Source organism: Ceratotherium simum, chromosome 1 (assembly GCF_057802395.1).
Source record: "Ceratotherium simum simum isolate JZ-2026a chromosome 1, ASM5780239v1, whole genome shotgun sequence".
NCBI lineage: Eukaryota > Metazoa > Chordata > Mammalia > Perissodactyla > Rhinocerotidae > Ceratotherium > Ceratotherium simum.
Genome location: NC_141900.1, coordinates 25,261,107 through 25,333,195, shown reverse-complemented (window position 1 = coordinate 25,333,195; position 72,089 = coordinate 25,261,107). Strand labels below are relative to the sequence as shown.

General features: G+C 35.9%; 1 protein-coding gene across 2 annotated transcripts; it reads left to right on the top strand.

Moving 5' to 3' along the window:
* Window positions 1-19,142: 19,142 nt before the first annotated feature.
* On the top strand, window positions 19,143-67,166 carry GNAT3 (G protein subunit alpha transducin 3). Of its 2 annotated transcripts, none has more exons than XM_004439331.3 (8): window positions 19,143-19,260; window positions 35,453-35,495; window positions 40,672-40,813; window positions 48,080-48,237; window positions 52,809-52,937; window positions 63,720-63,849; window positions 64,039-64,192; window positions 66,976-67,166. In XM_004439331.3, the coding sequence occupies exons 1-8, from the start codon at window positions 19,143-19,145 to the stop codon at window positions 67,164-67,166; spliced, it is 1,065 nt and encodes a 354-aa protein (XP_004439388.1). The 2 variants fall into 2 exon arrangements, with proteins under 2 accessions (XP_004439388.1, XP_087290971.1); XM_087434845.1 differs by lacking the exon at window positions 19,143-19,260 and adding an exon at window positions 31,567-31,579.
* The last annotated feature ends 4,923 nt before the right edge of the window (window positions 67,167-72,089 follow it).

Here is a 72,089-nt window from a genome sequence, read left to right as displayed (position 1 = left end):
CTCTCTTCTTTTCCTTTTTATTTACAGTTCTAAAATAACTCAACAATTTAACATTGCTCTTTAAAACTCTGAGAAATAAAACAGGAAAACAGGAGAACGACATAGAGAAAACAGATAAACACATTTGTTTGAGTTAACATTATAAGCGTGCCAAAATAGCGACTCTTAAAAAGCACGGCCAACATGGGAATGTGAGCCCCTGGAAGCGGTTGGTGGAGAGATCCGAAAGCACTAAGATTATATCATACATTTCAATCTACTTATCCTGTTCTTGAGCAGAGTTGGTCCTTTTTTGAGAATATTGCCTACAGAAAGAAGCAATAAGCTAGAAGAAATTGGGCAACAGTGGGAAGTGAATATATATTATCATTTCACAAAGTGCCATAATTTGCATTCTCAGTAGTAAAAGACATAAAAAATAAAATTCTTACAGTAAAACATTCTCTCTACTTGTGGGAAATAAGCCAGAGAATGCTAGGAAAATCAGTTACAAAAATAATAATGCCCCAAAGAACTGAAATAACTGCTAATAACCAAATATTTCAAAAATAATAATAGTAATAATAAGACCTGGGAATTTGACTCGAACTAATCTAAAATATAAAACCTGAAAAAAATATAGTAACATGCAAACAATTCACAAACTGTCATTCAAGTCTTTGTGAGAAAGTTTTTCGTTCTTGCTAATTCCTGCATCTAAAAAGAAAACTAATGTGCATTTATTTCACGTGCATTTATTCTGGAATATTATTGGAAAATTAAAACAAAAACTAAATCACTCTTGTAGAGAAAATAGTCATATAATTCAAAATACAAATGCCTCACTTTCACAGGAAAATTTAATTAATAGCAATAGCTTAGATATCTAAATATTCTTAAACATCCAATTGTAAACTTTATTTTTGCTCACATAGGTACACATAAATGTATTTCTGTGCCACAGAAGCTGATAGAAACAATTATCTTCATGTAATTACACTGGAATACAGAGAAAAATTTGTCTTTATTTTACTTGTTAAATATTCCCCAGTACTCTGTCCTCAGAATTCTGGTGTCCTCATTCCATGAATGCTGTCTCCACGTAATTTTATCCACATACAGTGTGAGTACTATATGAAACCATTGTGTTTCAGGTCTATGAGATTTTGGCATTGTTTGTTAATGCATATGACTTGTTCTATTTTGATTGATGCAGAGCCCTAAAATTATAGTATATCAGTAATTTTATGAGAAAAATATTTCCAAAAAACCGTCCTTAGCTTACAACTACGCCTAACCACATTCAGAACAACAATTTCATTCTATCAAGTTAGCCAAAAGAATTCTCATTTCAACGCAGAAATCACTCATTCTTTCAACAAATTTTGAGGGCCTACCATATGTCAGACACTATGTCAAGATCTGAGACTAGAGTAGTAAATAATACTTAGCATCTTCCCTATTTATTTTGGAACCTAATTTGAGGAATTAAAAATAAAATTATTCTTGGTGGTTACCAGAAGGAGAAGGGGTGGGAGTGAGCAAAATAGGTGAAAGGGATTAAGAGGTACAAACTTCCAGCTATAGAATTAATATCATGGGGATATAATGTACAGTATAGGAATATAGTCAATAATAGTGTAATAACTTTGTATGGTGACAGATGGTATCTAGACTTACGGTGGTGATCATTATATGATGTACATCAATATTGAATCACTATGATGTACACCTGAAACTACCAGGATATTGTATGTCAATTATATTTCAACTAAAAAAAAGGAGTTATTCAGTTTCTTGTACTGATGAATACTATTAGCAAGATAAACCAAGTGAGATAGGGGAGAAAACCTGGCCTAGTCTAGGGTAGTAGAAAGTATTTCTTTCTAATTTTAAGAGGATAAGACATCAAATTTGACACTTGAAAGATTAGAAGGAACTATCCAAATTGGAGGAGTTTAAAGCAGTAAGGAAATTCAACACAGAGGGAATAGTGTGTGCAAAATCTCTAGAGTCCGGAGAAAGAATGTCACATCTGTGGGGCTAAAATGCTTAGTATGACTAGAGTGGGGTGTGGCATTGTGTGGTGACAAGAACAGTGGCTGGGAGTTACGGAGGAGCTGCATCATGGAGGGCCTGTTCACTGTGGCAAGGCAAACTGCCGCTTGTTGAATTGAGTAGCCAAGTCAAGCAAGCTCTCCATCTGGCAGTTTGAGTGAATGAGGGTGTGTGTGTGTGTGTGTGTGTGTATGTGTATGTTCTTCTTCTCCAGAAGTAATATACGTTGAACACGTGTAGTTAATTTATTTCCCACCTGTGATTTCCTTGGAGTAATTATTACCCCAGGCAAAATCATGTGTGTTTTGTTCTCAAAGAGCACTCAAAGTGTTATAAGAAAGATGATGATAAGAGTGATAATGTTAATAAGGTTAATTATATTCAGGAGCAAATGAGCTATAGGAAGGCCACTCCTCAGTAAACTGGAAGTTTATTATTGTCATTTGTGCCTCCAGTTTATTTATTCTGTTCAGTTTCTCCCATTTGGTGTCATCCTTTCCACACCCTCCTCATGCTTCTAAGTCCTCATGGCCTTCTACCCTAATTCCTAGCAAGATCTGGTTTAAGGAAGTGATCTTCAGCTCATTCATTGGTACAGCCATTCTGGAAGACATTTTGGCACTTTCTTACAAAACTAAGCATACTCTTACCATTATAACCCAGCAATTGCACACTTTGGTGTTTATCCAAAGGAGTTCCAAACTTATGTCCACACAAAAACCTGCACATAGATATTTATAGCAGCTTTTTAAATTATTGCCAAAGTGGGTGATAGAAAAATAAACTGTGATACTTCCATACAATGGAATATTATTCAGTGCTAAAAAGAAATGAGCTCTCAAGCCATAAAAAGACATGGAAGAAATTTAAATACATATTGCTAAGTGAAAGAAGCCAATCTGAAAAGGCTACATACTGTATAAATCCAAATATATGACATTCTGGAAAAGGCAAAACTGTGGGGACAGTAAAAAGATCAGTGGGTGCTGGTGGCTCAGGAGGAGGGAGGGATGTACAGGTAGAACATAAAGGATTTTTAGGGCAGTGAAACTACTCTATATGGTACTGTAATGGTGGATACATGTCATTATACATTTATCCAAACCCATAGAATGTACAATACAAAGAGTGAACCTTAAGGTCAACTATGACTTTGGATGATAATGATGTGTCAGTGTAGGTTTCATCAATTGTACGGGGATATTGATAACGAGGGAGGCTGTGCGTGTGTGGGGATGGAGTTATATGGGAAACCTCTGTACCTTCTGCTCTATTTTGCTGTAAACGTAAAATTGCTCTAAAAAATTGTCTATTAAAAAATGAATAGACTCTGTGTTTCCTTGGATGTGGGAGTGAAGTGAGAGCAAGTGATGAGGATGCCTTGGTTGACTGGAAATGGTGCTTCTCAGCACACAAAATGCTGCGTGAAGTACAGGTTTGTTGGAGATGGTGTTGGTGGCGGGGGTGGGGGTCTGTTTTGGCTTGAGGCATGTTACTTAGTGTGGTTTCCTGGGAAGTTGACTCTGAAAAAGACTACTATAAAGAAGGCTTATTAGGGTGTGCTCCCAGGATCAACATCTGTGGGGGAAGTAAAAGTAGCAGAATGAGGCCAAGGGAGAGGTTGGGCTGCAGTGCAGTAAAAATAAGATCTCAGCCAACCTCACAGGGAGCTCTGAAGCTGGGATGGCCCTTCAGATTTGTCCTGATTTAAGGCACCAGTCACTGGATGCAGACTAGCCCCCTTGGAGATGTGTGACCTTGGGTGAGGTAGACGTTTTCAGCTGGGGGAAATTTCTGGAGAGAACTGACAGCTCACAGCTATCAGGCAGCAACATTCTAGCAAGTAGAGAAGTGGGTCCTTCAGTCCTGAAGGAGGATGTGCGTGGCTAGGCACACCATCCACAATGAGATATCTATGGAAAATCCTAGTAAACATGTCCATTAGACCACTCACAAGATAAAGAATTGTGCTGGAGATATAATCATCACTAGTTACCTAGGTGAGTGCTATCAAAACATCTCTTTCTGGCAAAGGACCGTGAAGAATATGATTTTTTATATGTGAGGAAGATTTGCTCTGAGCTAACATTCATTGCCAATCTTCCTCTTTTTTTTTTTTTTTTTCGCTTGAGGAAGATTAGCCCTGAACTAACAACTGTGCCGGTCTTCCTCTACTTTGTATGTGGGACACTGCCACAGCATGGCTGATGAGTGGAGTAGGTGCACACCTGGGATACAAAACCTGTGAACCCAGGCCTCTGAGGCGGAGTGTGCAGAACTTTTAACCACTTGGCCACAGGGCCAGCTCCAATATCATTTTCTTTTTTTAACTGCCATATGCAAGGCACTGTTCTAATATCCTCTCATGTGTCTTGGCCACGCAGATCCATATCTGGAGGAATGGCACCATCACCCTGGCGCCCAGCAACACTAGAGAGTTGCCCCCTGCCACAGGTAAATTGGCATATATATATATATTTTTTTTTTTTCCAGCCTATAAGAAGTTTATTGTGTCTTCAAGACAATACAATATAGACTTCTGTCCCAGAGAAAGGTCTTTCAGAGACAGGGAACCATTATCCAGATGAGTTGTTCATTTGTCATTTTCATAGGCAGCTGGATACTTCCTCCTGAGTTCAACCCTTAGTAACAATAGACTGATTTTAATATCTTCATTTTTAGCAATGACTTAAGCTCGATGAGATCTGCTTGACTTTCCATTGGCCTGTATTGCTTACTAAGGCAGCTTTCCTAGCTTGATCTCTAGAGGGTAGAACAGGTCTGAATTATAAGGTTCTTCTTAGTGGGAGGGATTGGGAAAAGTGTGCCATTTGGAAAATGGGAGGTTCTGGGAGGCCTCTGAGCTTTTAAGGAAGAATGCACCAAGAGATAGAAGAGAGAAACTCTCAAAATGGAGGAAGAATGGTGAAAATAATGATTTCACTCACTTCATATCAAGATAACTCTCTTTAAAGGAATTAGTCTCAGGTCAAATAAAATTAAGCCAAAGATTATTCAGAATGTTGACTGCCCATTCTAGGCAAACACCATGGTGGATAATAAAGTCTCTTCTGCATTCTACCAGTGGTCCACTACTGAGAAATGTTTGGGTTTGCATTATTTTTTTAAATCTAAGAAAGAAGAAGGACAATCTGATTCTTACTTATTTTACATCTGACCCAAATTGTTTGAGTCAACACAGAACACAAGATAAATCCAATATCCTGACTGCTAGATCTGTGTTACCTAAAAGAAATTTTCTAATATATGTAGCACATATCTCTAATTTTAAAATAAATACAACCCTGATATTCTGGACATGTATGGGATTCATGATGACATTTCACACAGACATAACTTCAGGGCACAGAGAGATAAAAGAGTTTGTTCTGAGGAACATTGAAAAGTCCTGGGAGATTCTGCCTTGAACCCCAGCAAACTTACAGAAATGTGGTGAGATATGAGACTAAATGGGTATACTGAAGCCACATAACAGAGAAATGAGAATGTGAAGCCTCCAAAATCACTGGAGATTATCGATTGGGGCTTAGGAAAATATACTGAGCCATACTGTGGAGACTGAACATGAGAGGTGAGAGCGGCAGGCTAGGAAACCTGTTACCATGGTCTAAATAAGATGAACCCAGGGATGGAGAGTGGTATGTTCATAAGCCTCACAATTTTGTGTCATCACAGAAATCTAGGCCTAGATTTCTTTCTAGATTTCTTTCCCATAATTCTAAAATAGCCTCCATTTTCAAAATAAAATAATAGTCTCTTTCTTGAGTACTAGTCATGAATTTTCAAATGCCTATTACACGCGGCCTCCAGAAGATCCTTCTGTTGTATCAAATTAAACAAATAAAATGTTAGTCACATTATTTTCTATTTCAAATATGTAGTCCTTTTTTCTAAATCCTGTCCATTTCTACCATCATCCCAATTCAGAATAAAAAATGCCTTATGGTATCATTACTTTTATTTTACAGATGAGCCCACTGAGGTTCAGGGAGATGGAGTATATAATTAAATTCACAAAAAGCGTGAAGGCAGGATTTTGAGCCCAAGACTCTCTGACTCCAAAAAAGGTGTTCTCTTCACTGCCCTAAATTTTAATTCCATGTTCCTTGTTTCAACAAGCATCTATTACCTTTTTCTAGGTATTATTTCTTATATTTGTACATTATTTTTAAATTATTTTTTCACAGTTGATACCCTAATTCTAATCCTTTTTTAATTTTCTGTTTTAATTACTCAACTCCTGAGTTGAGTCTCTCTGTTCCCCTTTCTTCCAAACCAGCCAGCATGGCACTGGTATGTTTCTATTTTTAAAACGCCACTTCTACTTGGCTACGCCCTTAAAAATATTTATTGGCTCCTTCCAATCTATACAATAAACTCCTTACCTTGGAATACAATGCTCTTCACAATCTCGTTTCAATCTATTTTTCTAAATGTGTCTCCCATTGCTCCCAAATACACATAATCCTCGAACCAAACTGATCCATTCACGGTAACTCACCACACTGTCTCTTAAACTCACCTCTGTCTGTGGGAATTTGTGCCTTTAGTTCTCAGGTCATGCAGTTTCCTTCATCCGGAAAAGTCATAAATGCTACTCTGTACTGAATTCCAATGATCCTCCAGCCACCATGCTAGGAGTTTTACAGACATTATTTCTATCTTCAAAAGAACATTTGTAAGTCTCTCATTTTGTAAGAGAGGAAAATAAGTCCCTGAATATTAAGAAATTTGCACAAGAGGACACAATTGCGAAGAAAATGGTGTGTCTGCCTATAAATTCCATGTCCTTTTAGTATTCTATACCATGTTCTGAATGCCTTTTCTTTTATCAGTTTTAAATTTTACCCATAATTCAAAGCATAGCTAAAATCATAACTTATTCATATAAAATATTTTGTATATAAAAGCAACAAGTCTCTCCTCTAAGCTCCTTGAATCTTGTTTGTGTGTGTGTGTGTGTATGTGTGTATCCAATTCTTTTGACATTAACCATAACCTCTTGTACCACAGTTCTCTTTTCATGTATGCTTGTATTATTGCCCTAACCATAGCTTATACTCTTCAAGAGTATCATTCTCTAGTATGACTATAGTTCAGAACTTCAGTGGAGATACAAGTATGGTTGAATAGGCAGAGAAGTCATTTGAGGATTTTCTAGGGAGAAGATCATTCAATGGAGACATGAAATTATTCTTTAGCTAGCACAATGAAGGGAGAGAAAAGTGCACAGTCATTGAAACAGATTAATTTCTCTTCCTGCTGCCATCAAGCAGCCAGTAATGTCTCTCTGATCCATATATGGATAGAAAATAGAAACTACAATAAATAACAGTGAAAATCCTGGTACATGGATTAGTGTTAGGAGAGTAACGGCTTTGTGACCACTTTCAGGCTTTCATGTGTTTTGGGTCATGTGGGGAAAAGGGACAATAGCTAGATTAGGATTCATGCAACATGAGTCATAGAAAGAGGGCCAATGCTGCTACATACAGTGAAGTTCTGCATGGCTGGGTGAGCTCTGGATCTTGTAGTAACATTCACAGCAAGGATTTGCATGTGATGAGATGAATGGATTTTGCAGACAAAGGTTACCCAGGAAATCTCAGTGTCCATATGCAGGCCAAACATGTAATATCTAAAAGCCACTCGCTACTTGTAGCTATTTAAATTTAAAATAATTAAAATTAAAGAAAATTTAAAATTTTGTTTCTCAGTTGTACTAGCCACACTTCAAGCGCTCAATAGCCATGTGTAGCTAGTGGATACCGTATTCAACTGTGCAGATACAGAACACTGTCATTCATTGCAAAAGATTTTACTGCACAGTTCTGATTAAAGTATAAATAACATATAATATTTTTTCAGATTTTTCTGTCCCCAAAGCCTATAGCTTATCAATTAGTATGGGTAACAAACCCAAATATACAAATAATTTAAAAAAATAGCAATAAGTTCAATTAGTAATATAAAAGTGGTCCCACATAATTTACATTTTTCAGAGAATATATAAACAGCTTTCAAGTTTGGGTGGAGTTGAAAGTAGCAGATGCAGTGACATTTGAATTGGGTGTTAATAAATTTTTTGAGATGAGAAAAGGCATTGCAGCAACAAGAATAGCATAAGGTTATAGTGGTGAAAGCCAGGCTGAAAAAATGTGTGGAAAATAGTGATTCGCTTTGACTAGGATTTAGAATAAATATAGGAAAGAAATGTAAAATTCAGGAGAAAGGTGTATTGAGATCAACTAGTGTAGGTTTAAAAGTTTGTCTTTAATTTAAACAATGGATGTGTTACAGGGATGTTGCCATTTGTTCTTTGGGAAGATAAATCTTCCATCCCTGAGATGTCAGATTGAATAAGAGTGTAGTTGAAAGAAAAGAGGAAGTATGATTCTTTAGGGGACTACCCCAATAATCAAGGAGAGAGAAGCATGTGCCTGGACAAGGCAGCTGGCGATGGAAGCAAAAAGGGAGGAAAGGATTTGAAAGCACTTTTGAGTGTTATGGAACCTATACTAGATGCAGAAAGAAAGGGAGAGTCAGCAATGACTCAGATTTCAAGTGAGGGAGGACGAGAATTATACTGCTGCATAAGCGAGTAGGGGAGGGTCCATAAGGAGATGTGGTGAGTTCAGTCTCAAACGCATGAATTGTGAAGTGCTGTAGGACTAGCCACAAGCTGGGGGGGGTCTAGGTGGAAGGAAACATTTGGGGCTTCATCTTGTGACAGTTGAACCCTCAAGAGGAAATGAGATTGCCTGGAGAAGGAGCATGGGATTTAGAAGACAGAAACATGAAAGAATCTGGCTTTAGAAAAGAGTCATGGGGAAAGAATTCAGTGAAGACAGAAGACAAGGTATGAAGGCAGAAAAGGAGAACAGCCACAGCATGAAAGCCCCAGTGAGAGAGAGGCTTCAGAGGGACAAGTGGTTAGCCATCTCCAAGTTCACAAGAATTCAAGGACAGCCCCTAAGAGAAAAGGATTTGGTGGTTTGGAGGACGTGAATGACTGTTAAGACATCTTCAGTAGAGTGGATGGGTGGGGTTATATGACTGATGTAAAGGAGTATTCAGATAGGAGCTGGTAATGAAGTAGGTAACATTTCATTTTTTCTCTTTTCTTCTCCTATCTCCAATACGTGCTCCCACTCTTGCTTCCTGTTTCACTGAGAAAATAGAAGCAATCAGAAGAGACATTGAAACCCTTCCACCATCACACCTAACAGCTATCTGCTTCTGTGTCGATTTACTTTTCCTTCTCTCTTGTTACTATGGATGAACTGTCTAGTCTTCTGATAAAAAACAACCATCCACTGGGCACTACACCCCGTTCCTTCTCACGTACTCAAGGACATGACTTCAACAATAAAGTCCCTTCTCCACTACACATTATCAGATTTTACCCTGTTTCCTCTCCTCTGTTTCTTTCTCATCAGTATATACAAAAGCATCCTGTTTTGATCAACTTCCCCTACCAGTTACCATACCAGCCTCTCCCTTCCTTTATGGGACAGAATTTTGACAGCAATGCCCATTGAAGTCTCTAATTTCTCTCCTTCCTATTTTTTCACTTTTAACGCTGCCTTGAAACTACTATTATCAAGATCAACATTTCTAAATTCTGTACCACCTCTAGATTCAATCTGGGGGAAATATTCCATGGGCCCCACAACTTAGAAATCCCTGCTCTGGCCCTTTGCTGGCTAAGCTCCTTCCCCACGGAGCAAGGAGTTCACGAGGCCAAGGAGAAATGCCTGTCTGGAGCTGATGTTCCTCTTCTAGACCACATCCAGGAAACCAGAGTCCCATAACTTCCTGCTAAAATCACTTAAACCCACTTCAGAATCTGCACGGGCTTCTTTCCTGAGTCTACCCCCTTGAGAGTCGTTCACACCACTGGTACACTTATCCCCAGTCCAGAGGGACTGCCAAAAAGCAGCTGTTTGTAGCGGTGTTAACAGACCTTGGCCAGAATTTGCCCACACAAGTGTTCTGGCATGGCAGAGCAGAGTCGATAGTGGGAAGAGAAAGGGGCAAGATCCTTACACTGTCATAGTTCAGTATTGAAAAGGAGTCAGATTGCCCTAAATTTGAACATGTCTTTATACAGCGTGATGAAGTTATTATTTTAAAAGAGGAAAGAATTTTTTTTAACAGTTAGCTGGATTTATGACATAAATATTTAGGTGTGTACTATGTGTGCTTTAAATGACACTCTGGCCCAGAAAATGTTAGATGTAGGCCTGACTGGATTCAGTGATTATTAATTCTCAGTATATTTTTTACTCGACCATCAGTAGCATTTGACAGACTGAAACACTCCCCCCTCTTAAGACCCTTTCTTCCCTTGACTTCTGGGAGGACAATATATCCTCCTGATTCTTCTTCCACATTAGCAACAATTTCTCAGACTTTTTAAAATGACCTTGGAGACAGTCCCTGAACCTCTTCTCTATCTTACATATTCCCTTGATTATATCATCTACTTTTGTAGCTCTAAATACCATCATCTGCTGATGATGCCCGAATTATATTCTAGCCAGAATTCTGACCTCTAGACTCATCTGTGGGTGTCTAACAGTTCTTTCAAATATACAGTATTCAAAATTGAGGTTTTGTTCTTTCCCCTCTAAATCTGCTTGTTCCACAGTCTTTCCCATCTCAGTATATAGCTCCATTCTTATAATTATTCGGGCTCCTCTTTCTCTCAAACCATGCCAGTTCTACCTGTAACATGTATCCAAAATCTGACCATTTGTTACCCTGGTGATAATCTAGCCTAAATCATGTTGCCTTTCACCCGGATTATTGCAAAATTTTCCTAACTAATTTTCAACATATTAGCCAGATTTCTCCCATTAACATATTGATTATATCAATTTACTGCACTGTTCAAAACCCTGCAATGTTTTCCAATCTAAAAACTAAAAGCCAAAGTCCTGAGCTAACATAGGAGGCCCTCCATAATCTGGACCACTCCCCTTTATGCCTACTACCTTTCTGCTTTCTTCTACTAACCTTGCACTCGCTCTGCTGTAGGTCCAGCCACCGTAGGTCCCTTATAGTTCTCCAGCCACCCTAGGCAAGTGCTTGCCTCACAGCCTTTGCGTTTACTATTTCCTTTGCTCAGATTTATCTTTCTCCAGATGTGTTTTTCATTCCTTATCTCTTTGATGTCTTTGCCCAAATTCCACTGCACCACTTAGAACTGCTGTCATGACTGAGACACTCATTCTTCCAGCTACTGGGAGTGTTGACAGCTGAGTCCCTCCCAGGAATTGTTGACCAAAAGAAGCTGCCTTGCCCAAGGTTGTAACTCCTACCTGAGGGCAGCCCACATCCAATGAGTGGACAGCGTGGGAGTATAAGGGCTCTTCTGTCTTCTCAGTTATGACTTTGAAGAGTCATTCCAGCTGCAGACTCCCAACAGGATCAGCTGAGGCTTCGCTTGCACCTGCATTGTTGTTCCACCGTTGCTACCACCAAGGCCTGCCTCCCTCATTCTGTATAGGTATATCTGCCAAGGTGTTCCCCACTCCCCTTCCTCATGGAAAACTCTGTCTCAGATTCTATTTCCAGGAAACTTAATCTGAGAGAGTTTGTACCAGGAGTGGTCCTAAGAAGCAGACTCTAAAATGGGATATTGGAACTTGATACCTACCCTCCACCTTCAACCTCTAGCCAGCTGGACAATTAGAATCCCATTACTCATGGTAGGTATATTACTGATAGCCCCTGGCTTGCAGTAGCACTTTAGTTTTGAAAACTTTCACTGGTAGTAACCTGAGATGGGCTATCAGTGCAAGATAATGTACAGGTGGGCAAAATCTCAGTGTTTGAGTCAGGGAAAGTAGAAATTACAAGGACTGTAGCTGGGGGCTATCAATTCCCTGGAGAAAGGCAACAGAAGGCCAAGAGTGATTAATCACCAGTTTAATGTAAAGTGCAAAAGCCAGAGGATCTCCTGTGCTGCCTGAAAAGAGACTTGCAGCTGCTGCAGTGGAGATGAAGGTGGAAGACCTGATGATCAGGTGCAGGGCTTAACTATACGGAGAAGAGAGTTCTAGAGAAGATTGAATTTTTAACCTTGGCAAAACTACTATACCCAAGCCAAGGTCCTCATTGGAAAGGAGTGGGACCCAAAGACAGAACAGTGATGACTGGATTGATGCATCAAGAAATCTTGAATCCTTAGATTCCACTTGGGCCCTCTAGGCTGGCAGAAGTGGTACACTTTTCCCTTTTAAAGGCTAGCACTCCCCCTTGCATGAGGAAAATGCAGGGGCCTTTGTTTTATAAAATAACATTCAACCTAGTGAGGAGCTACACCCACTGCTCTTGGGGATCAGGTCAATAACTATAATCTACTTATGACATAACCTGGCCCGGGAAGTGCTGGACCTGCTACAAGAAAGAGCCCATGTGCCAAAAGAGCTACAGAAACTAACCAGCAGGGACCTGCAAGAGCTAGAAGAGTATGTATGTATATATATACATAAGAAAAGAGTATAAATAACTAAAATTGGATTCTAAGAGTGCTAGACCAAAGGAAGGTGTAACATAAAGTTGGATAAAGGAGAAGTATATGAAAGCCCTTTCCTATAATACAGGATGCCAACACCCTGGGAGATGGTATTAACATGTTTTACAGGAGGGCTCTTGGGATACTGGATATAGTGTTGTCCCATGGCAAATGGCAGAGGAAGGTAACAAAAGGCTTAGAGAAGTTGGCATCCTAGATTGGAAAACCAATCAGACTTTAGGAAATGACCAAATAGCTTTCAATGTATTAAAATAATAAGATATGCACTTGTGAAGGGGATTTCAACATTATTGAGGCAGTTCTTTATAGGCAGGGGTTGATGATAGAAAATGCAATTACAGACTTATCATTCCTATTCCTCAAAGCAATAGGAATGATAAGATCCCCAAATAATAGAGACCAGGTGCCAGCATTTAATTATGAAAACCAACATTGCTGTAGTATTGTAATGAGAGTAAAGGTCAAAGTGGCAGCAAGAGAGCCTGATGTGCAGAGACCTATGCAAATAGTTAACAGAACAGAGGTTCTTAAAGCCAAAATAAATGAGCAGGCAACATGAGTATTGCTCAGTTTAAACAACCAGAAGAATCAAGGGTACTCATTAGGAGGATAAAGGTGTCACCCTTGAAAAATGTTATGATCCCTTGTCCTATTTCCAGACCTGAGCTATTTCTCAGAGCCAGAACTTAATTACTGAAAGGTCCTCATGAAGGAGAAATTTCCAACACTGTGACAAATGTTTAGAGTGAAGATTCACTAAAGACATCTTATGAGGTCTGAGTGGATCTTGATACTTGAGGACCAGCAGTAACATCACAGCCCTCATGTTAGAGTGGAGACATATGGGAACCAGGCAATAAATGGCATCTTGGACCATATCAAGGTTACAGTGGATCTTGTGGATTTACAGACCCAGCCAGTAGTCATTTCTCAAGTTTTGGAATGTATAATTGGAATTAAAGTATGTGGCAGATGGCAGAATCCCCATATCACTTTTTGGGCTTGTACAGTGAGTTAGCATCGTGACGAATATCACACGGAAGCCTCTGATACTGCCCCATCTAGTCCCCAGCTGTTGTGGTCCTTCAAGGGGGTATATCGGTCCAGTCTTTGTGCTTCATTCGGTATAAATCTGAAGGACCATCTCAGCTTCGGAGCTCCCCACAGGACTGGCTGCGTTCTCTGTTGCAACTGCATTGCAATACAGTTTCTCCTTCTGCCAATACTGCTTCCTTCACTCACTTACATGGATTGTTCCAAAGGATACTTTCCAATAAACTTCCTGCATGCATTTTTCATAATAAAGTCAGTTTTCAGGGAACTTGATCTAAAACAACTGCCTTTCCAGTTAGGTCTTCCCTGGACATATTATATAAAATTCTAATCTCTCATCTTCACTACCATCCCCATATTCATTATGTCCATTCTCTGTTTTTTTGCTTAACACTTGCCGCCATCTATAATTCTATATACTTTAAATATGTGTTATGTTTATGGTCTGTGTGAACCCCCTACACACTCATGCACCAGAATTTAAGCTCTATGAGAGGAGGCGTCTGACTAATTTGTTTACTGCTGAATCTCCCTGCCTGGTCCACAACAATTGTTGAATATATCAAATGTTGAATAAATGAATTCCTGCAATTCTAGAGGTAATATTTCACACTTGCAATCATTTGGGAAGGAGAATCACACATTTTCAAGATGGAATGAAGAGCTTCAAACACCATATATCTATCGATCACTCACTATTCACCAATTATTTCAATAAACAAGATTTTCTTCTATGTAGTCTCAGTTTACAGCCTGCAAACAGAAGAAAAGAACTGGAGGGTGTGGTCACTAAAAAATATCCTGCCTAGTTAATGAGGAAGGACAAACTGACTGGCAGCAGATTCCTCTTAGGAATTTGGAAAGTAAAGAATCACCCAATGGATGGTAGTAGATGTGAAGCATAATGGAGAATATACATATTAGGATCTTTCTTAAAGAGTGAGTATATGGAAAAAGTCAGCTATGGAAGAGCAAGATATTCCTAGTGAGGGAAAAAAGCGTGAGTGAAAGCTGAGTTGGGACACCTGATTAAGAAAGATATAGAAGTCCAGCTATAACAGAAAATATGTTATGAGAAGTAATGGGAAATATATGTGGATAGCTGGGTGGTATGAATTGGATTATTGGGTGTATGGCGGCAAGACTAAGACAGGAGGCAGTAATCAATAAGGAGTTCTTTATTTTTGCAACAAGAAAAATATAATAATGAAAGTTGGGTTTGAGGAAATTTAACCTGGCTCCGTCAGACAAGTTAGAGTGGAATAGGGCAGAGACCAGAATCAGGAGACCTAAGGAGGAGGTGGTTGCAATAACCAGGACTGAAGTAACTGAGGAATAAAGTTAAGGGAGTAAGTAGTGGAAATGTTGTGTTAATGAGACATATAAAAAATATTCTAAAGAAGATGGGATTTGGGGCAGGGAGAAGCCTTTTGGGAAATAATTATGACTCATCTTCTTTGTCATTTAGGCATGTAACATTTTTTATTTCCAATAACCATTATATATAATCATATCCTAATCCATAAAAAAGTATGTAGAATAAGTAAAGGCAGAAATCAACTCCAATGAATAAAAATGCCTATTTGTATTACCTCTTAAGACATAATCGCTGTTTAATGCTGGCATTGTACACTTATTGCACCATCCGACTGTACTAACTTGAAACAGCAATGTCTGCCGTATTCCCTCAAGATCAGAAGACCGGTCTCAGAAGTCACCAAAGACATGAATCTCTGAAGGAAACACCACCCGCAGAGCTCCCACAAGCGCATATTTGAGTACCATTAGGAAAGGAGGGATGATTTGCCTCAAACTTCATGGGAATATGCAAGGATAAAGGTCATTGCCAAGGCAGCCAGGACTCAAACCACCCAGGGACCCAATGGTTGAAGTCAACACCTCCTATAAGATATGGGGGGAAAAAAAAAAGACTAACAAAATTAACAGCCTGTGTTGACAACTTCAAGAAGGAGCTGAACCACTGAAGCCACTTATTGAAGTAAGCCACATGTCACATTCTCATGGGAAATCCAGCTTGACGACTGCAAAAGCCCAGGTAATACTGGCAAAAGAGACATCTCCAAAACACGGGTTGAAATCTCAATATTAACAGCAGATGGGAAATAATCCTATGTCATCTCAAGCTAGATGTTGAATTATAAATGTAAAATGTGGTTCCTCAAACTTTGTAAAGGCTAATGTCCTCTTCTGAAGATTCCACAGAGACCCTGACCAAAAGTAGCAAAAGGAAAAATTATTCACATCATGCCATCCTGTGGCATTTCAGTGACCTTTACAGCTGAGGGCTCACTCTCTGTGTTTTAACTCAAGTCAGTTTTCCTTCTGGTGCTGAAAGAAGATGTTCCCAATCAGGCTGATGCTGTGACAGAAAAAGAAACAGGCAACAAGGTTCTTAGAAGTTGTTCTAAGTGATTATTCTAAAAGACCAATTACTCCAACACACTGTCTCTTGCGTTGTGTGTGTGTGTGCAGAGCAATCTATCTCTCTTAGCTGGCCAACTATAGAACTCTAACACTGACAGTGCCTTGGATAGCTTTATGTTTCTTGTTTTCAAGAACACACAAAATTTATGGCCACATTTTTCCCTGAATTAAAAGCACCTAATTTAGTTACCTTTCCTGTTGTCATCTTCTATCAATTTTCCCTCACTATGGAGCAAGGTTTAGCAATAGAAAGGGAGTGTGCTGTATTATTTTTAAGACTGAGGAAAAAAAAGCGTAAATGTGGGCTAACAGTTGTAATTGTATATATTGACACTATTTCAGACTAAAATTGGGCTTTTTCATTGAATTTCTGAGTCACTCTAAAATTTCTAGGGTGGTGAGATAGACCCGCTATGACACTGAACCTTAGAAACAAACCTTAACTATCATGTCACCTCATGGGCCGGCCCTGTGGCTTGGTGGTTAAGTGCGCGCGCTGCGATGCTGGTGGCCCGGGTTCGGATCTCGGGTGCGCATCGAGGCACCACTTCTCCGTTCATCCTGAGGCCGAGTCCCACATACAGTGACTAGAAGGATGTGCAGCTACGACACACAACTATCCACTGGGGCTTTGGGGGGAAAAATAAAATAAATAAAATCTTTAAAAAAAAAAAAAAAAAAAAACTATCATGTCACCTCAGCAGAGCACAAGGAAGAAAAAGACTCCAGGTGTCTACCAATTTATTAGCAAGAAATAATTTTTGAACATTTCCTATGGCCAGTACTGAGACAAATATGTGGAAGACATCCAAGCGAATAAGACATTGCCCCCATTCTAGTGAAATTTATTATTTCATTTTCATCATTTTCTCAGGTCCAGAAAGCTATAATCCTAAGTGAAGCAACATGGACTAATAGCTGTATTAACAACCACAGCTCATTAGTGACGCTGTATCCCAGGCACCCAGGGGAGAGGGCAGAGAAGGGAGCCTTTCCCTTCTCTCTGGCTCTCCCCAGCCTGCCTCCCTACATATAGACACACGTTGAATTTTATGTCAAGATGATTTTAGTCACTGATGAAAAAATCACATAATAGTCTAATAAAGTTGATGACTAAATGTTCTGGGTTACACAGAAAAGCGGAAGTTCGTAATTTTATGCAGTGCAGAAAATGTACACTTCTACTCCTGAAAGAGTTGGTCAGTTTTAGTCAGTAATCCACTTAGGAAATCTTGGTAAAACACACGCTCTTTCAAATCCAAGGTATGCCCCTGCCAGAAAGATATGGGTATATTTACTTAAATGCAAATTATACGAAGTATCTTGTCAGTTCATAATTGCTATGGGACATACAAGAATCTTGTATATTCAGGGTACTATCTATGTATATTCAATTTTGATATAAAAACCATAGGCAAAAAGAGATTTATGTTAATGTTTGTGTTCTTTTGCGTTGCTATCAGAGCAGACTCTGTGTTTTGGGATGAGTAAAAATAAATTAGACAGCACAAATCTTGTTCCTTTGGGACAGGGCCTTTGCATTGCAAAAGCAATACCACATGATTTGCATGAAGCCTTGCATATCTACCTTTCCACATCTTTATACTATCATAACATGGCTTTGGAGGGATGAAATCCAGAAAGTTTTGACTATGCTTACATATCTACAGCCTCATATTTTATGTGAAAAAGTAAACAAAGCAGGAATATGTATTTAATTTGGCAGCCTATTTCCTTGTTGTATGAATATGCAAAAACCCACCTGTTCAGACTTTGCACATGATCCCACAAGAAGATCAGCACTGACGTGTTGAAGGACTGACTGCATTCTAGCGTTTCCTGGACAGGCACATTCACAAATCCCAAAATGCACATTGAAAGATTTGCCTGCTGCCACAGGTAGCCAACTCTGTTTATAAGGAAAATATTCATTGACTACCTAAAAAGTGTTTTATGCTTCCTGTAAACAAAATCTTGTACTTCATAATCTCTGTCCGCAAGCTTGCAGATCTTCAAGAAGTACAGGATATTTATTGAGGCAGTTGAAAGGCATGAAACATAGTTAGTTCTTACTTTTCAGGAAGAACCAAATTACCTACTGTTTCAAAGAACATTGCTTTTTATTCTCTTGGTACCAAATCAATAAAAGTCCTTCCAGCACAGCAGCTGTTGCTTAATGGCCCCAAAGAGTTAACGCACTGTCTAAAGTGAACACAGCTCAGTGTCTACACCAAGCGGGCCCTCGCTTAATGTTGATGGACTAACATTCTCACAAGCAGTAAAAGCTTAATTTATAGAGATGGATCTTATGAGACTAAAATCAATAATTTAAGAGCCTTGTGTGTTGAATTCTATGTTTGTGGCAATACCACATGTATATATGTAAGAACTACATTTATGTGTTTCCATTTTTTAAAAAAGATGTTTTCTAGTTAACTGACAGATAGGAGATTCTCGACAATTTTGAGTCATAATCTAAGCATAGCATGACTATAAACTTATAGTCATTGTAGATGACTATAAACGATTCATTGTAGATATTCAGATAGTGACATTGGAGTGATTATGAAGAATTTGCAAACTCACATATCTGAAGATGCAAGCTTGTTGATTAGTAATAATAACTTTAAATCACAGTAACAGAGCTTGTCTACTAGTGAGAAACATTCCATTTGAACTGCTCATTGCAGAGTATCTTTAATGTGTAGATTGTGATGACTTTCTACCTTATTGTATGCTATTCTTTAAGGAAAATGAGCAAATTTTTGAAGATGTGCCAGAAGTGGCCATCTAATTTGAAAGCATAATGAATTCCCTCTTTAGCTTCCAACCATACAACCATAGGGTTATATGGTTTACCCTTTGATCAGGTGACAGCTTAGAAAGCATCTCCTTAGTCAAAGCAGAATCTTAGAGAGGGAGGGAGCAGGCTGTTGGGTACTTCAGCAGAGCACTGTTCTTGCATCCTACGTCCAAACCAGAGCCGTGCTCTATGTTTGACAAAGTTTGACCAGATAAACTGACGAGTATCTAACACAAGATGGGAAGCGGAATTAGTTCAGAGAGCAAGGAGTCAGCCAAGAGATCAAAAGAACTGGAGAAAAAGCTTCAGGAAGATGCTGAGCGAGATGCAAGAACTGTCAAGTTGCTGTTATTAGGTAATATTTTTTTCCCTTTACTTTCAAAACCCTGTTGTTTTTGTCAATTGTGATGTATTTACTTTTCTCAAACTTTAATTTCAAGTGTATTACCATATGAGAGATTTATTATAAAAATGTGTTTGGAAATTTAAATAGACTTTATGTGTGCTCTATAAATATTTACTGATTTTTTTTGTTTAGTGTTTTATTACATGTTCTTTTGTTAAGCAGAGAGACAGATATTTATTAGATGATACAATTTCTCTGTCAATAATGCAAGTCACTATTATTAAAAGTCATATATATTTATTATTTTATTGCACCTTAATCATTTCCTGAATGTAGCTTTTTAATACTGAAAACAATCCGTTAATTTCAAGTTATAAAGATTTATGTTATTTTGTTCAAACAGAAATATGTCAAGCTGTTTGATATCAAAGTTAATATGTTACTTAATTACTTGCGCTGTTAAAATTAATGGGTCTCAAGTTATTTAGAGAGTAATGATACGATACTTTAACTTTTATATTAACAGTATTATTCAGGCTTCTGAAATACTATTCTGCCTGTGATCTTGTCTGCATACTTGAAAAATACTCCGTTTAAATCCTTTTAGGATATTTATATATTCATTCAGGTCAAGAATTATGTCTCTTTTATCTTTTCATTCCCTCAAAACTCAGCACAATGTTTTACCACAACTATAAATTCAATAAATGTTCAATGAATTGAAAGATAGAAAATAATCTGTATATCACACATTTTCCTAAACATAAAAAATTTAACATGTAGTGGTCACTGGAAGATAAATATAGTTTTGAAATAAGAATAAAAACCTATGAAAAGAATATAAAACAAAAACTTTAATCATAGCTGTGTGTTCCTCCTGCTCTTAATTATACACAAAAGGACTTCATTTTATTTCAGAATTGTGAATCTTGCACTCAACAAAATGTCTTCACTTTTTTAAGTGCCCCTTTGTTGTGTCTAATTTGCTCCCAGTGGCAAGAGTGTCTCAGAAACCAGCTGTGGGATTCCCAGCACTTGATCGTCAAAGGAAAGGAAATGTTCTCTCCCTTTGTGCACAAGCTCTGTGGCTGCACACTTGCCCACAGCACTGGCAAGTAACCACCTAGATAGAGGTCGGTAACTTACAAAGCAGCCAGCTCTTATGAAACCAGTAAATACAATTTCCCTAACATTCCAGAGTATTCTTTGAGGCTTTGATCAAGAGTGAAATTAATGTGAACATAGAAAATGCAAATAAAAGGTGAGAGGGACAGCCGAGCATTCCTACAAATGCATTCTGTGTCCCTCTTCGTATAGGAATAGTGATAAAATACATAAAAATCCCCATGTTTCAATAAAATTTCAAAAGAATAGAGATGTTTTCAACATACCAACTATTTTTAGATTAAAGTGGTGGGTTTGATCAAGAAGAAAGGGTAACATTTCGAACCAGAGATACAAAAGAATCATTAGTGGTGCTATAACATCTTTTACTTTCCCAAGACAATCACAATTACATAAATTCAGTTCCAAAGTTACCATACCGTATGCTTGGATGTATTTGGTGCCAACAATATGTGCACTGAACTTCTCAGTCACATCTTATTTATACAAAATAAATCAAATTCTCTTATGATTTTCCTATTTCAATTGTGTTCCAAACACTGGACTAAGTTTTCCCTCCTGGACTCTATTTGAGTTCTTTGTATGATGATTCAGTTGTCAAGTTTAAAACAACAAAGTCTTGTAACAACTCTGCTTTGATTCTTATTTTTGAATTGAACTCAAATTCTCTAAACTGTAATTTTTATATTCAAATTGGCCTCATTAAGACATAAAAGCGTTCAGTGGAACTAAACTAAACCTTCTCACCCTCCCACCCTCAAATCCCCTCACTAATGAAATCTTTTTAATTTCTCCCATCATTGAAACAGTGATTTTCATTCCTCAGTGTTGTCTGAACAAGAGTTTTTAACTTATCAATGAGCGTATGTCATGTAATGATCAGATCCTGAGTCTAACTCTATTTTTATAAAAATTAGAAAGCAACAAACATTTTTGGAAGAATTCATTCTTTATGCTGATCCTCTTATTATCTGATGAATTTCCAGGTACTTATACACATAGCACAACTTTCCAAATTTAACATGTACTGTAAGTAGGTGTACCATTTTGTGTCATTGGACACAAGATTTCACTGAATCTGAAGAGCTATCAAAGTGTGATTTTGCAAAGCAAAGTTCACCTTGCAGACATATTCCTTCTTTACTATGCCTTTCAGACATTCAGTAAAATTACAGAAGAGATGCCCCATCTTTTTCTTTAGCAAAAAGCAGGCTTCTAGGAAACACTGGAGATGACTCATGTGCTCCTGGCACATTTGATAACAGATATCAAGACAGTATTGTCACGTGCTTTAAAAAAAATAGCTCATAAAGATGTCCCGGAAAGAGTACATTTTAACAAGAAAAACAAATTCTAATGGATAAGATGTTCTCTTTTGCAGAATTCTTAAGTTAGTTTTTTTAGTTCTTAAATTATTAATGTTTGATTAAACTTTAATTCTACTCAAAAGAAATACCTGCCATTTAATTATGGAATCACTATGGATCATGTCTCCATTTTTCCTGTCTCGTCTTTTTATATTTGTTATTTCAAATTTCAGTTTGAATTTATTTATTTTACCACATTACTTTCTTTTGTACTTTTACAAATTTCCAAAGCTTGATAGGAAGTATAGGGAAAAGCTAAGCTTTGTGTTTTCTTCATATTTGAAACTCTGCCACTCACTCCACGTTCTTAGTGATGGTATTGTAACCAGCATTGGCTGGTGATTTCCAGCACTGTCATGGATGGTTAGTCATTGGTGTTCTCTTCCTTTAGTTCTAAAATTTTTTATTCTTTATTTTTCTGTGTGCTATATTGTAACATCACACTGTTATTTTTTTTAGTGGTGGCATCTGAGTTTTATTGTTTTAAAGTATTATTCCAATCATCTGACTCTCAAAAACATGAACTTGGATGGAGTCTAAAGATAAAAGAATATCTACTTTCAATGTGCTTATATTTACTCAGCTAATCAACATTTTCGAATTTCCCGAATGGTCCCACTTGTTCAACAAATGGGTATTTGGGAAGACGTGCCTTTTTTTAGTACAACAGTAGGACAGTTATAATGATTCTGACACCATCTAAAAGTTTGTTATAAAATAACTGGTAAAATAAAATTTGCACAGCAGAATTAGCTAAATAGGTTTATTCACCTGGCAGAGTGGGGAACATACACTTCAATAACAGTAGAGTAGAATGTCTTTTTAAGCCATTTGTGGTAAAAATTAATTTGTTAATATTTCATCAAGTGTTATGCTTTTTTCACTTCTTCTCTGAGTGAAATGAGAAATGAGAAGAGTAGCCACAAACAAATTGAGTATCAAATCATCAGGCTAGCCAGGTAAACTCAGAGAAATGATGGGTGTCAAAGTATTTTGTGAATAGTAAAAATCCGGACTCGGGCTGGCCCCGTGGCATGGTGGTTAAGTTCAGCACACTCCGCTTCCACTGCCTGGGTTCACAGGTTTGGATCCTGGTTGCAGACCTATACCCCTCATCAAGCCATGCTGTGGCAGGGACCCACATACAAAATGGAGGAAGATTGGCACTGGTGTTAGCTCAGGGCCAATCTTCCTCGCCAAAACAAACAAACAAACAAAAATCTAGACTAATGTGGTTTATTCTTGTTCTGTAATAGATTCCTAAATCTAAAATAAATTGAATGTCAATAATGTATACAGTTTTACTTCCTTTTGTCTTCCTTTTATGTATACCCAAAAGAGGACATAAGACTCAGGTAACATCACAGTTCTTATTTTTATTCTGTTTTTTTTTTTTAAATAGGTGTTTATTTTTTATTTTTAAAAAGTATCTCTAGATATGAGTGGGAGAGGATGCAGGAAACTGGAGATGTTCCCGATTGACTGACTATATCATAAATACATCAAGTGTAAGAAATTCTATTTCGAATTTCCATTACACCAATAGAGTCAATGCCTGTCCGTGGATGTGATCAGATAAACACATCCCCTGGAATAATTATACTAAGATTAATCAATAAATTTATTTCTGATCACTAGTGATAAGAGAAGAATCTTGTGAACAACACATAGGACATATTCCTAAATAATGTTTCCAATTTTTTATTTTGTTTTATTTATCCAAATTAAAGCCAGTCTTTCCTTCCTCTAATAATAATACATTTTTGTTTTAAAATATTATAAAATAATTTACTTTATTTTATGTTCCTAAAGATATCCAATCTTGTGGATGCATAAATATTTTCAATACAAATGTTTAAAATTGCTTTTCAGTAAAGTGAAGAGAAAACAGGCAAAAAGCTCTACTTGGAGAGTTTCAAATTGTCTCCAAAGTGCAATGGACTATTTGCACCATAACAATTTGATAGTTCCAGAGGCAAAGCCAGATATTTATAACATTCCATTTATTTATAAAGAATGACAGATGGCATTATCTAATAGCTTTCCATAATGTCCCCTTTTTTCCAACAGGCAAAAAGTGCTTACGCAAATGATTTGAATGCATTTGGTTGTTTGTGTTAGATCAACTTATCTCAAATAATCAGCCTATCTTTAAAAAAATAGACTCCCAAATCTCTTACATACAAGATGGAAACCGTTTATTAGGGTATTCCCTAGTTATCCAGATGATGGTATTTGTTAATGAGATTAAACATCCTGTCTTTCTGAGAATGACTCTTGTTAACTATAATTGAACAGAACCTCTCTTGTAATATGACAGAATAGTTTCATATTCACTTTTTTCATTCAAACTCTGAATTATCAATTCAAGAGCAATACTGTGCCTTTGAAAATATTTATATAAGCAACAGGAACGGTTAACAGAAAGTTATTTGCCCCTCCATACTGCTGGAAAGGAAGGAGGGTAGTGAAACATTTGATAGTGTAAAGACTCCATGATACGTTTCACATAAAATGAAATATACTTCCAATTAAGATTTTAGACTCAAATCTGGAATCCATCTCCTTATTTGTTTCCTCCAAATACTGATGTGTAAATACATCAATGTAGAATCTGAACCTAAAGAAGTAGGATTCAAGGTGAAACTGAGGGTGAGACTCATCAAGACATGAAAATTACCCATTCTGTTTATTAGATCGCGATGCTTATAAAGTAGAAGTCATGGGTTTAATTTCTGCCTCAATATTTTCTATTTAAATAGAATAAATTTGCTACTTAGAATTGTTCCTTTTTTAAGATGCCTGGAAATTTCATTCTCTGACCAGCATTTTATATTCTGTTCTCTCTCATACTTTTTCACACTTACTGAATTAGTTCTCGATTTCATACTTCCCTTCAATTAAAGTCAGCTATTTCAGCTGTTCCTCCTAAAATTCTGAAATATTCTGTCACTTTAATCGACATTCACACCCTCAAGCCTGAATAATCTCTCCAAGTTCCTCATTTACCATTGTTCTAATACACTGTTCCCAACTGATTTCCTTCAGAGTGATAACATTTAACATCTTTTCAGCCCTTAGTGCTGATTTAACCCCCATCCCTGTGTAGACTCCTAATTTCTTTCATTCCCAGGTGTTGTAGAATAAAATGACATATCATTTTTAGTTTCCTGGTCGACAAACTCCTGTTTTTACCTTTGGCTGGGCCAATAATAATTTTTCGGCTTCCTGGTTTTCTACTAAAATGCTCCGAGGCAGCTGTCTCTGCGTTCCCAATATCACTTTATCTAGATTCTCCTCCCCTCCCACCTCACCCTCGACATCCACCGTGTACAAGATAGTGATGAGTCATTATCACCAAATCTCATGGAACATTCATTTATTCTCTCCTCCTTCAACTAGTTGTAAGGAAGTGGTAGTACTCCATTTTCATTTAAGGCTAATTTCAGCCTTTGTGCTATAAAAATCTACCCCTTCCATACCTTAAAATTTTTGCTTTATGAATCATTTAGTCTCCTTGCCATTTTCAAAATTCTTCTCTACTGGCTCCTTCCTCTTGGCATTTTCATCATAGAGAAGAAGAAAATGAGAACTTAAGAAAGTAATTCAGTTTCTAAGATCACAATTAGTTTACACGAAAATGAAGCCATGTATTTCTATCTGTGTCAGTTTTACATTAGTATCTGCATTCTAAGTTCTATGAAAATAGAGAACATGTCTGCTTTTGCTCTTCATTGAGTTCCTACAACTCAGCACAGGAAAGCATACATACATATGATTTGGAAGAAGGAAAGAAAAAGAATCTAAAATATTTCTGTGAGTTGTTCATAATAACCAAAGCATAGACATACATTTGGCATGTGGAAATAGAGCTAGGAAAGACCCATATATGTAATTCCATAAGGATTTTGTTTTTTAAGTCACTAGGAAGATATTGACAGGTTTTAAGAATGTAAGTGAGAATGATAATACTCGGATTTCTTTGTCAAAGACCATCCTGGCTATACTATGAGACAAAGATTTTATGAGGATGATTGAGGTAGGGAGGCTAATTAGGAAATTATCACTACTATGCAAATATTTGATGAAACTGTAAATTAGACAGAACTTACAAGTTTGGAAGTAAGATTTGAGGGACATTAGGAGACAAAATCAACAGAACTTGGTAGCTGACTGCACATGGGTGTTAAGTGAGAGGAACGATTAAGGGCAGAATTGGGTATAGTGATTATCTTATTCACTGGTATGTAAAATATGGGACAAAGTTTAGGTTGGAAAAGGCATGAAAGGAGTAATAATATGGGACATTCAAATTTGTACTGTTTGTAGCACAATCAAGTGAGATATCTATTAAATAGATAAATATATGGGTCCAGAAATTAGGAAGGATAACTAACTTGAGTGAGAGCCATAGATCTGATATATTCAATCCTCTGTGTTACTTTTCCAGATATCCAGATACTCAGTTAAACTAACCACGCTCTTTATTCAAGTGTTAATTTATACAAAAAGGTGTGTGCATAACTGCTCCCACAATTAATGAACACTTAGACAAATCTCAATATATCTATTACCTATGTTTCTATCTAAAGCAGGCTTGTGTGAGAAAAATCACAAAATTCTGTATTTTAGTTTCTTCCCTTTTTAGCTTAAAAGGTATATTCATAAGATAAGAAAGATGACATATTTGTTAAAATACTTCAAAATCCAAGAAGACTTATATGATGTATTAAATATTATGATATCTTTTAAAACAAGTATAAAACTGGAAATATTCAGATAAAATTTCATTAGAAAAGAGTACATAGCCGCAACATTTTTTCCCACAAATGAAGCATGCTTGTTCGACTGATGAGGAATTTTATGGATTCATGATGCTTGTTATTACTATATCCCAGAAGTAGGTACTTAGACCTACTAACAGTCGTAGAAATATATGTGACACCAGATGCTAACTGACGTGATACACTGAAAAAACATAGTATTATTTGTATCATATTTATGCTAAAATATTTACATTGAATCTAATCAACAAATACAGAATATTGGACATTATGTAATAAATTGTCCTAGACTTTAGAAAAATGTCAATGTCATGAAAACAAAATAACAACAAGAATATGACAAGGGAAATGTTCTAAATTAAAACAGTTTAAATAGCATACTAACCAAAGGAAATGTATAAATTTTGATTGGATCTTGGATCCAAGAAATATAGAAGGTATGAGAAACATATTTTGGAACAGATAAATATGAATATGGAGTATATATTAGATAACATTTTGAATTAATATAAATTTTCTTAAGCTTGAAAATAGTATTGTGGTTTAGTATCGAAAAATGGCCTTATTCTTAGAAGACACATTCTGAAATATTTATAAGTGAAGTGTTTGATTGCTTTCAAAGTGTCAGCAAAACAAAGCATATAAATATATATGTATGTGTGTATAAATTTATATATATGTAAAACATGAATAATATGTATCTGAAAGAAGGCAAACAACAAAGCATTAATAATTGGTAAAGTAAAGGTTATAAAATACAAGTTTCTAATGTACTATTTTTCCACTTCTGTAGGTTTTAAGATTGTTAAAATAAAAAGTTTGAGAAAAATGAGTGCACATTGGGATATTATATATTTTTCTGGCAAAAGAAAATATACAAATTTATCTGCAAATTCATCCATATTGCTTTACAAATGAATTCTACCAAATATCTCATGAACAGATCGTTTACAAATTTCATAAACTGTTTAAGAAATTCTTCTCAGTGTATTATTTGATAACCTTGACAACAAAATTTGACAAAGACAAAGACAGGTCAATCTCCTTCACATACACAGATACAAAAACCAAAGCAAAATATTAGCAAACTGATTCCAGCAGTGCATAAAATGCAAAATAAATAAATAAATAAATAAAATAGCAGGGGAGATTGGGGGGGTCGGGGGGAAAGTTGTTATCCCAAGAATGCCTAGTTGAAATACTATTAGAACGTTAATTAATATTATTCACCACATTATCAAAATGAAGGAAAAAGTCATCATGACTATGTCAGGAGATGCACACAGACACAAAATAAACTTCCTTCATCCATCCACGTCATACTTAATGGCGAACATTTAGCATTGTTGACTACAGACAGTGAACAAGGACTTATGATGATTAATGGGCATGACGCAGTTTCCTGCCCTTGACCTTCATCTCTTTAATGCTTTTATCAGGAATTTGGGTGAAGGTACATAAGGCAGCATTTCACACTTGAGTAAGATTCAGGATTTGGAAGGATATTGTGACAGATGAAGCCAAAATTCCAAGTGATTTCAACTAGGAGAAATGCTTGGCCCAAATGAGCAAGATGGAATTTAATAGATATCTTTAATTGAGGTTCAAAATCAATTATACACATGTAGTATGTGGGAAAATCTGTTTGCTAAGTGGTGAGGTGAAAAAAAGTAGCTACAAAGAGAAAAAGAAATAAGGCAAACTAATCATGGTCCCTATTAAGAAAAGTGTTCTATGTATTTTTAAAAAAGTACCAGGATTGAGGCCGACCTAGGTTGCATTTCTACCCCACTACATCAGAATATAAGTGCTGTTGATAAGTCACCTGGTATCTATGGCACAGTTTTCAGCACCAGTGTTCCAGAAGGACATTGGCTGTTGCATGGAGTGTGGTTCAGATGATAAGGGGTCTAAAAATCATGCTTCACAAGAAAGGATTAAAGGAATGGAATATATTATGCTTGAAAAGTCTCTTAGAAAAGAGATAGTGCATGCTTCAAATAACAGAAAATGGGGAGAGCTCACTATATGTTAGAGTATGTCCCAGGTATTTGATATCTGTAATTTAATCTGCCCAAACCCCAAAAGGCAGATATTAATAACCCAATTTTATAAAAGAGGAAACTGACGCTTAGAGAGATTAGATTTGATCAAGACACTCAAAGTCAGAATTCGTGCCAGTTCCTACTTATTTAATTCCAAAACATGAGTACGCCTATTGCATTTTCCTACCCTCAGTCTAGACTGTTGGAAGGGTTGTCACGTGGAAGAGACAGATAATTTTGTCGTTACTCCATGAAAAAGAGGCATAGTGTGTGGAACAAAATTAAGTTGTCTTGAAAAGGACTACTCTAAAAATCGTTCATGCCAACAGTCTATCAACAGATGACAAGCAGACACTGCATACCAATATGTCTATGAAAGTACACTGCTTTCATATTAATTTAAAATAAGTGAATTTAAAATAATTTATAAGATAAACGTTGAAATCATTTTGATATTGACATTACCAGTGCATACTTAAAAAGAAAGCAACATTATAGCATTAATATGAGAGTCAGGAGACACAGTTTCTTTGTTTTAAGGTACATCTGGGACTTTGGATGAGTATCATAATCTCTACTGGACTTGCTTTTCTCATGCATCAAGGAAGAGATGCGCAAAGCTGGTTGATTTCTTAAGTTTCTTTCTTCTGTACAATTATGTGATTTTTAAGACCACCTGCAAAAAACCTTATGCATAATTATAAGTCAAAGTGTTTATTCTCATTTTGTCTGTTTTAACAAGTTGTACCAAATGAGCAATCAAGGCTTGAGTGTGTTCAGTTGAAGTTTAGTTACAGGTGTAGATATCATGTAGCTTTAAAATTGTTTTTGGTATTTGCAAATAAAAATGTGGAATAAAATGTCTAATTTATTCTTAGTAAGAATGAAATAATTTAAGTATTAAAGTATGAATTAAGTATAAATTTAAATATTTAATTATTTTAAATTTAATTATTTGAAACATTATAAACTTCAAAGGAATAAATGCATATCTTGTTAAAATTCCCTTAGTACCCATTGACCCAGATAATAATTTTACTGATGACCACAGTTTGGAAGGAAGAGATTATTTTAGGACACTCCCAGCCTATGTGAACATGCTGTTTTGATGTCTATATTTGACTCTGGAACATGATCTAATCTGACAAGAATGGAATGATTATTTTGAACTAAGACCTAGAAACATTGTGAGAATGGGACTCTAATTTCTGAAATAACTTTGCAATGGAGTTCCAAATAATAAATGAGATTTTGGAGAGACTGACTTTTCTTCAGGAAATTTCCTGTTAATGCTGTAGTTGACTATACTGGACCTTCATATAGAAGACTAAAGTCACTACATAGAGCAAGGAATGATCCATATACCTTTTTTAAAGTTTTCCAAGGGAAAATATTAATGTTTCATGTGTAGTTTCATAAAAAACTACATGCTATTTTTTTAAGTGATTGCTTTTTCTGCTTATCTGAGACACATCATGCATGACCAGCTAAGTCATAAAGACACTTTATATAATAACATACCCACTAGCATTAGAAATAATTTTGGAAACTTGCCAGGTCTTAGTGTTGTCATCAGTATGATTACCAATTGACCATATTTATGAAGCATAAAGGACCATTTTGAATGTACATTAACTCTCTGACATTGTCTAAAAGTCACTTTTTTTTCGAATTTATGATAAATTTTTGGCTAGTCAGTAATACAGAATGGATATAATGAAATTTGGTTGTGATTATTTAAATTTTTTTGTGTATTCAATAGTGGTTCTTAATTGATACTGTATTTGTCCATGATACACATGCTGATACAATTCTGGAAAATTCTTTACACACTTTAATTCATTATTCTCATGGTAGATGATTTAAATGAAAGTTATCTAAACTACTTTCACTTCATTGTAGAAGTCATAGATGCTATAACATTATTTAAGGAAATGTTAATTGATAGTCAGAAATGAGAAATTCTTTTCTTAGTCTCAGATTGTCTCCAAAGTTTCCTTCCCTAATATTTCTACTCTGATTGAACAAAATACAATACTAAATACACCTGGGTGGACAAGAGTTCTTGGAGTTCTGGAGTTCTTATTGGGCCCATTGGTTTTCCTCCCACATATCCATAACTCTGAAATTTTCCATATGGCAAAATTGAAAAAACATATTTGGAGAAGTGAGATATTCTCAAAAAAATCTGTCACCTGTGTAGGATGATGATACAATTTCTACTGTCCACTTCTATTGTTAGGGAATTTAAAACAAAAACCACCAAGAACAGTTTTATAATCTCATTGGATAACTTTTGTTTCAAAGTGATGCACAATCGGGAGCAAAATAGCACATTTTCTGAAGCCAGCAAAGCAGATACTATCAAAGCTCACTGATTTGCTCTCGCCACTCTCGCAAACAAACAATTCTCGGCCTTGCAAAATAATATAGCCAGTTGTCTTATGAAAATGGGTGAGGAGATATTTTAGTGTGATTTTTAGTTTATTCCCAAATGTTTCATTGTTAGACATAGCAGCCTCCATTAAATGAAATAGTTGTGCCCAATCTGTCACTCTGTGTTTATGTTAAAAAAAATCTGTGAAGAAAGATGAGCAAATTGCTGTGGTTGATTTTGCATTCATCAACCTTGTTTCAACTTTCACACTGTGGTGTAGACCACACTAGCATGAAACCATAAAGCAAAGTGTGCTGGAGGTTTACCCAAGAGGAAGAATCTACACGTTGTCACCAGGCAATGCAGACTTCCCATGGCTCCCCCACTCTGATTAGTAAAGTGGGCAGCTGTTTCAGATAATGGCAGAAACTAGATACATTTAGAAATGCCTGTGAAGTAGAATTAAATTTAGGTGTAGTTATATCTGTTCATCGCAGCTTAAGAAAACATTGCAAATCAGGCCGAAACATTTCAATGTGAAAAAAAAAGCACATAATACAGAGGACGAAATGTTATTTTTGAAGTATGAGTCTAAAGAATTTATTTGTTTCATTGAGATTCTACTCTTAGGCACTGTTCTAGGTGCTTCAGACATCTCAGTGAACAGAATGAAGACCCCAGCCCTTGGGGAATTGACCTTGCAGTGATCCAAGACAGACAGAAAAAATTAAAAACAGTATGTGAATAATTTGTAAGGTTGTAGAATAAGACAAGTGCTAGGAACAAAGTGGAGTAGGGAAAGGAGGACAAAGTGGGTGACAGTGAGGTTAAATATTTAAATAGGGTAGTCCGAGTCCTCTGATTCAGTATATATTTTGATGTAATTTAAATAAAATTCTGAGATTTAGGGTTACCAAAAGTCACATTACTTTTGCTTACATAAAATCATACTAGTTTTGGTACCACAAAGCACTTGACTGCCATGTTAAGGGATATGTCTATGTCAATTAGTTTTCTTGAATTTAGGTTTTTCCTGGGAAATTTTAGAATTGCCTTAGTTGTGCTACTTTGAAATCTGTCCAAAATTAACAGGCACACTGTGACTTCAAAGATGTCCTGTGACCCAGTTCCTGGAACTTCCAGTAATGTGTCAAGCCCTTTGCTTCTCTTAAAGATACAGAAATTAATATGAGAGACTAAAAATTTACTCCTTGGCATTTTATATCAGACTCTTGGTCAATATCATATTTCAATATCGTATTTTTATTGATAAATGTTAGTTGTAACCTGAGGGCACATTCTAAAAGATATTATTTTGTATCAATTATAAAATACTGAGTTTTCCTTGGTACTTTAGAGATTTATTGGTGATTCCATCTAAAAATTTTGTGAACAAATTTGTATTATCAGGCTTTATCAACACTTGGTGACTCTCTGCTTTTCTCCTGTCTATAAAACCGGAACTTTTAAACTTCAAGAAGTTGCCTGAATTTGCTCCTTCCTCACCCCTATCTCTCACATGTCTAGGACTCACAGAGAAGTAAAAACTAAAAAGTTTGTTTTTATGCTCTATCCATGTCCTACATATTGTAGTAATTTTAATCAAATTCTTTCATCATTTTTACTTTCAAGAGTCATATTCATTTTTAGTCTCTTTTCATATGGCAGCCATCCTTATATTAATCATTTTAAATATCCATATATGAATCCTCCTGAGTCTCACTGCATTTATTCTACTGTTTAAAATACAGTTATAAATATGTGAATCCTATTTTATAAAACACACACAGATATTCATGATATTACGGTACTACGGTGTTGAAGTGTTTTGCTTTATGGTCTGTATTTTTCCTAATAATGACCTATAATGTTGTTGTTTTTTTAAATATTGATGGGTTATATTTTTTAAATAAGATTATTGAAATTTATATTGAATATATATATATTAATATAAATATATATATTGAATATATATATAAAAATTTATATATAATAATTTACAAGTACTTAAAGGGTCCAATTTGATGAGTTTTGACAGATGTATACACCCATGAAACCATCACTCTCATGGTCAAGGTACTGAGTATTTTCACACACACCCCCCCCACCCCCAATTTTTCTCATGGCCCTTTACAATCCATCCCTTCCTCCTCCCCCATGAATGGGTAACCAGTGATCTGTATTCTGTCACTGTACGTTGGTTTGCACTTTCTAGAATTGTATGTAAATGGAATAAATACATTATGAAATATATGGAATAAATATACATACGGAATGCATGAAATAAATATACCCTTTTGTGTCTTGGTTCTTTCACTTGACATAATTATTTTGAGTTCATTAATGCTGTTGCATGTGTCAACAGTTTGTTCTCTTTTATTGCTGGTAGTGTTTCATTTTAAAGATATGCCACATTTTGTTTATTCATTTACCTGTTAATGGGCATTAGGGTGTTAATGCTTTGGGACTATTACCAGTACAGCTGTTATGAACATTCCTGTACAAATCCTTGTGAAGACACATGTTTTCATTTCTTTGGAGTAAATAACTAGGAATGTAATCACTGGATTACATTATAGATGTATGCTTAACATTTTAAGAGACTGCCAACTGTTTTCCAAAGTGGCTATACCATTTTCATTCCTACCAGCAATGCTGGAGCATTCCAATTTCTCCACATCCTTGCCAATATTTGGTATTGTGAATCTTTTTAATTTTAGCAGTCCTAATGGATATGTAATGCCATCTCACTTTGGTTTAATTTGCGTTTCCTTGATTACTAATGATATTGAACATCTTTTTATATGATTATTGGTCACATATATCTTCCTTTGAGAAATATCAGTTCAAATTTTTTTGTCTAATTTTTATTGAGTTATGTCTTATTATGAACTTATAAGAAACTTCGCAAATCTGGATACCTGTCCTTTGTTTGATATATGTGCTGTGAATATTTTCTCCTAGTCAGTGTCTTGTCATTTCATTTTCTTAAGTGTCTTTTGAAGAGCAAACACTTTTTACTTTGATCAGTCCAATTTATCAATTTTTTACTTTTTGTTGGCTTGGTTTTTTTATGTCTTATCTAAGAAAATGTTGGTTACTTCGAGGTTACAAAGATTATTCATCTACGTATTACTCTAGAACGTGCACAGTTTCAGTGCATATATATATATATATGTTTGTGAACCACTTCATTAATTTCTGGTATGTTGTCATATAAGAGTCAATGTCCTTTTTCCACATGGACATCCACTTGCTGCAGCATCATTTGTTTAACACATGTGGAGTATCTTTACACTGTTCTCTTCACAAAACACTGCAAAGTTTCTTACATTCTTGGATTCTCAGATAATGTTGTTTTAGGTTTTATTTCGTGCTGGAATTTGCAAAGAATTTCATGCTTATTATGTCATTATAGTCTTCTAATAATCTTATGAGGTAAGTATTCTCAATTTACAGATGAGCAAATTAAGATGTTAAAGGATTTATGAAGATGTCTCTCATGTACACACACACACGCATACAGAGCCAAACCTCAAACCTAGGTCATTACACTTTATTTCAGTACTTCTTGGTTTTCATTTCCCAAAGAAATGCTTCCTAATGGCAAAGGAGACTCAGGACATATGTTCAAAAGGCCTTGAGAGGTAGCCTGAAATAATCACTGATTTTTTCATTACAAGTTCATGTTTTATGTTTTAAAATTCATATGACTTTTGTATTCCTCTGCGTGATGTTTGCAGAATTGATGATACCAAAATAAAGTTATACATTGTATGACATTAACTAAAATAAATGTTCCAGATAAATGCAACAGGTTCTCCGTGGTGTTACTGCTGCCCTACCCCCCTCCCAGGAATGTGTAATCCACCTTGAGACACTCCCATGTCATTGTTACCCATAGGCTCTTTAGGTTTCCTTAGCGTTTTTAGCAGATTTCCTTTGTTTGCACAGAAGAGAAAATGCCTGTGTACTAATGTAAACATGATCATGAAGACGAGAGCCCACCCCTCCATCAGAATAGGCTGAATAGTTCTGGAAATGAAAGGTTATTGCCTAGTTTGTTTGTTTTTTTCCCTTGCTATTTAATCAAATAGGATATATAAGGAGACATTCTGGGAGAATGAGTGATATAGAGGCTATGAAGACCATTTTCCTTGGGTTGCAAATCCAGGAAATATGAGCTTTCCAAATTATGTTCAAATGTAATAATAGATTTTTTCCTCTTGGTCTATACTTCTTGCTTTAGAAGATGCTCTCTACCTGCAGCCAGCCTAAATCGGGGTCTAACCTCAGTACGGAGGGGCTTTATTTCCTTCTGCTACCCTGGAAGGTAGACAGCTAATACCTTTCAAGACTTGACAGAGAGATTCCTTTCCTTCTTTACATTGGGAGTAAATGTTTGCTAAAAGTTTACCCACGAGATGGTGATAGTCACAGGTTTTAATATCTATATGAATCTGGTGTATATTGGTTGATAACACGCCCATCTTTCTGTTGCAGGAGCAGGAGAATCTGGAAAGAGTACTATCGTTAAACAAATGAAGTAGGTACACACTATTTTAAATGTTTAATATTTGATGTCTGCCCATGTATTTGACTATTCTTAAAATAAATATTTTTGGAAAATCTAATTGATATTCTCTAAATCACAGGTAGTGGCAGAGCTGTCACAATTCCTGTGCAAGTATTCCTCCTATCCTTTAGCAGAAAGCAGAACAGACAAGTAAATATTATAATTTCCATTTTTCTTTTAAATTTTGTCTCTCAACAAGACGAATACTAAAAGCAGTTACCTTTTAAATATATTAATTTGGATATAATCCAGGGCTTCAATATTGTGGGCATAAGCCATAAACATTTCAGAACATGTTAATCAATGATCCATTTGAATTTGGGAGGAAACAATATTTTTAACCTAATTGGCATTTTGCCTACCTGAGAAGGAAATGCATATTTAAAGTCATCACAATCATAGATTTCAACTTATTTTTGTATTATTTTGTCAACTTTTTTTCTCTTTATAATGAAATAAGTAAACCTGACTTTCTCAATAAGGAGATAATGAACACAAGAATGTTATAATTCAAGAATGCAACGTCTAAGTGAATAAAATGGACATCAATAAATGGAGATAAGCTGCGAAAGCTCACGGCTCTGTCGGTGCTGGAGAATTTTAAAGGACAACTCTTGCTATAGGAGAGGAAAATCATTTTTTAGCTTATTTTTAATTATGTTTGAGGATCTTGTTCTTTGGAACATATATGAGGGAACGATCCTAGTCAATGATAAAATTGTCTATTTATAATCTAAACCACTGTTTTTTTCTTCTTTCTAGGTAATAATGTAAGTTCCATATCAACCAATATTTAAGCCCCACTTCTGAAATCTCCTGTCACCCATACCTGCACCCAAATTTTTGACCTTTTCTCCTGTCTTTGAAGAACAGGATTTCTTCATCCTGAACAATAATCTTACTGCTTCCGAGTTCTCTGCTCCATCCTTGCACCCAAGTCACCTCGCATTGCCGTATAACATCACACTGTGCGCGCCTGCTCTTTTCTCTCAGGTTATAGTCATGCTTGCATCCCTCTCACCCTCTCCATTCTCTGCAAGGTTAAGTGCAGTAAAAAAAGAAATGACCGATTTTTTGTCTATATAAAAATTAAAACTTTTAAATATATTAAACCATAAATAATATGAAACAAAAAATAGAAAGCTAGAAAAAAATCTATAGATAAATAATTGACTATCTTCATATATAAAGACCTATAGATTGTTAAGAAAAACAATAAGCTTCCCAATATCTATATAAACTGGAAGAGACTATGAACAGAGAGTTCACAATAGACAAAATTCAAATATCTATTGAATATATATATTTTAGTTTAACCTCACTAATATAAAATAAGTAAAAATTAAAGCAAAATGAGCTATTTTTCATCTTAGTAAATTAGCAAACAATAATTTTAAAATAATATTACCCAATAACGAGGTTTTGGGAAGTGAATATTTCTCTTTACTACTTGTAAAAGTATATGTAATAGCAAATTTATAGAAATAATTTTTGCAATATATACAGTAAGCTGGGAAAATAATAATTATTGATCTTCTAAATACACTTCTGAGAATTTTTAATAAGTAATTTAAATTTGAAAAAGTATGAAAATAATGTAAATATGAAAATTTATGTATAAATAGATTTATATCAGTCTTATTTAGATAATGAAATGCGAGATAGAATAAAGTACCCTCAATTAAAATAAAACACAAGCAAGATTGTGAAACTATTATTAGCAAGTATTACTTCTATTATTAAAAAAAGAATGAGTCCTCTCCTTCCGCCTCCTCCCTCCTTCCTTTCCTTTGAGAGTCTCTGTGAGGAATAGTCAACACCAGCTCTCTTGACTCTTCCCCTTCTCATCTACTCTTCAACCGTTTCCATCACTCTTGCCTCTGGCTTGTCACAGAAATTGTCCTTATAAACATCGATTCTGATCTCCTAATTGCCATTTTTTATGAAGTGTTCATGAGTCCTTATTTTAATTCCATTTGACTCCATTGGGCTTTTCCCTCGTAAAACATTAGCCCGGCTCCTAGGATAACTCTTTTTCCCAGTTCACCTCCTGACTCTGTCTGCTTTACTCTCTGATTCTTTGACTACGTCTTAAATGTTGGTCTTTCTCTGCTTCTTCTACACCTTCATCAAACGAAAACTGCTGGAGTCCAATGATGTTCACTATCATCTTCAAGTGGATTGTCTCAGAATATTTCTTTCAAACTCAGACACTTTGCCTAAACTAGGGAAGCAGATACGTCTACCTCTATATTCTATGGATAGGTCCAAATCAGAATAAACGAAATTAAACTTATCTCCCTATCTGGTCTCTATTCTCCTAAAATGAATTACAGCAACATCAGCCTCTAAAGTGATAAATCTAGGTATAGTTATGCTGACCCCTCATCTTCTCACCAAGTTATGGCACATCTGCACAAGTTATGTCTCCAAACATGTCATTTATCCCTACTGTCACTGCCTTAGTTCAAAACCTCAGCATTTCTGACCTGGATTAACATAGTATCTTGCTAAGTACTTTCTACCTCCCTCCTCTTCCTTCCACTGCACTATCCACACTGGCACCAACTGATCTCTTTAAAAGATGATTGTATCTCTTTCCTGAATCAAACTCTTCACCTATGCTATCAAGATGAAACTCCATGCCATGGTATATAAGACACTTCAGAATCCAGCTCTTACCTATTGCTTCATCCTAATGTCCCATAATTTCCCCCTTCCTATTTTCCACTTCAGAAATGCTGAGGTTATATTGTTCTATGGACTAGCATACCATGGAAGGCAGTACAGCTTAGTGGCTAAGCCCATGGGCTCTAAAAGCAGACTGCATTTGCTGCCCAGCTGTACCACATACTAACTGAATAAGCTAGGGGTAGTTGCTTAATATCTATGCCTACATGTCTTACCTGTAAAATGTAGATGATAATTTTACCTACTTTAAAGGGCTTAGTACAAGAAATGAGAAAATAATACATATAAAGCACTTAAAGCAGTGCTTGGTGCATATTAAAATCTTGATAATTGTAAGCATCTATTTGGCCATACTGATCCTTCTGCCTAGAATGTTCACCTTCCTTTTGACTCTGGGAATAACTGTTTATCTCTGAAAAATCAACTGATCACCAGTGCTCCCAGGCAGTCTCCCCTGATCGCTTACACCCACTCCCAATAGAGTTTATCACTTTTTCTTTTCTAGTTCATCATACCATATGCAGATGTTGTTGCTATACATTATCAACTGTACAAAAACCAGATTATATGCTCTACCTTCCCATAATTCAGTCCTCTACAATAGAACTTTCTGCGACGATAGGAAGGTTCTGTATCTGCCTTCTCCAATATGGTAGCTCCTCGCCACATGTGGCTATTACACACCTGAAATGTGGCTTGTGTGACTGAGGAACAGAATTCTTAATTTTATGTAATTTTAATTAATGTGTCTAGTGGCTACCATACTGGACAGTGGAGCTCTAGTCTATGTGTTTTGGGGAGGACGGACTTGTCTAATTTATTCATTCTCTTCAGCGCATAATGCAGTATGTTACAGAAAATGCCAGTAAAAGTTTATTAATTTGAACAGACCTAGGAATCAACTTGCAGGCAGAGAGCTCTATCTCCCAGACATGTATTTATGCAGCCCTAAGAAAAACAAAGTTGTTTACAGTCCCACTACAACTGGATTTTTTTAAGTCTGCTTCGTGATAGATGTTTCCTCTTCTCTGACGAAAGGATAGCCACCAGAACTTGTTCCAAGAAGAAAACCTAAATGCCTCCAAATTTATGTGTGATTGCCATTTTAATTTAATAAGTAAAATAATTTTGCAAAGTCAATTTTTGACAGAGAACTGGGATTTCTTTAATGAACTTATTCCTGATCTATCCATAAAGACATTTCACTGCATTTTTTCCTGCAGTCTTTGTTTATTTTATTTACTTAAGTCATTTAATTGTTTTAATACAGCAAGACAAATATGGTCATGTTTAAAGTAGAAAGACAGCAATTACTGGCAATCAAATATTAAAAACAATAAGTAATGGCTATAGGTACTGCCTTTACTCCTTTCACTGCAGAATCCTTGTATTTCAAGGTTTTAATATCTTGAGAAGCATCTGTGTTCTCTTCCTCTTACGCTAAAGCCTCTAGGTGTACGGAAACAACGCAAATCCTCAGTAATATGACATCCAAAATGATGCCTAATGAACACAAAGCACTTCAAAAACAATAAGAAAAGAACGACAGAAAGGAACAAGAACATGTTAGGCAATAAAGATGCAACAAAGCAATCAGGAGATGCAAAGATTTTAGCTTTTCATAGGTAGATCTATTTTAATCTATTACTTCAAAACTATTAATAAAACTTTGCGTTCTGAATGAATGAGTGGAAGGAAAAGAAGTGTTCAGCCAAATCCAATGTCTGGGCTTTTCAGCTTTGAGAACTCGGTGGCACGTACACAGATGGGAAAGTGACACGGGATTTAACAGTGGGTAATTACCCACATTGAAAAAAAGACGCCTTTGTTAATCCTATAAATAGAAAGCAGACACTCCTATTTTCTAGTGTGTCGTAAGTGATAGGAAAAGACAGGAATGTTCTACTGATTTATGTCACTTCCTCTAGACATCGTGTTCTAAACACTACACACGTTTTCGGAACTCTGTATATCTTTGTCCCAGGAATCTGGAAATTTTTGTCTTGAACAGAAATAAGCTTCTAAGTAAAATGCCTATGATTTACCCATTTTATTTATTTTTATTTTTATTTTTTTATTGCAGTAATGTTGATTTATAACACTATATAAATTTCAGGTGTACATCATTATATTTCAATTTCTGCATAGGTTACATCATGTTCACCACCCAAAGACAAATTACCCATTTTAAATAAAGGTTTATCTAGAGCAAATCCCAAGTCCTCTTTATATTTAGCATGACAAGCTCAGAAAGAAAATATTGTATTAAACCTCAATGATAATAAAAATTCAAAGCCATAAAACTGTTCAGATTTAGCATATACATATGGACAAAATTGTTCCTTTTTTAACATATATACTGTAATTTTATTCATGCAAGTTATTATTGATGTGTTTTAGTATTACTAAAAATTCAATTGTTAACTCACAAAAGCTTTTCATGTTTATGTTGTAGGATCATCCATAAGAATGGATACAGTGAGCAAGAATGCATGGAGTTCAAAGCAGTAATTTACAGTAATACGTTGCAGTCCATCCTAGCTATTTTGAAAGCCATGAGTACCCTTGGGATTGATTATGTACATCCCAGAAGTGCGGTGAGTATGCAAACAATGACAGTTGTATGTCCTATAATGAAGTCTGAGCCATAAAACAGTAGGACCTAATACATTTGTAGTACTAATCTATATCAAAATTTTAAGAATATGAAATATGAATTTTGGAAATATTAATTCTGTTTCTTATAAAATTTCCTACTTTCCTTTATATGAAACTTTTCTTTTTGATTGTGTGCTACAATTTTATTCAACAATAACTGTTTTCCTGAGTCAAATCTAATATCAAATAATACATTATATTAGAGGAAAATACTGCTTATGTTTGCCAAATACAAAAGAGTTTATTCCATAAAATCAAACTGCAATATCTCTACACTTATTTTCTTAGTTTGATTGAGTCATTTCATGGAGATTTTTTTATTTTTAATAATAACAGTACAATTATCATTAATGTTCAATGATAATCACAAAGACTCTGTGGCATTTTAAAATATTTTTTTAAAAAAGAATTCAAAATTGTGTGATTAAATAAAATCTTATATAACAAATATACTCAAGTAGTCATAATTCTGTTTGTAAAGTAGCATCTAAATAGTTTCATTTTTTCTCTATATTTTCTAATATAATTATTTTATGTTAAAATACATTAAAAATCCACTTACTTTAAAACAGTTTATGTGCAAACATATAAAGCTATTTTAGGTGGCAAGTGAAACATACAGTATTACCCAAAGAACAACAGTTAACCACACCCAAAAAAGGAGTAATTTCGAGCAATCCACAGGAAGAACTCACCGGTCCACATGTCTCCCCTAGGAGCAGCTGCTTGCCTCCAGATATTGTTATATTCACAATAAAAATAGAGAGGAATGGTATAGTGGGCATAGAGAAAAAAGTGACATTTGTACTTTCCTCTCCCCTGCTCCCCCAGGAGTTTAGGGTTAGACCATGTAAAGGACCTCACTGGAAGCCATTAGGATGAAAAGAAAAACACCTCTTTGGTGCTGTGAATGTTAAAGGAAGTGGTAAATCCCTGTTTTGTCCTGCCACCTTCCAACAAGGAGCACAGAGACGCTAAGCTGTCCTTGGGGCAGATAGTCGGTCCAGCAGAGTCAGGCACTCTGGCAGGCTCTCCTTCCATTTTTAGCTTTCCCCACACTTGGCTCCGGTCAGTCAGTCACCTACTTCTTTAGGTCACAGTTTCCCTCACACGTAAAAAGGGGTTGCAGGAACTGAACTCCAACATCCTTTCCTTCCTTATCATTCTGTGACTTAGTGGTCATGTTTTTATTTAAGGGTAGTTCAGTTATAGGTCTGACCCTGTCTTTTCCTAAGAACCTAGGATTTAAACCGGCCCTTAAGACAACCTAGAATAACTTCCTTATTCAAAGATGTGAAAAATAAGGGCCAAAGAGGATTCGCAATTTAGCCTGCCTTAAATAGCCAGAGGTTAGGGCAAAACCCACTCCTCCTGGCTTCTACTAGAGTGCTTTTCCCTATGTATGGATTTTTGTAAAAATACTTTTAATGATTAGGAATGTTTCTTTTATTTTCTTTCTTCTAAGCAATAATAGCTCCTGAAACAGGTGTTCCTTCTGCATTCCTTTGAGAATGATTTAACAACGTTAGAATTTGCATGTGTAATATTCCACATATTTGCATCATAGAAGTTGGAGATCATAACCTTGCCTAGTGCTACTTATTTAAATACACCGTGTGCTTCATACAGCCCAGTGTGTGCAAATCAGTGATGCCAGTCATCGCTCAAGACCTGAAATCTGCTGGTTAAGAGTGTTAATAATCTGGCATGCAGGTGGAGTGAAAATAATAGATTCTGTACATTGCTGCCATATGCTGACTAAAAAAGTAGTAAATGTAATTTATTCAAATCGGACGTTGAATGGTGTAAACAGAGTAACTTAAGCAGCGCTAAGCAATATGTACGACTTCTCAGGAGCGCCTATGTCCTCACGTATCAGACACCAGAGTTGTCAGGCACTATATAGCACATATTTTGGTTTAAACTGATGTAAACTATAGCAGTTCCAATCACATTCTTTATTATTTGATTTTAAGATTAATACACTCTGCATCTGGCTTAAACTGTTTATTCAACAGATTAATTGCTAAACACTTTACCTACCTGAGGCTGCCAGAGTTCTGATGTCCCACGGCTTTCTATTTGGCTTTCATCTTGTTTATTTATACCAGTTTCTATATTTTTACATAACCATTTGTACATCATTGCACAGACTGCCATTCAGAGAGAGAAGAGTCCTGATAGAAAATTTGCATGAGCTTTTTTGGTCACTGGTTCTGTAAGTTTGGACAAGTTACTCAATCTCTCTAAATTTCAGTTTCTTCATCCACAAAATGTTAGTGCTTTCCTCACTGAGTTCCAATGACTTTTACAGGATGAAGCAGAAACGTAAGAAATCCACTTAAATACAAAGTATTGTAGAATGTAAGCTCCCAGTAAATATTAGGTATTATTACCTTTCAATAATTACTTTGAATGTAGGCTCATTAAAATTTATGTACCAAAGTCCACACATCGAACATCACTTAAAAAAATATTTTGCATTAAAGTATTATTTTATGTCAGACGCTTGTCTGGACACTGTGGATATCACTGAGGAATGAGCACTAAATGAAATGGAAATAGTATTTGCCCTCAAGAGAGGAAAGACTAATGCTAAATAAGTAATTACAAAGCATCAGCTATTTCAAAAGGGCAGCACAGCTGGATGTGGCGCTGGATCTTCCTTGTTCCTAGAATTACTGAGACGGGGAATACTTTCGCTAGCAGGGACATGGGAGAACTCATTAGTTTCATTTTGGAAATGCTGAGTTTGTAAGTGCTGTAAGATATCCACATGCGTAAGCAGTTGAAAATGTACGTTCGAAGTTCAAAAGAGATATTTGGGCTAGAGATCTAAATCTTGGTGTTATCGGCATACCGTTATGCTGTGGCACGTGATGTACGCTGAGGAAGTGTATGGGATGGAAGAGGACAAGTGCTTAGATTGAGAAGAGAAGAGCATTAGGGAGAAGGGAAATTTAGGTAACGATGTCAAAAAACTCCAACATTTTCTGGTCATTTGAGAGAAACAGGAAAGTTTGGAGGAGGGGACGGAATTGTAAGAAGAAAGCCAGGAATATATGGAATCACAGAATTCCAGAGAGTGTTCCAAAGGGAGATTAAGTTGAAAGGTCTTGAGAGGGCGAGAAAGAGGTATATTTAAAAGAACTCTTGGATTTAATAATATGGAGATCACTGGGGATATAATGAGAGAAGCATTAGAGGAGTTGTGGATGCAGAATCCAATGAAGTGTGTTGAGAAATGAGAAGAGAATACGGGAACAGTTTAAAGACGATTTCAGGAACTATAGTGAGGAGTAGGAGAGAGACAGGATCTGTAGTTGAAGGAGGGTGCAGCTAAAGGGGGCTTGCTCTTACTTGTTTTAGTTTAATGTTTGACAGGCTAATTACGTGAATATAGAACGTATAAAGAGAGTAAAGCTGAGGAAACAAGAGGGGGCATAATAAAGGCATTTAGTAAATTTCTATTTATTCTTTCTGAATGTTATTATGCTCTATTTTAGAAAATCTAAAACATCCACTAGACCAACATAAAAAATGCTGAAAGCCATAACATTTTTATCACACAATTTAGGTATTTTTGTGACTGTCTTTGACATAGCACCCTACAAAATGAACCCTACAATCTGAACCAAAGAACAGTGATTCCTCAAGATGTTCTATGATAAAAGTTCTTTGATCAAACAAGTTTGGGATACACACACACTGTAACAACTTTTTGGAAATTTGCAAACAAAATTAGTATCCCAAGGTTCTGAAAATCTTGTAGCAACAAAACCTGGCATTTTTAAACGGGCATTTCCCAAAATTACTAGGTTATGATATCCTTTAATTCTTTAGATATTTTTTCTACAAACTTTGGAAATATGACTCTAGAGTTGAGAATGAATTCCATGAGGTCCTAGGACCACCTGAGGTTCCTAATATTGGTGAGGAAGTTCTGGGTAACCTGTAGAGAAAATATATATTTTGCTTTCTATGCAACATAGTTCCAGAACTATGCAATCTTGAGAGAATGAACTATTCTAGAATACCACAATACCCAAGCATTTCCAGATAAATCATAAGGAAATAAAATTTCTTCAGGATGCCATTTGAACCCCCTTGGAGCTATTTGAAAAATATGGGAAATTATTGGAGATTTCTTAAAGTGTGTCTAGATCATGAGGTCTGAGCTAATTAGTATATTCATTTTATCGATTCATTCAGCAATATTTCAGGGACATGTACTATGTATTAGGTTCTTCTCTCAGTCTTAAGCATGTAGAAATGGACAAAACATGAAGGGCTTATAGTCTAATATAAAACTTACAAAACAAATAAAGAAATATGCACTGTATAGGAAGTAACGAATGTCATGAAAAAAAATCAAGGAGGGTAAGAGCCTAGAGAGTGATGAAAGAATGAAAGACAGGGTGGCCATGGAAGGCATTCTTGAGGGGTTGGTATTTGGGAAGAGGCTTGAATAAAACAGGAAGTGAGCAACAGGGAAGACGTGGAGGGAAGAGGCCGTTCAGATGCTCTGAAATGGGGGCTTGGTGAGTTCAAGAAGCAGCAAGGAGTCCAGTGCATCTTGAGAAAAGGTGGGGGATGGAGAGAGAGAAGGAAATAAAGTCGGAAAGAAAGACATGGGTCAAAACCTGTAGACCATTGTGAGCCATAGTCAGGGCTTTGGGTTTTACTTTGAGTTTGATGGGAAATTACTGGAGTTTTTAAAATATGGGAGTAAGATAATCAGTAGGAATTCAGTTTTCAATCCATTTGGCTGTTATGTAGAAGGTAACTTCTCATAATACCTATTAATTGTGGTGTTATATATTTTAAAAATTCAAATTTGATTGGTGGGCCCAATCCCTTAAACACATGAATTTTGGTCTTTAAATTAGCGTGTTAGCACTTTAATAACTGCACTCGAACTTCAAGAATCAAAATGCAACATGTCCAACAAGATACTATTTATGGTTAAAAAAACTTGTATATTGCCAGATTCTCTACCCAGGCTGCACATTTGAGTCACTTAGGAGATTTTTAAAAATCCCTTTGCAGAACTTGACACCCCAGGATTCTGATTCATTTTGTTTGGGTTGAGGTCCTGCACTTGCTTATAATGTGCAGCCTGGTTTGAAAATCACCACCACTGGCTTTACCTACGCATCCAATAAACTAAAAAAGTAAAACATCTCAAAAGACAAAAACCACACTGACAGGATTATTTGCCCGTGGGGGAGGTACTAGCATTGAAATGGTGGTCAGTCCTCATGACATTTAAATGGTCAAAGTGAGGCTATATTCATGATATCTATATAAGGAAAGAATGTTTAAATTAAAAATGGAAACTTTTAAAAAGAAATGAAAGAGTATATTAGCTTGGTTTATAAAGGTATGCTAACAAGGCATGCAATTTTTTCCCTTTAGGGACAAAACTGAGCAACCTCTTCATTGCATCATTTGTCCTAAATGGCACTGTAATAGTGGAAGGAGGCAAATGAGGTGACGCCAGCAAAGTAACCGGATCATATTTTGCTGGATTTGCAGTTCTCCTTCACATCCAAATAATCAAGAACAATGGTCTTAAAATTTACCCTGTGCCGATGCAAGAAAATGGGTTCAAGCCTTTGATTTTGGCCATTTAAAATTTTTGGCCTAATGGTCATCTGATCAGTTTGGTTTGGCAATTAAATCTGAATGTGAAGAAAGATGAAATAAGGTTTTTAGTCTCAACAGAGCCTCTCTTTAACAATGAGAGACATACCCTCAATTTTTCATGCAAAGAGCAGACTTTTAATAAAACTGAAATAAACTTGTCCTCAATTGAAAATAACAAATTGAATTGTATCAGAAAAGCAGTAGGTTCTTAGTGGACATACTTTGTTGGTAGCCACCCGACATTGCACAGAATATGTTTGGGTTTGACTCTTTCAATGCTCATTGTCTTTATTGGTTTGGCAAATTGACCTCCTAGTTTTAGATTCCTCATTTGTAAAATGAGAAAATATAGTGTCTGTGTGACTGCTGTTGTTAGGATTCTGTGAGACGTTACATATGCCGTTGTAAATATAATAATACGCACTAGAAAGAGGATGAGGAAGGAAGAGTATGAGCTTTGGAATCTGACAAGCACGACTTGAGCCCAATCTTCATTTGCCTGATCTAGAATCATGGTCAATAATTTAATTATTCTGAAACTCAAATTCTTAATCTTAAAAAAAATTTTGTCATAAAATGGCTTTGATTATTAGTTAAAATAAACCATGGACAGTATTATTTACTCCATAAACTTTTTTTTCCTTCTGCTCTTGTCACCTCCAAATAGCCCATCAGGAGTAGCACAATTCTTGCTTTCTATTTTTTTCTTTTCTTTTCTTCTCTTTCTGAATGAGGTCTCACCTGAGCCCTGTTGATCTGCCCCAAAGCATGTAATTAACAACACCGTCAGGAATGTTTAAAAACTGTGGATCAAAATGTTTACCATTGCTTATTTATATGATTACAAAGAGGTACATGATGGCAAATAATATTCTATATCAATGTTTTTTAAAAAATACAATTTTAGGGGCCAGCCCCATGGCCTAGTGGTTAAGTTCAGCACATTCCGCTTCTGCGGCCCAGGTTCGGTTCCCAGGCGCAGACTGACACCACTTGTCAGCTGCCATACTGTGGCGGTGACCCACATACAAAATAGAGGAAGATTGGCATAGATGTTAACTCAGGGCAAATCTTCCTCAGCAAAAAAAAAAAAAAATAATAATAATAATACAGTTTTAGAGGTTTTTACTCCATTTCTTACTTAGTACTTTTATTTTCTGGAAACTATATGGCCATGATCAAAGAAAATGTGCCAGATTAGACCAGATTCATTCCCAATTTACGCCAGCATTTTGATCCTCTGAGAGCTCAAGGGACTTACACCAAAGTATTGTTATACCTTTTAACATCAGATTCAGAAGTTAGTGATATATATCAAAATATCCTATATTCTTCATATAATATTTTATAGTTTTTGCAATGGAGAACTCTTCTGGAACATAAGCCAGCCATTATAAGGAACTTTAGTATCAACTTGAAGATATATTGAATAGATGTTCAACAGAATTATTACCTACAGGAATAAGATAAAAATCAAGTTGAAATGCTTTATACAAAAAAAAATATGTGATTCCAAATAACACATTTTTATCTCTCTCGCAAAAACATTGCTATAGGAAGACCAACAACAACTTTGCGCAATGGCGAATAGCCTGGAAGATGGCGGCATGACCCCTGAGCTGGCTGAGGTAATGAAACGGCTGTGGAGAGACCCAGGAATTCAGGCCTGCTTTGAAAGGGCATCTGAATATCAGCTCAATGACTCAGCAGCTTAGTAAGTAAATGCATTTTGATAGGAATTGTAGTTGAAATGCTTAAAATTAAGAATAATATCTGTGTACTTTGCACTTGTAATCATAAAGTAAATGGCTTTAAATTTTGTTATACTAAAATAAAAATAATTGAAGAGAAATAAAAAAGACCAAGGTGATATAATCAGATGTAAAAATATAACAAGGGGAGCATTTTAAATAACTAATTTTGAAACCATTTGCCTGAGATCCATGTTATATTTTCTTCCAGTTAAAAATAATTAATCGTTGTGCACTGTGTTCAACATAAACACAGACTGGTGATGTGCACACTAAGGTTTTGGCTATTCATTTCATTGCTGAAACTATCTAAAAGAATCTTATTAATGACACATGCTTTGGCTCCATTGGTTTGATGAGCACGATACAGAATTCTAGAAAAAAGTAATGTATTTATTTTCAAAACATTTATATATTGTGAGTCTTTTCGAGTCTCAAGAAAGATTATATAATTTTCACAGCTATATCACTCAGTTAGCAATTATCAGCCACAAGGAAATTAGCATGTTGTGACACTATTTATAATTTCATTATAAAAATGAACTTGGGTGCCGGCCCCATGGCTTAGCGGTTAGGTGCGTGCGCTCCACTACTGGCGGCCCGGGTTCAGATCCGGGCGCGCACAAATGCACCGCTTCTCTGGCCATGCTGAGGCCACATCCCACATACAGCAACTAGAAGGATGTGCAACTATGACATACAACTATCTACTGGGGCTTTGGGGAAAAAAAGAAAAAAAGGAGGAGGATTGGCAATAGTTGTTAGCTCAGAGCTGGTCTTCCTCAGCAAAAAGAGGAGGATTAGCATGGACGTTAGCTCAGGGCTGATCTTCCTCTCAAAAAATAAATAAATAAAAATGAACTTGAATTTCCACTTTAGTAAATGGTTCTTAGCCTACCCCATGGTTATATGCCTGCACGCATGTGTGCACAAGTATACAAACATAATTTAAATACTCGTTCTATATTTCTGTCCATGCATATAAATGTGTAAAAAGGTATAAATACAGTCCTTTTGATGAACTCCCAACAGAACATGCTAGCAGCACTACAAAAAAAACAGTGATATAAAAGTGAAACAAATGAAAAATTATATGAGGACAATGAAACTTGCATGATATTTCAGATTTTTAATCATGATGGGCAGAAGGATTGTGGAGAGAAAACAAACCACCTAAATTCTAGGAAAAGATAACAACAACATCAATCTTCTGTGGTTACTCATTACTGCTCATTTTAAATTCCAAAATCCAATGGACACATTGCCCTTGGAGGAAAGTCCTGCTCTTCGCTCTCTGGTGAAGTAGAGAATGGATATCATCCTGTGATTACATTTACTTGAATAACTGTTTTCATAAGTGTACCAGTGCCTGGGCACATTTTAATACCAGGAAACTTCTCTGTAGTATAGAAAACGTGGGTTTTCTATATGAATCATTGATAAAGACAGTCAGAATTCATATGAAACTTTTGTGGAATATTCTCATAAAAAGTTGCTTAGCTAAGTTCTGGGAAGGGAGGAAGAGAAGAATAGATAAGTAGGTAGGTAGGTAGATAGGTAGATAGAGAGACAGATAGATGATAGCTGTAATTAATATATTTAGTTTTGGATACACATTATTGATTAAACATGATTTTTCCCTTAAAATACTGTAAGAAATGTATTTGCAATTATATTATCATTATGTTTGCCAAATTGTTTGCTCTTTGATAGCAAAAAATGTTTACATATTGTATAGTCAAAATGGGCAGATAAAATGACATTTTATTGTATTTTCTAGATTTTCGCATTTTAGTTTTAGCTTTTTCCTTCGTTTTGACATATAAAATATATTTTACACTGGGACTATCTATCATATTATAAATTCATATTAGAAGCATTTATCTGTTCTTCAAGTTAAACACATCTACACAATATCCACTTGCATCCATTTTATGAATGTGGCTTGTATCGTAATGTTTTTTAACTACCCAGATTTATTGGCAGGACAGTAGAATAACAACAATAAAGTCAATTTCCACCCCTGTGTCTAAGAAAGGTTTCATATAAAATAGAAGTTTAAAGGTTAACCTTTTTTTTTGCCCTTAGCAGTCCTTAAGAGGAAGATTAAGTAAAAGCTTGCTAAGAAAAGTAGTTGAATGGCCATTGCTTTCTTCCAAAAATTAACAGAGAATTTTTTTCAAATACTGAATTACATTCACATTTTAAAACTAAATATCACATCAGATCAGTAGCATATCCATGTCTATTTCGTATGCATCATATAGGGCATGGTCTCTTTCTTTCCCTTCCTTCCTTGCTCTTGCGCTCCCTCCCTCTTTCTTCCTTTCTTCTTTCCTTCCTTTCTGTCACTTTTTGGTGAAAGTGAGATATTGGTTCTTCTCTCAAACTCAGAAACTCTTCGAGTCTAAGGAAAAGGAGAGTCCTAATCTGTGTAAGGGAGGGGAACTCCGTTGTCAGCAACACAACACCTCCCCACATCGGTACTAGGAAACCGAGAGAAAAGTGTCAGGGCAGTGGCAAAGAGGGGGAAGATTTTAATTAATACTTCATGGTTTACTGACTAAGGCTGTCTAGTGTGCTATTTAAATCCATATGCTTTAAGATTTAACAGAGACTTCACCAGGAAAAATACTATTTTTTCGTGATTGGAAAAAGAATAAGATTTTTTTAAGTGATTTGCGCTGTATGTATGTAGGGCCTCTGGATTGGTTTAAGTTTTAGACCACTGGCTTCAGCACCCAAATCCTAGATTTGTTTATTAAAACAAGCATTTTAAACGCAAATTCGTCACTCTGCCAAGGCCTCTGCTTTGCTTGACATCATTTACACATGCAAATAAAAGTACATTAAAGCATGCCTTTACCAAAGCATTCATTTAGCTACGTTCAAATGGACTTAATCTCTCTGATGGCAGATCTGTTTCTGTTTTGTTTTGGCTCCTGCGTGAACCAGCCGACCAGTAGTGTACTTACCACATATGCAGGCTTAGTTGATAGGAAATTCACAAAGGAACTTGCTTCACAAAACAGAAAGAAACTAGAAAAACCTTTCAATATTTTCTTCTGATATATTTATGTCTTGATTTGTCTCTCTTTTTAAGAAAAAATAAACTTTATTAGACTAAAACATGGTGACAAATTTTCACATTACAAGTATATGTATTTCTGAAGTGTGATTATTTAGCCTTGGCCAAAATCCCTTTGGGGCACTTGCCTACTCTTAGTTTGTTTCAGCTTAAAAGCAGAAAGATTCTCCAAGAATAAATTTTCTATATTGCCGTTGAATTTATTTTTTAAAAAATGATGAAATAACTTTGTTTTTTAAGGCATTGTGGTGGGGTGCTAAGGCAGAGCAGCTCAATGTATCCCCTGAAAAATTCAACTTTTGAGTAATTAATATTCAGCTGGATTCTACCCCTCAAATTCTGTCTGGATGGCTGTACGCTCACCGTGATCTTTCTATTTGAGCTATCTATGTTAACTTCGTTCAACGTAATGGCCAAATTTGTCATAAAAACCTTACCAGGCATTACTATCTCTAACATTTTCATAGAAATAGACGTATTGTCAAGCTATTAAAAAGCCTTAGTATCAAAAGTCTAAAACAGTGGTTTTCATCTGTTTTTAAAGCAATAAAACACTTTGTTTTAGTCTAAAGACATTATCTGGTTTCAAGGATGAAGCTAAGAGGGGCTTCTTGCATCTGCTCTAACACATTCTTATAGAGCACACAGCTTAATCAGACTTATCCCTGCCTCTCACCACCCCCGGATTCTGTGGGCAAAAAGAGGACAGTGTGGGGCCTGGTAACACAGGGATTTTAACTATCGCCTCTGGTACGAGTTAAGGACACACTGATGCCATGATGGAAGAGATGGTTGGAGTGAGTATAACGTGTAATTTCAGCCTTCTGTCCCCAGGAGTGCTAGCTCAGGGATGGGTCAGCAATTCCAAGGGTTTGGTCCAGTATGAATCAGCACAGAAGCCAAAAGCTTATTTATTGAGCTAACCGGATATAATCATGACAATTAATGAAAATGGTTCAGTCCAAACTAGACAATCCATGGAGAAACAACACAACAGCCTTCCAATTATGACATTAAAACCAATCACTCTCTGAAAATTCAAGGTGCTTCAAGTCTAACTACAGCACTTTGAGGATAATCTAGTGACTGGCATTACAAGGTAGCATTTTTGGGGATGATCTAGACCCTATAAAAAGAGCTTTTCTCTCAAATGCCTATCCATATACCAGCAAATCTATCACTTACGCCTCATAAAACACAGGCTAAGGCAGCATTGATCTAGCTACCTTTAACAGAAGCCCCCATGGGTCAGCTGCGTGCCACCCTCAGCACTCTGCAACATCCCGGCCACCAAGCCCTTGTCATTCTGATGAGCCAGAGTGTGAAAAGAACCAGTCTGGAGTTAACCATTTTAATGGAGCCTAAACTAAAAATTCATTTGTACTGAATCCTGGTATCTTCAGATACAAAGTTAAAAATATATATGGTATCTCATTTCTTTATTAGCTACCTTAATGATTTGGACAGAATAACAGCTCCTGGATATGTCCCAAATGAGCAAGATGTTCTACATTCTCGAGTGAAAACAACTGGAATCATTGAAACTCAATTCTCCTTTAAAGATTTGCATTTCAGGTATGATCAAATGTCTTTTCTAACTATCAACAGAAATATGCCCCAGGCTCAATATTTCTTCCCGGAGAACAGCTCTAATCCGTGTTCAGGCGCCGTGAGTCCTCGGGTACGCTCCCTAGACCTGGTTTACTCTCAAGACGCTGTCCCTTGTTGCCGCCTGTAGCCGTGCACCCAACCCTCACCCTGAACCTCATCCCTCCCTCCAAGAAAAATGCCTTTGTCTTGAGCAGGTGAGAGCTAGATTTTATTTTCCTCATTCGTGAAACTGATATCCTACTTTGAAAAAAAAAAAGGGAATATATTTAAATAACATTTCAGCAACAGGTGCCAGGGATCCTATTTCCTTCACCTTCCTTCTCTCCCATTTGCTTGAAATATTTTTATTAATTTTTTCCTTAATTAAAAAAATGCAAATAATTAAGAAGAGAATTATTTCAATGTGACACTGTTTACTGGAATAACAAGGCCCTTTTTATAAGCATGATTTGGGTGTGAAAATGAGTCCGTTATTTTCATTGCTGTTACATTATCAAGAACTTCCTAGAAATTCCATTGCAAAATTACTCACTTACTATACCAAGAAATGGAAATCCATTCTACAGTGTTAGAAAATGTCCCTCGACATTTAAGCACCTTGTCCCTATGGACTATAGATGAGATGGACTATTAGATATTAAAATCAGGTTTTAGATGTACCCTTTAGAAATGAAAAAACAATGAAAATATAATAAAATCATTAACATATGTAATAATGGGAATATTTTTAAAAAGGAGAAAAACTGGAGGAAAGATGACATGAAACATTTGTATCCATTTGTGAGGATAATATTGTTTCAGTGAGATTAAAGCTTTAAAATTTTTTAAGTATTAAAATTGGTGATATAGAATCTCTAATTAGAATAGTTATTACGTAGAGGGCAGAATATTTGCAAGTTAATATGGAAGAAAGCTCTTCAAAATGTATACCTAAATTTCAGGCCTTACAAATAGTTGATTTTCTGAAAGATGAGCCAAAGATCAAACCAGGATAAAGGGACTGCAAAGATGGGATCAACAACTCCGCTCGGCAAATGTAGCAGAACTCAGTCCTGTCAACACAGCGGTACAGCTCCTCTCCGGCGACTACTTTCTCCAAACTCTTGATCTTTGATCCAGTTCCTGGGATTTTCCTTTGGGAGCCCAGGTCCAATCACTTCTCCTCTGTGCCCCTCTGAAGCCTGCCAAGGCATTTTTGGCACATTCCTTTTTCTCTCTTACTCTTCTTCTTCCTCTCCAAATTTCTCACCGAAACACAGACTAAAAGCTGAGTATAGGGCTTGAGGGTGGTCCTACAGCCTGGGATTGAGATAGCAGTAGTTGTTGATGAACAAAGTAACCCTTACTTGCCTAATGAGTTTGTTGTAAAGATTAGATGAAGTCAAGTCATAGCAAAGAGTTATAACTTGATGTTAGCTTGTCTTACCCAAGCTAATGGAATTGTCTGGATCCTGTGTTGTCTGGATCATAAGCCGGTTTTGAAAATTAATGTCACATATTGAACATCTAGAAGCTCGCAACCCTGGTCATTCTCTGCAACATCAATCAATTTATTATCGTCTCAGAAATGGTCAATATCATGAATTATCTTTTTTATATATTTGTTCCTTGGACATTCCAAGCCTCAGGGCCTTTGCACTTGCTATTCTCTTTACCTAAAATGCTCTGACCCTGGATCTCTAACAAGACCAGCTCCTTCTCATCATTAAGTTTCCAAATCAAATGCTGTCTCCTCATGGAGCCTTGACCATCCTATCTGTTAACCATCTCTGCATATCCCCATCACTACTACACCCAGCAGTGTGCTGGTAAACATGTAACAACAGCCTCTCTGGGTCACTGGGAGGGGGTAACATGACGAACTGGGCATTGCTATCCTTATGTAAGATAAAGAGTCAAGAAACGGAGGCTAAAATGAGGTGAAAGATTTCTTCTAGATCATACATAGACGTGCCAGAAATGCTATTAGAATCCACATCTTTCTAACTTCAAAGATGACACTTCTTATGCTGTATATCACTGACGGACTATTAGGTAAATTGGAGTGAAAACCCTACTTTTTCTGTAGAGTAAGTACTTCTTCCAGCATTGTTGGTCATTTATAATTCCCTTCAGAGGGAAGAGGGAAGGGGGAATAAAATGGCAGCCTGTTGGGGAGACATCTTTGAGTCAGCAGGGCTCTGTGGTACTTCACACGTCTGTGCTTCAAAACCAGGGTGACACGACTATTGCCAAAGAGCCCTCAGAACCTCAGAAAATTATGTTCATTTCCTAGAACATCCATTTCACTCAGTACCAAGTAATATAAATGTTTATAAATTTTTAAACAATTATACTCTGAGTAGAATACAGCATTTGCATTATTTTTTTAAAATAGTATTTTAAAGATGTTTCCCTCACAATAGGCCTCTTTAGATTAGACCTCTAGCTCCGCACTGGTGTGTCATTTTCTCATCCTCGTAGTTCTGTGGTTCATTTTGTGAAGTCTTGTCTTAAGTCATATAGGTAAAGGACCTTCTGTTCTACTTTGGTGTATTTCTGGACTTTATGAAGGAATGACTATACAACTACTCTTTGCCATCCACTAAGACAGATTTTGAGCTCTTTTGTTTTCTTAGGTTTTGCTTTCCCTCTGGCTCAAGAGGGTGTGTTATTAAAGGCATTGTCTGTGAGGAAGAGAATGGAAAATACTAGCTACTTACTCAAATGCAGGGAAATTCTCTGAAAACAAGTAGTTAAACAATAAAATTTTGAAAATATACTTCATTTTACTATAAAATATAAAAAACAACTATACTTTTTTCTTAAGGAACTATTTAAAACCATTTGAACACTTTTTTTCTTTCTTTTCTGCTGAGGAAAATTTGCCTTGAGCTAACATCTGTTGCCAATCTTCCTCTAGTTGCTTGGGGAAGATTTGCCTTGAGCTAACATCTGTGCTAATCTTCCTCCATTTTGTATATGGGACATCGCCACAGCATGGCTGTCAACAAGTGGTATAGGTCCACACCTGGGAACTGAACCGGGGCTGCCAAGGTGGAGCACACTGAATTTAACCACTAGGCCACAGAGCTGGCTCCTTAAATACGTTTTTAAGTTTAGTGACAGCAATTGAGATATGTTAATCCCTTAATTCCCACAGTTAAATCCCTTTTTTTTTGAAGTACTGAATAGGATTTTCCAAAAGTGCATAGGCTTTTGTAGTGTAAAGTTTTGTAGTATTTCAAAATAGGAAGTATAAAAACAGTCTATCTTCCAACTCCATTTCAGTAAGTGCACAGGTATTAAAATATATTGCATTAGCATTGATTTGTATTCACATGGCATAAATCATCCTATGACTATTTAAAACTAAAGACTTAATTTACATATTAAATTAGAGAACTTTAGAATTTTATACAGGAACATCAAAATGACAAATTCTCTCTGCCCATGTACTGTATTATCTTCATGTATTACCTAATTTAATGAAAATTACCTTAGAGTTCTTGTCAAACCAGAACTCCAACTGTCAAGCTGATAAAATAAATTATCTTTACAGATATTACAGTACTATGTAAATGGAAAATACAATGCAAATGTGAGCCCTTTTATTGTTATAAAATAATTCCTCAGGACAAGGAACTTATAGATTTACAAGGATCTATCAAATGATTATAGAGAAGTCACTTTCTCCCTAATTGCCCCATGATTGAAAAACAGAATTGAAAGGATGTGAAACCATATGAGACCCAAGGAAAAAAGTTCAGCAACTATTATAACGTAGAGCTTTAGATTTTGTGAATTTAACATAACTATTTTCAACAATGTTTGAGTGGATCCATGACATAAAATAAAGTATAATTTTGCTGAATTTGAAGTTGAATCCTGTGCAACATGTTCATTTCTGTGGGGGTATGATTATCTCAGCTTAGGAGTGAGTCTGGTTGTCTACTCAGCAGCTGTGTCAACTTAGCTTTGTTATTCTCTGTTAGATCTTGCAGAACAATAACTCGTGTATGACTATATACTTGTTTTGGGTATGTTTATGGTTAATATTACAAAATAATAGGCTATATAACATGATATCTAATTTATTCTAGTGATAGAATCTATTTTAATGACTTTCTGAATTACATTATTTAATAATTAGAGAATTATCTATTGAGCATTTTAAGTTCGAAACAGACAGACATACACACATTTAGTAGAAAGTATATAATGGTATTAATACTTATGGGAGTTTAGTGACCCTGGCTCCTGTATGGTTATAAGTTCTTTTGATTCTGTTTTTAATCACAGCAGTTAAGGGACCTAGAGTGACCTCTGTGCATATCCTTTGTGTCTGCAGGTATATACCCTGATCTACTTTCAGAACTGGGCACACGAGAAAGACTGGGTTAGGCCATTTTGCTGTGGCTGCATAGTGATGACACAGATCCACCTGTTGGCCCTGTCATATGTAGTCATCTTAAGTTATACCAATTCTGATACAACCAATTATCTTGAATAAATCCCATTCAACAGAATAGTTTAAAATAAATTCCTACTCAGATTAGATCTCATTTTTCTGTGGTCAAATATATAGGTGATGTCAGAAATTGTGATTTTTTTTCCCAAGAAAGTCACATGTTTATGGCATGAGCAAAGACATCTAACAAATAAATTAGCTGCAGTAGCATTATCGATTTTTAGCTAACCTAGATTTTGCAGCACTATAAAGGGCAGGTTATTTTATAATAACCTATTCTGATAGGAAGTGTGAATAATCTTATGTGGTCAAATATTTAGCCAACTGTTTAAACCCATAAAACTCAATAGCTTTCTGAACTGTTTAAAATAGACTATAAAACTCAACTGTGTAGTCAACTGTTTCATATAAACCCATAAAACTCTGATGGTTTGCCCTCTACTAATGCCATGTGTAGTTTAACAAATAATCAATGTTCAGCTATCACTTAAAACCTGGCCTGTTAATTTTTAGCTAAATCATACATTTCAGGCATTTTAAAACATTTTTTTAAAATTTAAGAATCCTATGGCGCCGTCCCAGTGGCACAGGCAGTTAAGTGCAGACGCTCCGCCTTGGCAGCACGGGTTTCGTGGGTTCGGATCCTGGTCGCACACCGACGTACTGCTTGTCACTCGATGCTGTGGCAGCATCCCATATAAAGTAGAGGAAGATGGGCACAGATGTTAGCTCAGGGCCAATTTTCCTCAGCAAAAAAAAAGAGAGGAGGATCAGCATCGGATGTTAGCTCAGGGCTGATCTTCCTCACACACACACAAAAATTTAAGAATCGTAACTTAAATATCAGACATAATAAGGAAATATGTATTACCAAAAAAATAAATAAATAAAACAAAAAACCCTTTACTCAAAATGAGGACTGCAGGTTCCAACCAATATCACTAACCCTCTGGTTACCTTGACTATTCAGGGAATTAAGGGTATTCAAGCTGTATCACATATCCATTCACCTCAATAATTGTCCATGTAGATTTGAGCAATCAAATGTTTAGTCAGCAGGTATACCTGTTTCTCTCTGATTTCTATTTTTGTTTGTCACAGAATGTTCATGATGGTGTGTGTGTAGATATGTATGTATAGGAGAATCCTTCTTCAGTGAAACGTGTAATAAGTAAATGCTTTGGGAATCTCCAAATTGTTTCAGTAGGTTGTAATGCTTTATTCCTCTAAAATGAGCCCCAAATTAAAATTTGGAGGAAGAGGTAAAAGTGAAAAGAGATGTATGAAAAACAAATTACTACAACAGCAGCAAAACAAAATGTACCTCTTCTTAGACCTAACATAATATCCAGGAGAATCAATATGAAAGCAAAACTCCAGCCATTGGTCTGATTTGCTAAGGAGCATTTCAGCTCAATAATAGCTGATGGCATTAGAGAAATGTTCAGTGCTCCCTGGACCTATGTCTCTAATGTCAATCTGCACACAGAGAAAAAATATATTGTTTATCAAGTGAGTCATAAAATGAGAAGATTGTTGGCATGCGTTCTAAGATAGACTTCCAGAAGTGATTTCATTGATATGAGTAAAACCCAAGAAGAAGTAGTCTTTGTCCTCCCTTCCTTGGGAGAAAGCTAAGCCTATTAAAACATGTTTACTGGAGGCTGCATGATATGTTGAAAGAACACTGGGCTAAGGTCCTATTACACAAGATATACCCCTTACTAACCGTATATGTTCACCTCAAGAGGAGAATGGCTACCTTACACATCGGGGTTAATACCATCAGTAGGCTGCAAAGAAGCTGAATCATCAGAGAAACTCAGGAGAAAGGCAGTGAGACTGCTGGGCTTGCTGTCACTCTGATTTTCATCTCAAAGATTTTTCAGCTGTTCCATTTCTTGGGAAAGCCATTTGAGATCATATGTTGTAGAAAAGAAATAGGTAGGAAGTATATGAAATTTCCTTCTTCCCTTTTGCTGGGGAGTTTATAGCCCCCCCAGAGTCCATAAATTAAGAATACCCATATCTTGATAATTCTTATTACTGTTGTATTACTAGGGACTCCCTGCAAAAATTTAAAAAAAAAAAAAAAATTTAAAAACTATTAACATGAGAAAAATAAGATTTTCCTCTCAGGGGTAAAATATTTGGTCACCATGGAGGGAAATCGAGCAGTTATACAAAGTCAACTTAAGAATATTCTCAGATTTGCAAGATTTAAATATAATCTGACTGAAAATATAAACATGATTCAAGGAAGAATGTAGCAGTCAGAATGGATAGAGATAGGTCAGTTGGCCATAAAAGCAGAGAAAAAGAGGCTCAAAAACAAATGCTACCAGGACTAACCCAAGTCCTAGTTAGCAGAGAAAACTTAGCCACAGTATCCTAGAATTTGGTTCCTACAGCACTGCCATTCCTACTGTGGAAATTGAACATCGGGCTCCCTTAGTGCAAATATTCCATTCATCCAGTGACCTTTGTCCTGGTTCCATGATTAGTTAGCTCTCCATTATATGACACCCACTGTGGAAGCAAACCCTGAGGAGAGGATTAGAGCAAAAGAGGAAACACGAACTATGGAGATTCTTACATGTTAAAATCTAGTGGGTGGGGGTACAAGGAGTGGTTGTAGTTTGAAAAGCCCACCAGGAGTTCAAACCTAGAGAATTATACTCCTTCCTCAACTCACCAAAATCCGCAAGTTAATGCATCTTTGTTCAATCACAGTATCACATTTCTTTGCCAACGAATGATCTATCATATATTCATATACGATCAAATGCAGAATACGTACAACACCTAGAATCTAGATTGTCTACACTATCTCCATTAAAAGAATGGCACACAACCCCTGGGAAAGGGAGATTTTAAAATTTTTGCCTGGTAACCTGTTTGACAACACATAGAACTACTGTCTGACCTGGGGGAAGGAGAGACTCCAGAGCAAAGATAATTCCAATCCACTTGATGAGGGTTTGAGAGCTAACTATAAACACTATGTACTAGTTGGGGACCTCTGGTCTAAGTATATAGACTTACACTTGATGAGCAGCACAGCAAAGTTGAACACCTTTCACAGCATAATGGTCACACCCACAGAATTTATTACGGCACCTGGTACATAGCAGCCTCAACAAATATTAGTTGAATTAACAAGCCTTGGGCAAGCTGCTGAAAGGGCTCATCTGAAAAATAGGAATAATAATTGTACCCACCTTATAAGTTTATGGTGAAGTTGAAATGAGTTAATTATTATAGAATGCTTACATGCCTGGCAAATAGTAAACTCTTATGTGCTGTGTTAAATTAAGATTAAAACATTATAATTGGTGATGTGGGAATTTATGGAGGAAATAGTAGTCATGATCTGAACTATTTCCAATTCTCCCACATTTTATACTTTATTTTAATAAAGGTTTTTTCAGTAAAGCAATAGATAAAACTCTACTTTTCAAAATCTGAAAAAAAGACTGAGATTACATTTATGGATTAACGAAACATTTGACTAAAAATTTAAAGGTCCGAATGCATATTTTTATCTTTGCTTTCATAAAAATGTTGACTGATTTCTAAAAATTAAAGTTGTTGGTTAATTTTCACATAATATAACCTTAAAGTCAAAACCCTGCCCTCTTCCTCCATTTATATTGCAAGTCTGAAACTGCAGAGGGTTTGTTAATTAGCAGCACATATGATAGTCTTCATTGACACTGAATTTAAATTTTCAAATCACGTAACTATTGAACTCAAACATGATCTTCAATATTCTGAGCGTCTTGTCTTTCAATCTACTACCGAATTGAAGGATTTTGCCTTGGTGCGTATATATATTTGAGGAATTTTAGTTCTATGTATCTGTTCTCTACCTGGTTAATATGTGAAATATGAAGTACAGTGTATTATACTTTCGATTATCTTCAGTAAGTTAGCTGATTGACATTTAGTGCCCCAAGGATCATTATTATCTTTGATATCTCTGTACAGCTTGGATGCTCATTGGTGCTTAATATCCGGGGTTTAAACTATTACACAAGCCCCATAATTTCTTTCTTTGCCTCTACTCTCTTCCTCATCAAATCTACCTTCTGGACTCAGATCAAAGTGACCTAACATAACAACAAGCAAACAAACAAAAAATGTTAATTCTCTACCCAGAAATCTCCTATAGTCCCTCACTGACCACAATATAACATCTATTCATCTCAGGTAGTATAAAAGACAGTAAATCTATTTCCAGACTTACACCTCAGACTTACTCCTGCCCGTTCAAATCCTCTGCTCTTGCTGTCACTCTGTTGCCTCTACCTGGAAGATTCCTTGCCAGACATCCACTTGGCTCAATCCCTCATCTCCATAGATTTTTACACGACTCTCATCTTCTGCAGTTTCTGATCACTCCATTTCAAATTACTACCCACCCCCTACACTCTCTATCATATACTGACACCTAAGACTATTTACAAACACACACACACATACACACCCCCCACCACTACTAGATTAGAAGATTCTAGAGACTGAATCTCCAGTACCTGGTATAAGTGCTCAATAAACATTTGGTGAATAAACAAATAATTATCAGGCCATATATCTCAGTGTTTCTACCTTAATCCTTATGTTCCCCAAAATATAAATTATTTGCTTACCCCTAATATGCCATGTTCTCTTATGCCTTGATGATTTGCATATGTGCTTTATGTAAAAATCCCCCCTGCATCCCATTAACATGGAATCTCTTCATTTATTAGCAAATATTTATTGCATGTGTATCATGTCAGGCATGGTGCCTTGCACTGGAATATAGCAGTCACTAACACAGATGAAGTCTCTGTTCTTGTGAGGCTGCTCTTCTACTGGGGAGATGCTAGCTATGAAACATGTAAGAAAAATGAACAAACCAGTTAATTATCAACTGTGACAATTACTATAAAGGAAACAAGGAGAGTGGTGGGATAGAAAGTAAATGGGGGATGGAGAGAGATACAATTTACATGGACACTCAAGGAGGCCTCTTTGTGAAGGAAATATTGACGTTAAGACCTGCAAGTTGAGAAAGAAGCCGTTTTACGTAAGGAAAAAAGGAATCGTGTCATGTGGAAAGGAGCCAGACTATGCAAAAGTCCTGAGAGAGCAAAAAGGTTTATAATAAAGGAACTGAAGGAAAGTCCTTGTGATTGGACTGCATTAAAAAGAGGAAAGTGGTATGAACTAAGCTTGGAAAGGTAGGCAGGAACCACAACAGCAAGACCCTCAGAGGTCGTGGAAACCAGTTTGTGTTTGATGCTAAGGGAAGAAGCCTTTGAAAAGCTGTAAGCAGGAAAATGGTTGGTAAGAGTCACATTAAAACAAAATTCTGAGTGCTGTGGGAATCGATTGTAGGCTGTAAGCATAGAAACAGGGAGGGCACTCTCTCGGTGGCCCTGGTGAGAAATGTTGGTGGCCTGTGCAAGAGGGGAGGACTTGGATAGTAGTGGGTGAATTAGAAACAGCATTTTGGATGTGTACTACATGGAGGTTGAAGGAAATGGTGGTATTAAGAGTTTATCTCCTAGTTTCTTTATTGAGTCATTATGTCCACAATGGTGCCAAAATACCAAAAGAGAGGGAGGGCCAAATTTTCAAACACCTTCTCTGAGAAAGTTTCATGATCCCTCAGGCTGACATAAACCTTCTTCTGGGCTCACATTTTACCTTGTATATTAGAAAATTTATTATATAATATTGTAATAATGTATCTGTTTTTCTTTCTACAAGACAGCAAGCACTTTCAAGATGATGACCGTATCTTTTCATCTTTGTGTCAGTCGGCCTAGCACACTGTCTAGTACATAGAATGCAAACAATAATTGTTTGAATGAATGAATGTAGGAAGAGCTCAGAGAACAGGCATCATAGTATCAGAACTATGGTAGCTTCCAATCTTCTTGAAGGTTCTATTAATTTAAGACTATGTATAAACTTTTATCAAAATCTCCTGAGGCTAATAAATTTCTTACTAAAATTCTAAACTGCTTTAAATTTCCCAGCTGCTCAAAGTCAGCATGTGAATGATTTTACCCTAGTCTGCATGAATAATAAGAAAAAGAAAAAAAAGATGAGCTTTCTCCTTTTTTCTGTAGTCCTTGAACTGTAAACTGGCCAAATAAGACTTATTTTATAATCAATAAAATCAAAAGAATACTTTTTAAAGATATGAGAGCATCCTTTTATAACTCTAAATGTTAATCTTAATATAAATTTTGGAAGATATTTGTAAGATTCATTATGCGGTTATTTTGATTTTTTTAAAGAATGTTCGATGTAGGTGGACAGAGATCTGAGAGAAAGAAATGGATCCACTGCTTTGAAGGAGTCACATGCATTATATTTTGTGCTGCACTCAGTGCCTATGACATGGTCCTGGTGGAAGATGAAGAAGTGGTGAGTCTAAAAGGAAAATAAAGCCAGGGTGAAAAACAGGCGTTTGTACTTTCCACTATTAGTACCAATTTTCCCAACTCAATACGGCCTTCCAAAGCTAGATGTGCCTCTAGATGCTTGTTTCTAGTGCCCAACAGTAATATTTTGCAAATAATAATCCTACACATTCCCATCTTTTGTACCTAACAGAACAGAATGCATGAAAGCCTTCACCTGTTCAACAGTATCTGTAATCACAAGTACTTTGCAACCACCTCCATCGTCCTGTTTCTTAATAAAAAAGACCTCTTTCAAGAAAAAGTAACCAAAGTGCATCTTAGTATCTGCTTTCCAGAGTACACTGGTAAGATTCTTTTCCTTTAATTCCACCGTAGTAAATTCTTATATAGACATATATTTTCCTATGTGGATCTTGACATGTAATATTTATGAGGTTGAGACTCATAATAATTTTTTTAGTCGTGTGTATGATCCAAACTGGAAAGAATTGTACAAATAGAGAGGAAACCCTCTCTACATTGTCTGCGGTAAAGCAAAGCTCTAAGGGATAAATGGGAGGCGGTTAGAGAGACCAGGGTTGCTACTCTAAATCATGTATCAAACAACATTGCAAACTATGTTATCTTAAACATTATGGTAGGAACTTAAATTTTATTCCAAAATGACATTTTTTTATGTATTTCCTAATGAAACCTTGTGATACTGTCCTAGATCTCCATGTGGCTCTTCAAAGTCTGAATTAAGTTTCCAGATGGATAGTTTGAATGAATTTGAGAATAGTAATGTCTTCTCTTTTTTCAGTTTTCTAGGTCCTAGAGTTTTAGTGCTAATCCTATTAGTCAATGACTATAAAAGTCAGGTTCTACAGAAGTTTTGTTACTGCTTCAGAGACAACTTTTTTTTTTCTTGTAAATGGTTACATGCTTTGTTGTTAATGAAATTGTGTAAGATGGAAATATTTATGATTTAAACACAAATACAGACCCAATTTCACCACCTAGATATATGGGTAGCTCAAATATTACTAGGAGCATGGCATTCTGTAGAAATAGCTATTTGTGCTAATCTTTAGTTAGTGCTTATATCTCTCTTCTATATTTATAAATATTATTAATTATATGTTCACACGTTTATCATGTGATTAAATATAATCATGATTCTATATTGAATATCACAAATTAAATACAGACATAATTAAGTTTGCATGTTTCTTTTAACCAATAGAGTTTACTTCTTAGAGCAGTTTTTAGTTTACAGAAAAAATGAACAGAGAAACTGAGTTCCCATATACTCCCTCTCTGGTCAGCTCCCAGTTTCTTCTATTATTAATATCTTGCATTGATGTGCTACATTTGTGACAACTGACGAACTCATATTGATACATTATTAACCAAAGTCCATAGTGTGCATTAGAGTTAATTTTTTGTGTTGTGCAGTTCAATGGGTTTTGCAAATGCATGTGATGTATCCACCATTATAGTATCATGAAGAATAGCTTCACTGCTCTAAAAATCACCTGTTCTCTGCCTATTCATGCCTCTCCCCTCTCCTCCAACCTTTGGCAACCACTAATCTTTGTACGGTATCTATAGTTTTGCCCTTTCTAGAACGTCATTTAGCTGGAACCATACAGTATATGGCATTTTCTAACTGACTTCTTTCACTTTTCAATTTTAAATGCAATATCCATTTAATTTTCCTCCATGCCTTTTTGTGGGTTGATAGCTTATTTCTTTTTATTGCTGAATAATATTCCATTCCATAAACAAACCAGTTCCTTTATTCTTTCACCTACTGAAGGACATTTTGATTGCTTCCAATTTTTGGCAATTATGCGTACAGCTGCTATAAATATCCACGTGCAGGTTTTTGTGTGCACATAAGTTTTTGTGTAAATACCTAGGAGTGCAATTTCTGGATTGTGTGGTAAGACTATGTTTAGCTCACTGAGAAACTGCCAAACTGCCTTCCAGAGTGGCTGTACCATTTTGCATTCCCACCAGCAATGAATGAGAGCTCCTGTGGCTCCACATCTTTACCAGCATGTGGTGGCGTCAGTGTTTTGGATTTTAGCCATGTTTCATTGTTTTAAATATTGTGCCTCATGGAATTTTTCTCCTAGTTACAATAAAGTGGGGAACAAACTCTTATCTGCTCAAAAATCCTTATGTTACTGCTCTATCTTGTGTTAGGTCCCCACTAAGCATATTCTGTTATCAAGCCAATCACCAGGTCACTTTTAGCTGCTCTGTATTTGTTAGCCTTCCTATTTTATTTCCGCCTTTTCCCAGTTGATCATTGTCTGTCCTGCTATGAGGCTAAACTTTCTCAAGCACAGCCTTCATCAGCTGTTCATTTAGCTCAACTAAAACACCAGTCAAGAACAGCTCCTATAGTCTTACATATCTCATCTCAGCCATTTTGTTTAGTTAGCAACACAGTTCATAATCTGGCCCATACCATCTATTCTACTTGATTTCCTACAATTCCTCTGCAAAGATCTGTCATTTCCATCTGACCAGATTCTCCAAGGTGCAATCCGCTTCTCTACCCTTCCCTCACGTCTGGTGGACAGGCCGTTCTCCCTCTCACTTTTTGCCGTTCACTCATCCTGTTTTTCTTCTCTCTTCTAGCTATGCCCGAAGGTCCAGCTCAAATACCACCTCGTTCTGTAGTGGTAGTTCATCTATAATTTCTACTTCATCTATAATTTCTACTAGTTCTGTAGTTCATCTATAATCTCTATTTTTTTCTTCTTTTAGTTCGTATTAAAACGCATGCACACACCCATATACACATATCCATGCACAGCTTTTCACATATTTACAGGCTTAATTACTCACTCACTTTGTTGTGTAAATATGTTAGTATTTCTACTATATTCTGAAATTTTTAATGTAGAGGTTACATTTTAGCCACCAGAAGCCTCCAGTGGGGTAAGCATAGTTCCCAGCACAAAGTAGATATTGCGTAAATCCCTGATAATTGACCAATCTCTTTTTAATTTTTCAATACTGAGTACATCCAAAAGCAGCACACAAAGGAAAATCCTAAAACTTACTAATGTTATTTATATTCTTTTAAAAATGCAATTAACATTTACTTTAAATTTTTTTTTTTAACAAGGGCCAAATACATTTGAAGATGCAGGGAACTACATCAAGAACCAGTTTCTAGACCTGAATTTAAAAAAAGAAGATAAGGAAATTTATGCCCACATGACCTGTGCTACAGATACTCAAAATGTCAAGTTCGTGTTTGACGCAGTTACAGACATAATCATCAAGGAGAATCTGAAAGACTGTGGGCTTTTCTAATCAATCCTTTTTCTCTTTCACTCTTGCTCATGTATGCTTTTCAAGATATAAAAGGAATGGTGCTGTGTGATGTGTTTAGTTTTAATAGATATTAACTTATCTACAAATATGATTAGCATTACAAAGCAAAAAGTTTTCACGCAAAAATTTTAATGTATTGTCACCTGTATCTGAATAAGCTTTGATTTCTCTGGGACACTGAGGATGGGGGTGTCTTTGATGTCCTCAGGTCTGAAAACTGGTACATTTTGGTAACTCTATAACAGCACATATTAGTGACACTGAATTTGCTCAGAAGTAAACTTCTGCATTGCGGCCTGTTTTTAATCACAACAATGAAAAATGCAAGGTATTCCATATTATTTCCACTGGCCAGATCTCGAGAGGCATTCATTTTTGTTGACAATGTAGCTGTGCCTGTATTTTAGATACTATTCAAAGATGATACATGTGGTATTTTATTGGTTCATTACTCCTATTCAGCTAGCTGCAAATGAAATGTTCACTACACATATTCTTGTTGATGGGAAATTACGTATGCACAAGAAATGCATGTAATTTCATCTGCTACATGTTTTTTCCTTCGAAAAAGTCATTCATGCTGAATTTACCCTTAGAAGAGGATTTCAATAATATATCTCTTTGCACCAACCTGATTGAAAACAGGGGACCTTGCATGGTTAAGCACACAGTGCAAGGCTATTCAGGCTGAACAATAGTTCTCAATGGAGTACTTACTTCCCACATTTATTCCAGAGTGGCATAGAACATTATCATAATTGATGGTTTGGGGACAAGAATTCTAGACTGCAAGAGAAAAAAGTAATTCAATGTCTTAGCACTAGTATGTTTTGGTTTTGTGAATAAGAAGTAGGAAGTAAGAGCGAGAAATTAGGAGATTTTTTTAGAAGAGAAACATTGAGCTTCTCTGTTAGTACTGGGTGGTCCATTCGAAAAGTTATGGTATGCTAATGGTCAAAGTCTACTTTTTAAAAGCTAATTTGGTGCCTTACAAATCACATCATATGATTTATGAACAGAAAAGAAGACTTTTTCCTTTTTTAAAGTGTGTACCATTGTCAAGATGTCTCAATATCATTTACCCTCTGTACCCATAAAAAGTGACATATAGGTCAGAATAGTAGGTCAGCACATAAGATTTATAACTACCCTCAAAAGAGAGCTAATTAGGTTTATACACGCTAGATGGGATGAAGGGAATGTAAATTAAGTAATTTGCCAATCTGTAGCTCAGGTGAATTTAGGTGGCTCTGTCTCAGCGTCACTACTTCATTGTTCTGTGACACATTTCCATTCTGAACACATAAGAATGCTCACTATTCAGTAAGTAACCTTGAATATTTCAGAGTGTCTCTGGCTTTATTTTCAAAAACACAAAGGAGTTATCAACAAATACAGTCAAATAAAAATGTTATAGTAAGAAAAATTAATTTGAAATTCCTTTGCAGAATATAAATTTTTAAGGATCCTAAGATACCAAGGACAAAAAAAGCTAGAAAGAACATTTAGTTCAGGCATTCAATAAAATTTTCTGGCTAAGAACCAATATCTGTATGACAACAACCCAACATTTTACTAGGGGATATTCAATGCTTTGAGATTTTAAATTAAGATTACAAATGCTATCATTTCACCATTGCTTTGTCTTTTTTTTTCCTCCTACTCTGTTTTTCTCCATCAGTGTGAAGATAATTTTCCAGAGAGGAATAATATATTTTTTGAAACATGACTATTATTATTATTTAGATTTTGACTCTGACTTACCTTTAGGACTTCTCTTTTAGATAACATAGGTGGGGGGGGTCAGAAATGGTTCGTCTTTTAAAAGTACATAACTCATTTCAATCTGTGCAAAAAATTGACAGGCATCAATATTTATTTATGAAATACTGTTCTCTGAGAACTTTAAAACATATGTTAAATGACCAAACTAAAATTTGAGGTCAGTTTGGATTATTTAAAAAAAAAACACAAAAACTGTACAATGCCTTCCCATCCTATGATTAAAATTTAAAAGAATTTTCTTCACAATCAAAAATAGTTGCTATTCTAAGCAATAAATTTTAAGAAGAGAAATTTTTAGTAGAGAGAATATAAAGTAGATGTTTGCATTATTTGTTTAATGACTGCACTCCTTAAAATTGAGTCTATTTCTGATTTTACTTTTTACATTTTTAATAAAAATGGTTGGAGCAGATGCACAGCTTTTTGGGCTAATGAAAGAAAGTAACAAAATGGTGAATATGGGAAGCTATGCTTTAGCAGGAAGAAACTTGAAACTCACACTGAGACTAGCAATATTAAAAGTTGGTTAGAATTGAAACACTTGTTTCAACTGAAAATTCAACTGTTAGTCCTTGCTTGTGTAGTGTCTCAAAGAAGCAGTCTTAGCCATTGTCATTCAAAGTTCAAATGTGATTATACTATTTTCTCTTTTCTATTATTTTGAGGTTTCTCTTCCCGACTCAACATTCTGCTTGTCTTAGATTTTTAACACTCCCAACTCATTGATTTCTAAGATTTGTCCAATTGTAGACACACTGCACTAACTCAGAGCTCTGGTGTGGGCTCACATCTAATGGGGTCACTAACAACTAGTCCTTGCAGAGATTTTCCAGAAGCATGAACTGGTCAGTAGATAAGTCTTTGTCTCTTGGGACTAGTAACTAGAAAGTTAAATGAGGAAGAGTGTTAACTGGGTAATATCTCTGTGTCAAAATATAAAAGTTGGCAACTTTACAAAGAAGCTCTATTGAAAAGGGGTTTCAAATTCTGTGCAATCTACAGATACATTATAGATCAATATCCTATTGATTAATAAAATTTATAGACAAATAACAGTCTTCATGTGTATCACACAAATGGGCAAACTACTTTTCAGGTGATGGGCCTGTCCTTCTACAAATTTTCTTACTTGATCCATTATCCTATTTAATTCCCAAATGCATGTTAAATTACTTGCTGAGAATCTCTCAGGCTTGACCTAAACACTATGTAGATGAGGAGAAATAAATCTTTTGTGTTGATTTATATGTTGTTACTATGTTACACCACTTCAGAGTCAGAGGTGGACCTGTTGGTTAACATGTATGGCTACTAAAAATAAAATACTTGTAAGAACTACAGGAGAAATTATAAGTCCTCTAACCTAGTCTAACTTTAAAAATAGGAGAGACAACCGTCTGCCTGGGACAGAGTACATATTCACGAAATAATATAATCAGTGGAGGCCCTCTTTCCATTTAGGCCTTGTCCGACATTCTCACAAACTAATCTACAGCCACAGGGGGGCACACTTACATCACAAGTTTTTCTACCCAAATGTTGCAAACAATAAATTTGGATTACCAATAACTTTAATGAAACAGATAATAAAATCCTATTAAGAACTATAGTTCATTTTGTGCTTTTAGCTCAGTAGTATATGATAATCTTCTGATCATCATAATATGCACTATTTTAGTCAAATTTGTGAATAACAAAGCTATTGAAACAGCTCCAAATTTGTTTGGTGTTATACAGACATTTAGTCTCTTCTTATGGTCTTATTATTATTATTATTATTTTTGCCATTTTCAAACTGTTGTTTAAATCTAAGCAACGATTAATTTTGTAAAGTGTATTTTTTCATTAATCTGTGTTGTGTCTAAAATCTTAATTAGCTTACAGGGAAAGGTAGAAGAAAAATAATTTCATTCCTAACGACTACGTTTTGTGAATAGTAATCAATTGGCTGCTTGTTAACGTGTATCTTTTCAGTAAATCAAAGTAAAATTCCATTTGCTACAACATAAACCGTTCCATTATTCTGTTTATTATTACAACGTTTTCCATAGCCACCACTCCACAAGTCAAGAAGAAAATGAGTGCTCTGTGACATTTTCTGTTACCAGCACTCCTGCTGCCAGCACATTTTTCATTAGTAATAGCACAATTTTTATTTTAAACCATATTTGTCACAGTAGTTAAGAAATAAATAGTCACAAAAAAAAGGAAATAAAAAGACCCTAAATTACTTACTAGGCACAGTAATGGCCCTCTAATGATTACACCTTTCAGATAAAGAATAATATATGAGACACACAAGCAAAGTGATTATTTTGTTTGAAAGACATTCGTATTTTCTAAATTGGTCAGATTGAAACAAAACCTAGCATACATATGTGATTGAAAATCATTTTTCAATGTATGCTGTTGTGCATTTTCTTTTCTGAAAAAGAAAAATTGTCAAATGTTAAATGCTGTTATAATATCAAAACCAATGGAGACTGTTTCTATTTTAACACATTAAAAGCCTTATATTAGAGAAAATACTAGATGACTGTACTTGTAGTTAGCATAAGAAAGGTTAGCATAAAAAGCACCCCATGCAGAATGCCAAAGAAAAAGATGATCTATGCGAGGATTATCTTACCGAAGTAAAATCTGAATATTTTATTACATTTAAAAAATATTGGTGTACAAGTGTACATTTATATATAGCAGAAGTTACGTGAGATAATTTGCAACCAAAAGAAACAATTTTATGAGGAAGGCAGTTCAAGATGGTGACGTAGGAAGATCCTGAACTCACCATCTCCCACAGACACACCAAATCTACAGCTACATACAGAACAATGTCCTCTGATAAAGATCTGAAAACTAGCTGAACAGCTTCTCCACAACAAAGGATGAAAGGGCCACATGGAGACAAGTAGGAGAGGCAGAAACACAATCCTGCCAAAAACCCCACCCCCCACATGGTGACCCACAATCGGGAGGGATCTCACAAATACAGAGCTTTCCCTGAAGAGTAAGGGTTCCACAATGGGCACCCCAACTTTTGGGACCTGCACGAGAGAATCAAGCCCCCAAAACATCTGGCTTTGAAAACCAATGGGGTTCATGTTCAGAGGGGGTAAG

Coding starts and splice junctions, on each gene's coding strand:
- GNAT3 (XM_004439331.3), top strand. CDS start 19,143: ATGGGAAGCGGAATTAGTTCAGAGAGCAAGGAGTCAGCCAAGAGATCA. Junction 35,496..40,671: donor ACTATCGTTAAACAAATGAA/GTAGGTACACAC, acceptor TTTATGTTGTAG/GATCATCCATAAGAATGGAT. Junction 64,193..66,975: donor CTGCTTTCCAGAGTACACTG/GTAAGATTCTTT, acceptor TTTTTTAACAAG/GGCCAAATACATTTGAAGAT.